This window comes from Rhinichthys klamathensis, unplaced genomic scaffold (genome assembly GCF_029890125.1).
Source record: "Rhinichthys klamathensis goyatoka isolate OS25496 unplaced genomic scaffold, OSU_Roscu_1.1 h1tg000401l_1, whole genome shotgun sequence".
Classification (NCBI taxonomy): Eukaryota; Metazoa; Chordata; class Actinopteri; order Cypriniformes; family Leuciscidae; genus Rhinichthys; species Rhinichthys klamathensis.
The window spans coordinates 1,176,287-1,247,500 of NW_026606902.1; the positions used below are offsets into that span (position 1 = coordinate 1,176,287).

The window sequence follows — 71,214 nt, forward strand, 5'->3', positions numbered from 1 at the left end:
CGTAAAGATGATAATTCCGCGAATCACTGCAGTTACAGATTTCGAACAGAGAGATGGCGACAAAGAGGAAAAGCTACGGACTGCAGCTTTAATGTCAAGGTTTGAGAATCGTAATTTTAAAATTCCTATCTGTAGGCTACTTTGTAACATTTTCTCCCCAGAAAGCTTTGTGGTTTTAAGCAATATAAAACTCAACACCATTATTGCACCAAATAAACACTGAGGCAGCGTCTCGAGTGCTCATCACAAGAGGCTTTATTTTAGATGCATCTTTGACGTATGTCAAGAAAAGGGGGCGGGGCAGTATCTCCTGCCCCGCCTTCCGTGTCTTTCATTGGACATGTCTGAGTTTCAGAGAAATCGCACTGTAAACACGGACTTCTGTACAAAACCAAAAAACAACAAGAGAATACCCGCTTTAAAAATATCAAATAAAAACAAAATGAGAAACTTTTACCAAATAAAAACAGCAAAATTCAACTAAACCACCTACATGCTGTACAATTCATCCATTTCAGACAGACAATGCAACAAAAAAAACTATGCAACCAAAACAGAGGATATGTACAAGTCATCTGTAATGGATAAGAAATGATATCAAACCGAAACAACAAAACTAGCGAATATATACAATTCTTTCATCGCAAACCACAGACTCTGTCTGGGTCGTCCCTTTTAAACTGTACACATACTTTTTTTTCTTAGATTTACAAAACAAATATTCTTCTTGAGAGTCCATCTCATAGCTCTTACATAAAATAGAATCATATTCATATTTATTTTGCTATTTACATGACATATGTACAGTGCAGCCTTACAGGCCGTCCCTTATATGACCTCAGGAGGAGATCCTGAGAGAGTCCAATCCAAGACAAGTCATCCGGTACAGAGCCCATTTTGACTGATTAGCTTGGGATCGTTCAGGAGAAAACTTGGGTGCAAATAAACACTTTTCTGGTCATGAGAATTAACATTTCCATTGGCCCTTTCAACATAACGCAAAGGCATACTGAAAACAAGTGCTTGACCAAGTAAGGCTCGACTTGAAACGAAGCTGGGCCATCAGGAACTACTAATATTAACGGCATATTACATTAAGCGTTATAAGTGGTTCTGTCCAAACATAGGATAAAATACTGCATTTGGTCTTTTTTCTTTTTGGTCTGTTATTAATCGTTAATAAATTAACAGCAGTGAAAGTAAAATTTGGCTTCAAGACCACAACAAAATAATTATCAGTATTTTTGCTTGTTTTTCAGAACTAATATCAAAACATCCTTAAAACAATATACATTCAAATTTTAATTCAAATTTAATTTGAAAGGCAAAATTGCATACGATATTCAAATTTGTTTACAAACAATAGTTTTTTCTTGTTTTACGTATAAATCTAACATAATGTAGTGTTCTTTATATATAATATTTAAAATATATATTAGATATATTACAATTGTTCAAATATTAAATGTATTATTATTATGCAATTTTGTTTCAAAAAAATGATTTTTGATAATGAAAAAAACAAGACAGAAATATCGATATAATACATTTTTGCAGTAAACGAGCTCCTGTACATTCACTTTAATGTCCAGTTAAAGCCAATTTCTTCTGTATTATGACTTCATCATTTACATTATTCAGGTTATTTATGAAAACATCCTGTACGTTGGAGCTGGTCTTGGATTCGGGACTCATTTGATGGCTGGGGATCCATATTGTTCAGAACACTAAGATCTAACGACTGCAGCCAAGTTACACAGGGTTGCAGAAAGTGCCAATGTTGGCAGGGGAAGAGGGAAGACCAGAGGTCAGAGTTCAAGAGGTCAGATTGTCTCATGTATTTTAGGGTAATGAATAGTCAAAATGCAGTCTGTTTCTCTGAAGGCCCGGATGAAAAGCTTATTTCGGTTTGGTTCAGTTCAACTGATGGCAGTGCAATCAGGACAGGTTTCCCTTCAGTCGTGAACAGCGAAAAAAATAAAAGCAGAAATGAATCCAGATCCCTATGCGTGGTCATAATTAACATTGACACAGAATCACTCAAAAGCACAATTCACACCATTTTCATGAGCAAATTTCCTCGCTCAGTGATTCGGAGGCGCAGCCTGAGATGATTGACAGACCAGCTGGGTTGATCCGTGACAATGGAGAATGAAGGGTTGGGTGTCTGGGTTTATTGGAGGGAACCAGAGGTTTTGTAGATATGGCTTGTAGGTACGCTTGGTCCCTTCACATGTCTTTTGGCTCCAGCTTGCTGGACATCTCAAAAAGCAGGTTCTGATTGTCGATGACCTGCAGCTGCCGAACATACGCTTTCGTCTGGAGGTGAGAGGGGGACGGCTCGACCTCCATTGCTGTGAGGAGGAAAGAAAGAAAGTCAAAAACAAATCAATTTAAAGTCACTGGAAGAAAGAAATCCAAAGAAACAGACAGAAGTCGTAAAAAAATGTTTGGTGTTATGTTTAGTATGGCTGAATTTATTTGATCAAAAATACAGTAAAAACAGAACTATTGTGAAATATTTTTACCGTTTAAAATAACTTTTTACTATTTGAATATATTCTAAAATGTAGTTTATTTCTGTAATGCAAAGCTGAATTTTCTGCATCATTACTCTATTCTTCAGTCACATGATCCTTCAGAAATCATTCTAATATGCTGATTTGATGCTCTATTATTGGTGATCCGTTAATAATAATGGTTCTTATTATTGTCAATGTTGAACAATTATTTTAAAAATAAATTAAACCTGTTAAAAACTAGCTTAAAAAAATGCAATCAAACAATCAGGATTTTAATATTCAGACATATTTTGAGAACAGGGATGCAAAAATTGAAGTTAGTAAACAAGCTAGTAAAACAGCATCAACCTGCTCTTTTGCAAAAACATTGTGTTCCGCTGAAGAAAGGATCTGTATTGATTATGGGGTGATACTGTGACTGACCACATGGTGGCGTGGTAGAGCTGAGATCCTCACGCACGTGCTCAGCTCACAAACGCTCATGTCCAGCTGACCTGACTTTACACACGTAGCATCCGTTGCTAAGACACTTTTTAAAAAGAAAAAATTCCAAGAACAGACCGAGAGAGAGAGAGAAAGGAAAGCAGCTCTTTCAGTAGCTATGAATAGCTGCACTTTGTCCTCTCTGATCTCAAGAAAAAAACGGTCACTCTCTAACTCTGCGTCAGATTCTATGGAAGGCGTTTTCTGCCTAAATGAAAAATAAAAACTGTATGCAAAATATGTGCGCAAAATGAGGCAAGACCGCCAATATTAAAATCAAAAGGCTAACCTGAAAAAAAAACTGCAGATAATCTTTTTTTTTTACCAATAAGCTTACAATGCCCTACTCTCATGTAAAAGTATAGCTACATGACTATCTCTTTCGGAAGGTAATCCGTGCCATTGTCCACTCACCATAATATATGTATTAGCGTATGTTTCAAAATATTACTATTTTACTGTACATTTTTTATTAAATAAATGCAGCCTTGGTCAGTATGAGACCTCTTTAAAAAAAATCTTACAGTAGTGTAGGCTACGACGTTAATATGTTGAGGATGTTAATATATTTTTTTACAAAACCAGACAAAAATATTGACTAACAAGATCAATTTTGCAATATCGTGAAAAACCTTTTCATAGCTCAGGAGATTTAATCATGTTTAATTTATCACTGTAAAAAGTGATTAGTTAACTTAACTTTTAAAAATGCAGTAAACCTGGTGCCTTAAAATTATTAATGAACTTGACAGTTCCACAGTACTTAAGTTTTTTGATTAAGCATGAAGTTTATTTACTTAATCATTTTAAAGCAGCGGGTTTCCTCAATTTTTTTAAGTTAAGTCAACTGATCACTTTTTACAGTGATGCAATTTAGATTTTCTCAGATGTTTCATAAAGGAACTTGATATAAACAAAAATGAAATGTACATAGCACAGTCCAGATAATGTGGTCTTGGACAATTTTGCAGGCAATAGAATTTCAAATTGAAATATGAGCATTTGGATGAGCGTATCATTAATGCCTTGGAGCAGCATTTGAGATTCTGAAATAATTTCCTTGGTGATTTTTTCCCTAACAGTAAAACTAGATGACAAAACTGATCTGAGATCATCAGCTTTGGGCTGCGGCCTCCTTCCTTTGACACGTTGACAGCAGGAGAGCATTAGAGACAATTACAGAGTCATTAAGTCTCGCATCCGAGCAGCTCCCCCAAAGTTCAAACCCGCTCTAAGGGAAATGGAGTTGTGCATGGTCTTACAAATGTCAATGGCTGCAATTTGTCCATAGAAATTGCTGCCCTCTGGCCTCGGCACGTCACCCAATGAGCCTCAGCCACCCTATAGAAATGTCATTGCAAATGGGGTCCGGTTACAAGGGCGACTAGATGGAATGTCACGTAACACCAGCATAAATTAACAGCGTCTGATGAGATATTATCTCACAATGCAGTTTTTATTATGAATGTGCGCCGATAAAGATAATGGGCTGCTGTTTTTGGTGCATCTAAATGCTGCGCATAGACAGAAAAAATGATTGTTTTAAAAAAAAGACCACCAGACTGTGTGCGCTTGGCTGGGCATCAATCCCTCTAATGGGAATGGATGAGGGCAATCCACTCAGGTAGATGGAGGGAGAATGAGCCCTGATAATTACAGAGGAAGAGTCAGGGAAATAAGTGACGCACGAGACCTGCTGCTCGACTTCAATAGGCTGACATCAGAACCTGACAAACTCCAGACATTGTACAGCAACTACAGAAGAGAACAAAGCCCTGGTAAAAGAATAATACTAACATAATAGCTGAAAATAGGGCTTATTTTTCTTAGTGATTCATTTCAAAAACCGAGCTGACTCACTTATAGCGCTGCTAAACTATGGTGCAACATTAACAAAAGCCCTTTAAGGTAAGTCGAAACGACTCCAAGGCTATAATTGGCAATAAATACACTTCCATTTAAAAGATTGGGGTTGGTAAGATTTTTAAATTTGTGGGGAAAAAAGTCTCTTATGCTCACCAGGACTGCATTTATATGATTAAAAAAAATACAGTAAAACAGTAATGTTGTGAATTATTATTACAATTTAAAACAACTGTTTTCTATTTGAAAATATTTTAAGCTCATTTGTTCCTGTGATGGTAAAGCTGAATTTTCAGCATCATTACTCCACTCTTTGATTTCCAGTCAGATTTGATGGTCAAGAAACATTTCTGATTATAATCAATGTTGAAAACAGTTGTCCTGCTTAATATTATTGAAGAACCCGTCATACTTATTTTCAAGATTCTTTGATGAACACTAGTGGGGAAAAAAAACTATACCAAAATGTATTTAAAATAAATGTATTTCACACTACAAAACGCTTGAGACTTACTGATATAAATATTATAATTAAAGATTATTTGGAGTACTTTTTTATTGCACAATGCACATTTCTTAAGATTCAGCCTAAAATGTGTTTAAATATATGAAGCCCTGAAGTTTTAAAGATTTAATATCATTATTAGTAAGGATAGTATGATCTCTGTATAATATCAGTCATTAAATGCAAGATATTTAAAGTATACTTATAATAGTTCCACTATATCTTTAAGTATATATATCTTGAAGTATATCTTTAGTTGGACCTCTCAGCACTATTTCTGGATAACTAGAGTGCATGAAGTAGAAAATTAGTAATAGTATAAATTTAGTATACCAACAGTACAATTGCAGGGTATTTATATTAAGTACATAAGTATGTAAATGTATTTGTAGTATACTTAGCATAAAATAAATGTATTTCAAATAGATTTTGGACAAAAATAACAGCATTTGGATTAATTTATTTTTTGTAACAATGTAAAGTTTTTCCTGTCACATTTGATCAATTTAATGCATCCCTGCTGAATTAAACCATTCATTTATTTTTAACAAAAATATATTTCTGACCCCAAACTTTTGAACACTAGTGTATACAAGTAGTATACAAGTGATACTTGAATGGAAACCGAAATCTAGTCTAGAAGTCTAGATTATTTCGATAACATAAGTCACAACGTATCATCGTTTTTTTCCCCCTTTCTTCAGCTCAAATCTATATTTTTAGGCTGGTAAGGCTAATGTGTATTCTAGAGAAATATAATATTTAAATATAAATCACTTTCTCCTCATAATATCTCTGGCATTTACAAGAACTGCAGATAAAATGTAGAAGTTTTGATATACTACAAGCTAGTATGCAATTGACAGAAAAATAAAGTTAAATCAGATGAAAGTCAGACAAGTCGTGTCTTGCGCATCTGGCCCGTTCTTGCCATGATTTCCTTTCATATCTTAAAAAGACCAAATATAAATAAAAATACAAATGGATGATTATGGGTGGATGGTTGTCATGATTATTTTGAGAACTATTCACTACTATTATAAAAATTCAATCACTATTATTTTTATGAAAATAAAAACATTTTATAGAGAAGTCTCGATCCAAAAGTCCCATCCAAATCTCTTTTTAAACAATAAATCGTCTTTGAAGCCCTTACCAACCACATCTGTTTGTTTGTATGTTAACCACTGGTTGATCATAGAAATGGTGGTTTGAAATGAACGTGATAATGATACAATTATGCATGACAACCTCAAAACAAACAGTCGCATAGAGAGGAAGGGGAAGAGAAATCTTTTGCAGGGCGTGATGGTGCAGACGCTCTTTATGATGCAGCATGACACCAATCAAAAGCTGTGTGGGTGCGTACGGATTCACGACTTCTCAACCTCACGCAACGTCATGCTTACCATGGAAACCATGTTTTGTTTGTGTGATTGTTAAGATTTGAATCCAGGGAGTCGAGATTCCAAGGCAGTGAATCTCCTAAAAATAATTGTAAAATAGAAACTGACATTCAACTAATCTGAGCTTCAAGAAAACCCCATGAGTAAAAGAGCTCAAAAAGCAGACTTAAGGTCAGCACAAAAAGGTACCTAGTGCATGATACCCAATGACATTATCAACACAAATACAACGTTTGCACGACAACGATGTGCTAAAAACGGTTTTAAAAAGGCTTTCCTTTGCGTTTTTCGTGTACAGATGACAACGTTTTCAAAATGATTCCAGTTCACGTGGATAAAAATGACAAAAAGCACACAACAACATTTTTAAAACACTAAATGTAAAATGAACAATAAAAAAATAAAAACTAATTCAAACCATTTAAAAAAAACTATAATAGTATCTCAATGATTATAAATAACACTGCATTAATGAATGTTATTACTCATAATGCACATGCAAACACATGTACAACAGCAAATCGTACTGTCTGTGAGCATAAACAGTTTAAAGTGCTGTCCAGCTGTTGCATGTGTTTGTGTATACACACGCTGTGGGCATGGGCATGTGCCTTTGTGCTTGTGTGTGTGTGTGTGTTTGAAGTGGTGCCCTGTGGCTCGTGGCCCCGAGGGTTGTGCTGTCCTAGACAGATGGGCTGTGGCAGGGTGGAGCAGCAGTCTCCTAGAACTAATCCACTCAGACAGGTGTGTGTGTGTGTGTGTGCGTGTGCGTGTTTGTGTGTGTGCATGCGTGTGTGTATGTGTGTGTGTGTGTGTGTGTGTGTGTGTGCAGAAATACACATACCTAGCTGAGTGCTCCGGTACCGCCTGATGCTTCGTACCATCTCAGCCACTTTGTGCTTGGTAGAGAAAACGAGACAGAGATTTGATTGACACTCATTCATTAATGATATACAATGACAAAATAATGTACTTGGGACTACTAATTAGCTGTACAGGATATCTTGATCAGGGCTTCATATAGGTCATTAGATTCATTTTTAACGATTGTTTTTGTAATTTTGTGTGTGTGTGTGTGTGGGGGGGGATGGGGGATACACAATGTTTGGAAAACAATTTGACAGCATGGTAACCATAGTCTCGTGTGATTGATATCCACTATTTTGACAAAAGTAATAATACACGACCAAATACTCATTCTGTTCTGCAATTTTAACTAAACCACCGTTCACAGCAGCCCAGGCTCATTTGAAAAACATATCTGTGGCAACAGTTTTTCCAAAACGCAAAATACATTGCATCGTGCACATTTCGCAAAGTGAAATGTCCAATGAGTTTTTTTCCGGGACAGATGGACGTAAATATGGCAACGTTGGAGTTTATACGTATCACCGCAGTTCTGAATTGAAATGTACGGTAAGTGGCGCTAAAAGCTTAATGCCCCATCACTTTTTTAAAATACCGTACACTAACACTAAACCCTTAACCTACCCGATAGTGTTAACAAAAGCAAATGTGACATAAAAACGCAATCTGAACCATTGCATTTTAGCTTGTTCTTCGAACTCGTCTTTTATCGTGACTCGTCTTTCACGGGATTCGTACTTGAACTCTCCACAAGTACCAGCTGAGCTGCCGAGCAAGCTTATGTCAGTAAAACCAAACATATGGAGTTGGTTAAGTGATGCAAACTCCAAAATAAAGTATATTTGTTTAAAATCATGCACTATGGTAAAAAGTCTTTTGAGGTCATAACATAATATTGTGCAAGGAGTCACGTGAAAACAAGTCATTCATCCATAATCTGCCCCTGTAATCATAACTGTGTGTGAAAACTGTTAAAAGTGCTTGCTGTTTTACTTCCTCTAGTGTTCGTTTCTGTTGGAAACTGCAGTGATATGTACATATTGGTACGTATTTTGCATTTTGCAAAAATGTTGCCACGGGTAAGCCTACGTTTTTCCAATGAGCCTGTGTTGGTTTACAAAAGCGTCATGTTTTGTTTCTGTTTGTAAGGGCGCTTCACAGAGCACGCTCTCAAAGTGTTGCCATGACCACTTATTCTAAGCGGGTTTGGGTTCGAATCATAAAGCGATCATAAAGTTTATGAGGATATTAAAGTGGGGAGATGTGGGTCATGATATTTTGGTCTTCTTTTTCTTCTTTTCTGGCAACACGAATGAGTCAAAGCTCATAGCTCTTCCCCATGTGATTTTCTTGCACCGCACACATACAGAAGAGAGAAACATCTCTGACAGACATTAAACCATGGAAATCAGTTGCTTAATTTTTTTTTTTTAAATTGAACCAGTTTAGTTCTCAATTCATAACCCGACTCTTAAATAATGTAAATGTCTATTTTTTATTGTAAAATATTAAGATTTTTAAAAAGTTCCTTTTAGCGTAGAGTCTGTAGAAAATATAATTAAAATAATTACAGCTTTTTTTAATCAGAACAGAATTCTGTGGTATGCCCTCGTTTAGGTAGCTAGGCAAATATGTGCGTGCATTAATGTAAGCACATCATTACTTCCATTATATGTGCCAACTCACCATCTTTTCAAAATTAACCAGCTCCCCATGGAAAGACTTACAGCTCTCATGAAGGAAGGTCAGATCTGCAGAGAGAGAGAGAGAGAGAGAGAGAGAGAGAGAGAGAGTGAATGCATAATAAAGGGAACTGTTATGTAATGACATGCCATCATGCCATCACTCCTTCAGCCAGGCGTCTTCTTTCTGGCTGAGCTGAACTGAAGCTTGACGCTCACACGCAAGAAAAGAGAGAGAGAGAGAGAATGCGAGCGGGAAGGAGAAGGAGAAGTGAACAGTCATCATGTCATGATGGGTGATCTGTCAGTACCCGGGCCAGGTCTGGTGAAAAAAGAGAGAGAGAGACAGCGAACATGAGAGAAAAGGAGAATGTTAGAGACACTACATGCTGTCAGGATGAGTATTGAATACAGATGATTGAGTAAAGAGAGAGAGAGGTCGTGCGCCAACGTATCGGCCAATAGAAGTTGTTATCTGCAGGCTTTCACACGACTGTTTGAGCCCTGCTGTTCAGCTGTTCTGTCTGCGCGTTTCACAACTGTGCAGCCCTACTATATGGCTATATTGTTAAGCATAAGAGACTTCTGTCAGAAACATTTCAAGAATCGTACCAAACGGTAGATTATGTACTCTCAAACGGAGTGATTTTAGAATCGATTCAAATCAATCATTGAAACGAATCAGTTCAAAAGAGTTATTTGAATGAGACATCACTAATGTAAAGCAGGACGATCTACAGTAAGAAACGTAGATTGGTGTTGTCCTTTCGATTATCCATTAGCATGCTTTCTGACTGCAATCCTTTCTGAAATGAATTCAGAATGCAGTATATTATAAAGTAACACGTTTTCAGTAAGTTTTTTTTTTCTTAATGCATTTGTAATACAAGGATTACTGACAATATTGACAGTATACAACCAGTTTATTGCTCATGGACTGTTGCCAATGCAATGTGTCTAAGTCCAAACATTTAGAAATGTCTTGTGGATTCTTTTTTAAGGTTTGATGCTCATAGCTTGGCTTCATCTGTAGTCTGACGGTGTTGAACACTGTGTTTCCTCGATGGTCTGCAAGGAGCTGTAAATTGTCATGTGTCTGCTGGGATAAAGATGTTAGAATGATGTTAGTAGTTGACAGACAGTGTGATATTTGTGTTCAGAAATGTTGTCTGATCTGAAATCCTTTTATTGTGAATACAGCAGGAGTTGTGTAATATAACATGTCCTCCAGTGAATTAGGTTATGCTCATTATGCTGTATGCCTGAGGACAGTAGCCACGTTTTATCTTCATCATAAATTTAGATGGATAATATGTTAAAAAAATCTTCTCAAATGATTTGGGTGATATTCCAGACTACACAAGAGATACAATTGTGACCTTGGAAAGAAAGCTGAAGAGGTCGTTTGGGATGTTTGTTTGTGATGGCAGGGCGAAATGTGACACGTGTTGCATTTTTAATGTTTGGCTTTTTGTTAAAACCGCCTCAGAGAAGCAGGTCAGGAGGTGAAGCGTGATGAACTCCTACTCCTCTTTCGCTCCTCTCTCTTTCTTAAGATTTAAGAAGCTATATTGGCATTGTTAAACGACTTTTTCCTTTCAATTAAAAAAAGGGACAATGATTATAATAATTAATGTTGTATACAATTTGTGGAATAATAATAATAAACTGAGCAGTTCTAATAGGGTCATCAGGCAATAATAATAAAAATATTGGTTTATTTGCCCAGTTGAGATATACAAAATGATCTGCTAATTAATTTGTATTTGACAGACAAAAATAAGTCAATGTATTGTAATGTTTAATATTATTTATATACTATTTATTAATATTTAGAATTTGCTTTTTTTCAGTTTTCATTTTAATTTGTGTTTTAGTAAGTTGCTTTTGTGCTTTTGTCTTTTTTATATATATATATTTTTTAATTTATATAGCTTTAGTTAATTTTAATTTTTTTTAAAGTTTTAGTAATTTTAGTACTTCAACTTTTCATTTGGTTGCTACATTTTAATTTTCATTGAGATTTTTAATACTTAATTCATAGAGATCTAATACTTATATTTTATTTTATTTCAGGTTTACCTAGCGAAAACAATTGTAATAGTTTTAGTTTTGAATAACAGTAATAACCATTTTCTACATTCATATATTTTAATATGTAATTTATTCCTGTGATGTCAAAGCTGAATTTTCAGCATCATTACTCCAGTCTTCAGCGTCACATGTTATAAAAAAAAAAATTATTTGATAAATAGAAAGTAAAAAAAAAAAAGGTTTTATTTGAAATAGAATCTTTTGTAATATTATAAATACCTTCACTGTCACTTTTGATCAATTTGATGAATCCCTATTAAATATTAAAATGTTGCGAGGGAACTTATGAGAGCACTTCAGTATTTTATTAAACATATCAGTGTTTTGATCCAAATGAATCAGTCTGCTAAAAATGAATCAGAGTTTTCATTGTTCATTGTTCTTGAGCCTGTTTTTCCTAACTGTATTCTGTTACAGTTTTGTATTCTGAAGCCTGTGTGTCTCGTGATAGAGATGTGTGTGTCAGACTGAAACGCAGAGCAACGCTCAGCAAAGACTTTGATGCTCAATTGATCCTGACAGGCTTGAGTCATGAGCACCTACAGGGAAGGAGACAGAGAGTGAAAAGACATGGAGAGAGACTACAGACATGAGAGAGGACAGATGGGACAGGAAGTGTGAGTGTGTGTGTGTGTGTGTGTGTGTGTGTGTGTGTGTGCGTGCGTACGAAACCTTACGAAAGTACAATAAGGTGTAGGAAAGTACTGAAGGGCGAAGAAAGCAAATTAGGTCATTTTATATTTTATATACACTACCGTTCAAAAGTTTGGGGTCGGTACGATTTTAAACACTAACCATGGCTGCGCTTATTTGATTAAAAATACAACAAAAATCAGTTATAGTATTAAAAATTTTTCCAGTGTAAATCAGCTGTTTTCTGTGTGAATATATAGTAAAGTGTAATTTATTCCTGTGATCAAAGCTGAATTTTCAGCATCACCAGTGTCAGTGTCTTCAGTGTCAAATGATCCTTCACAAATCAGTATAATATGAGGATTTGATGCTCAAGAAACATTTATTATTATTATCAATGTTGAAACAGTTGTTGGTCTGTCAGTTGTACAGTTTTTTTTTTTTTTTTAGGATTCTTTGATGAATAGGAAGTTCAAAAGACTTTTGTAACATTATAAATGTCTTTACTGTCACTTTCGATCAAATTAATTATTCCTTGATAAATAAAAGTATTGATTTCTTTCCTCCAAAAAATTAAAATAAAATTCTCACTGACCCCAAACTTTTGAATGGTAGTGTATATAAAAATCAAATGAATGCAGCCTGGGTGAGGACTTTTTTAAAAGAATGTAAGAATGTAAGAGAAACATTGTAGTATAAGATGCAAAAATGTGTCGAATCATTTCCTGTTTTAGCCGTTACTGTTTGTGAAAATGAGCCTCGAGCCTCCATCACAAGACCTTTGTGTAATTATATGTGTGCTTTTCAGGCAACAATTTGTGCATATGATGAAACTTTTTAATGAATCAGCGATTCAACAAAGTGTGGGTCAGGTTTTGCATTTAGCATGGTAGTAAAATGACACAAATCCTATATTGTGGGTCCACAAGGAAACCCATAAAGGAGCTAAATAATGTCTTAATGGCAATCTAAAAATGCAACAAAGTTTCTGTAAGGGTGACGTTTAGGGTTAGAGAAAATATCATTAACTCAATATGATCAAAACAACAGAAGTCCCGTCATAAATACACATGTTTGTGTGTAGGCGTATCACTAATGTGTTTGCATGCATGCTGATCCCTGCTGTATGTTTGGCTGCAGGGGGTCTGCAATCCTGCATGTAAAGATCTGCACAACAGAGGGCCGTTAATTAATGAGGCGGGGCCTTTCAAATCACAGAGGCAGCCGCGGCAGGAGGCCACTTTATAGGAACACATATGGACAACAGCTGAAGGAAGAGACGAGAGCACACTGGCGCTACTGTACATGTGGCGGACTCACCCTTTAGCAGCAGTGGAGTGAAGGGGATGAGTGGGGCTCTCAGGCTTGCTAGAAGGTCTCGGTAGGACTTGTGGTTCCTCGAAGGGTCCTGTGGCAAACATAAACAACATCATCATTACAAATGCTGTCAAATAATGTCACACCAGCATTCAGAGTGACGAAATAATGCATTGCTCAGAGGTTGCTCTTTCAGAGCTCAAGAGACTTCATGGAGTTAACAGTTATGCTGCATTCAAGTGCTGACTTAGAAATAAAGTATTTATTTAAAGTCATACAAGTATTTATTTTATTATAAGTACTGAGTCGAATACAAGGATGCAAATTAGATCAAAAGTAAAGTCTTGTACATTGCAACACATATTTTGGTAACACTAGCCTTTATATATAATGCATAATAAAAGTAGTGTATGTTTTAATGCATTATATCTTTTCATAAATAATTGTAACCAAAGTTCAAATGCATTATAAAATGTGCAAATTCATTGTTACAGCTGAAATTGGTTGTTTGTCATGTGTTTTAATGCATTTTACTTTGTAAAGCTGTGTTCAATGAATAGTCAAGTATTATAATGGCATAATTAACAAGGCATAATTAATGCTTTAACCCTTTACCTGTCACCCCCCCCTTTTAATAATTTACATTAAAATGCACTATACAAACTTAAATGGTTGTAATTCAAGAATGCTTTGGAATATAGACCTAAGTTTGGTCTTGTTTTAAAGAAAACAATCTGCAGATTATTACTAAAGGGAAAGCACTTCAAAAAATTAAAGTATGAAAAAGTTATGGAAGTTATAATTTACAGTAAATCAAATATACTTTATTCATATATATTTTTTAATATAAAATAAATATTTTACAAAATATTTTTTACTATAAAATTACTATAAAATGAAAGCTATATATCTAACCAAGTTGTGTTCCAAATTTAAAGTTGATATCACAAAAATTGAAGTTCCCATGAGATTTTGTTTATGCGTTATACCAAAGATAGCCACCGGGTGCCATTGAATTCCATTAAATTTAATTGTATGCATTCTGCCATAACAAATTAATACATTTCTATCCAAATATCACTTCTGTCACTAAATATGGAACCTTGAGACTCAGACCTTTCTGACAATGTGTTTTGTCAAGATTAGAGAAAGGTTTTGATAATAAATTATGAAAGATGATGCCCAAAAGGGGAGGGGCCTAATAAAAAATACCGTTTCTATGGTAACGCAACGTCCAATTTCAAAACGGTTTTCACAGGATGAATTCTGAGTTCGTAAGCTTTCAAATGATACCTAATTTATGATAACTACTAAAATATGTGATATAATAATAATAAAAAAAATTATATATATATATATAATATATAGTATACTTTTTAGAGGACTTCTTACTTTACTTTTTAAAATATAATTTTATCTTTTTTTATTGACAAATGCTAGATTATGTTTTATTATGAACTTTTAGCACTAAAAACCAAAGTTTCAATTATTAAAAGTGTGTGCGTCGACTTTTTGTGACAAAGGTCAGAAACTCCTGTAATGATGTCGATTTTTTGAGGCGCACTCTTGTCATAAATTCATATATTACTGTTCATTCATAATTTGTAAGAAAAAAACAGCGCTAAAATATCTATTTAGGAGTCTTAGACCTTTCCAACGATATATAGTTTGTCATGACTACATTAGGATTTAATAGTAATATAGTGAAGTAAATTTCGGTTGCCCGTATACGGGCAGGTGACAGTTAAGGGTTTAAAAATACTTTTATAATGCATTACATACTGTATATGGACTTGTAGTAAAGTGTTACCAACATTTCTATTTCAAATAAATGCTGTTCTTATAGTTATTTTCTATTCATCAAAGAGTCCTGACAAAATGTATCACAGTTTCCACAAAAACATTAAGCAGCACAACTGTTTTCAATTTGATAATAATAAGAAATATTTATTGAGCAGCAAATCATCCTATTAGAATGATTTCTGAAGGCTCGTGTGACACTGAAGACTGGAGTGATGATGCAGAAAATTCAGCTTTGATCACAGGAATAAATGAAAATTTAAAATAGATTAAAAGAGAAAATAGCTATTTTAAATTGTAATCATATTTTACAATATTACTGGTTTTACTGAGAAATCAATGAGAAACTCATTCTGAGACCTCTAACTTTTGATCTTTGCAAATCTGAGCACAGTTCAAGACATTATTAAGATCTGTTCGGAAACTCTAGAGGAGTCTTTTTCCCCCAAGAGAAAGCAGGAGACCAAAGCAAAAGTCAATGTTTGCTCTCCGTTTAATCTCATTGCTGTCTAGGAGAAACAATTGAGATATTAAAGACATTGCATTTGTGATTTTTCTTCGCTTACCGCAAGGCTCTCAAACTGCTGAAACTGCTTCCGGAACTTTCCTGGCAAACCCTGCCAAAACACACATACATATGCAATTAGTAACCAACACATTTCAATTGGCAATTGGATCTCTATTAGGAATCGGATGGATGAAACACATATGAGGCACACGAAAAAAACATGCTTTTTTTAAAAGCATGATCGAGGACAGTGGACATGGAAATATTTCCTTTAGAACGGCAGAAGCTAATTCAGTTCCGTTGCCATGGCAACTGCTAATAGCCTCCTGCCAAGAATAACACTCAGTGGTTCTTGGGAACGAGAGTAGGCAGAGGTGCTAAGAGACTGTGTGTGAGTGTGAGAGAGAAAGACAAGTGAAAAAGAAAGCGAGAGATTAACAAACAAATGCACTCACTTCCCAGGTCAGACGTAGGCGGCTGACTGCAGGGTTGTCCAGTCCCAGAACCAGCGCCAGGAACGACAGCAGATCCTGCTGCTGTTTACATCTAGAACACACACACACAGTAGCACTGATTACATACACACACCTGAGAAAGAATGAGGAAGTGTTGTTATTGTTATCTAAAGCTATTCAAAATCATATTTGGTACTTGGATAAAACATAATAAATGTTAGATGAAAAACTTAAAAACTAAGAAGTCAATAGTATTAAAATCAGCATTAAAAATTATTAAACTGACTAAAACTGACATAAAAAACAAGTTAAAGCAATGTAGACGTGGTAAACCATAAAAAAATGGTAATAAAAATGACAAAGCACATAGCAAAATTACTAAAACTTTTTTAATTTAATGCAAAATATTAATAGGGACTATAATAGTAAATAAAAAATCCTTAAATACCATTAGAATGTGAATAAGAGGTGAATAAACTTGAATAAAAAGCAAGTCCACTTCAGGGAACTTTATTCAAGTTTTATTTCACCAAAAAACAGATTAAATTAATTTTACATGACTCTTTTTCAGCATCTTTCTGACCCTTAGAATTAAGCAGATGTTTATTTGCTATTGCACCTTTAAGACTATATGCAAATGAACTCTGCTACGATTGGCTAACCTCTTTGTATGTGCAATCACTGCTCGCGCCCCCTTCGAATTGCTGAATACTGAACAGGTGCTGATATATGTGGGTGGTCACATGTTAACATGTTCACGGTTCTTACGATTTCTGAATAATTCATTTTTGTCACCTTCATAAGCGGATTTAGCTTGTACTCTGCACAAACACATATACACTCACAAGGCTGCAATCTTTATGAACTTTCGCAGTAGCTGTATCCTCTTTGGAAGCGACTGGCACTGCAGGATCTCTGTGGCGACCCAGTGCTGGACCTCACTGCATCGCTGCAGGATCAGCTCCAGGTTAAGGGGGCGCCAGCGAGCCTGTTCCCCGTGGAACACGTAACACACAAACTCCACCTGTTCAAACAACAACAATAAAAATCAAACCAGAACAGGAACTAAGACACTGGGAAACAGAGAAAACATTGCATAACGTGGCATAAAGTTTTGTTGTTTTTGCATGAACTTTGCTATGCGACTAGCCTTGAACTTAAAGCCAGTTTCCTAAGGCACACATTTGATTGCAATGGAAAACTACAGAGTGTGTATTGTAGCTCTCTAGACAAGCCTTGATCAGACTTTGTAGTAACCCAGCCTGTAGGAATGTTAAGGATATACCAATTAAAAATATGCATACTGACAAATAAAGATTTTAGAACACTGTTATTTCAGAATTATTTATTTATTATTATAGCATTTATTGATATTTTAATTTATTTTAATAAAAAAAATCTTTGAAAAATATTAATAATTTCTTATTTTTATTTTTATATTTTCGTTTATTTTTTATTTTAATTTTTTTAGTCATTTTTTATGTGCTTTTGTAATTTTTATTAGTTTTTGTTTTATATATTGCTATATAGCTTTAAATAATCTATTTCTATTTTAGTGATTTTAGTACTTCAACTTCAGTTCAGTTAGTTGTCAAGGCAGCATTTCTAATTTTCGAGTTTTTGTTTAAGTTTAACTTTCGGTCGAGGTTAAGTTCATCTAATATTTATATTTTATTTCATTTCAGCTTTATTTCAACTCCCGAAAAAAAAACATTTTTAATAGTTTTATTTTTAGGTAACAATAACAACACTGTTTTAGAAATTTTACAACCTCTAAAATCTGAAAATCTTAGACTCAGGATCACATTTATTTGTGCAAAAACCTAAAAAGTAAATAAATAAATGTTACTAATTTAAAAATGACTAATTCATTGTAGCTCAACTGGATGAGCATTATACTGGAAAAAAGAGTTGTGAGTCTGATTCCCACATTCAAATCAAATTTACCTTGAATGTAAGTACTGCACTGTAAGTTGCTTTGGATAAAAGCCGCTGCCATGCACAATAATAACCAGTTTAATGCACAGGACCCAATGAATTTGTCCATTAAAATAGCTGGAAGCATGAAATATTTTGATATTATTATGTGCACGATGCAATACAATAGCTGTCTGCTGGACTGTCAGTGTGTGGTGAAGCAGTGCTGAATGCTGTAGTGTCCTGACCTCGTGCACACAGCTGAAGAGTTCCCAGTCGAACACCACCAGCTGATTGGCCACCTCCTCTGCACTCATGTCATGGAGTTTGCTGTCGCCTGGTGACCAGTGGATCTCCTCAGGGAGAGGTATCTGACCAACAAAGAAATGTGGATGAGGACCAGACTCACCAAAAGACACTGAGGGGGACAAGTCAATATGGGTTTTTAATAACTTGTACTTTTAGTGCCCCCAAGCCTTGAATATTTGCTTACATCCTTGGGTTTCTAAGTGCATTTTCTCTCACACAGCGAAGCTGAAATACAAAGTTCTGTCATGAAACTCTAGATGGTGCAGGCTAATCCTTAACTCAATTGACCTGCAATCACATTATTCTCTATTAGGCGCAGCTGATTGGTTCCTGCTGTATCACTAGCCAATCAGCTCGCTGCTCAACCCTTAAATACTTGGTTAGCATTTGCCTTAGCAGTGCAGTGCGTTTCCAGAAACCCTCCACCTGTCCACCCCACCTCCATCTGCTACGGCTAATTCATGCACGCTATATATTGTACAGCAGCAGCATGTCTAACTTGCTCACAGCAGCGTGTTGTGTATGTGTTGGCAGTAGCAAATCCTGTACTTGCTCTGCAGCAGCAGCAGTGTAGCAGATCTATTCCGCCAAACATATCAACACTGTCATATACCCATTACCATGCCAAACACTCAAAGAGTTTTCATGACATAACTACAATTTCAGATTTTAAATCACTGTGACACTGTGATACTACTTTCAGTTTGTGTTTGCATAAAACGAGATTTTGATGACAATAGAATGCCTTTAATCATTTCTAAACCACTGAATAAAGTCCTCGACACTATTGTGAATATTGTAATTCATGGTGTTTGACACATGATAATCATAAGTGAGCATTCCAGTGTGGGCATTAATGGTGGCTATTTATGAGGGCCTCCATGGCAACACCACTCCCCCCACCCAACATGAATGTCTCGCCCACGGTTCTCACCAAGCTCTCGAGCTCTGAGGCCTCGCAGGCGAACAGGTGGGTGTTGACGCCCAGGGTGGTGAAAACGGCCTCGTCGCTGGGACGGAACACAGCCTTCTCTGAACAAACACAGATTAGATTGTGATGTTAAAGCAGATGATCGAAGACATTCTGAAAAATGTTGTGTCCCCAAGCTGTGAATCAAGGTCTGGATCATTATAAACTTGGCCATTTTGTACACAAATGATGCTGTGTTTGAGGTTTTAGTTCAGTCTTGGTATGTTTGCATGGTGTTTATGGGTACAAACTTTACCTCCAGCTGAGGTGACAGCCACCAGTATAAGGTTGGCAGGTTGGGTGGGCTGGTCCTCGCTATACTGGAGCTTCTCTTTCACCAGAGCCAAGATCTCCCCGACCCGGCATGAAAGACGGCTCCGAATGGTCACGTACGAATGATCTGGTGTGTAAACCCTGCAGAAGACTAAACAAGGACCAAACAGTCAATCCTGCTATCCAACACAAAGTCACCAGAGATTTCAGACAACAGAATCACACGCTTTTATAATAATAATAATAATAATAATAAACATTTTATTTATTAACCAACAGGTTATTATTGGGCAAAAATAGGTTTAGGTAGCTCAATACATTTGTTCATTACATATAGATAAGATCATATATAAATACTATAATAATAGTAACAATAATAGAATTTTCAGCATCATTACTCCAGTATGAAACCTGCTCAAGAAACATTTCTTATTATTATCAATGTTGAAAACAGTTGTGCTGCTTAATATTTTTCTGGAAACCATGGGTCTTTCTTAAGGATTCTTTGATGAACAGTAAGTTCAAAAGAACAGCATTTATAGAAAAAAGATAATAGAGATCTTTTGTAATGTCCATACCGTCTTGTGTATATATACATATATACAGTATATATATATATTTCAGACTTTCCAGATAGCAGTATCAGCATCACCCATTTATACTGAATCATTTTATCACAAGTTAAATGAAAGATCCAAAACTTTGAATAGTATTAAGTATGTACAGTATTGGCTTCCTCTCCATTCGCCAGTCACAGCTCAGACAAAAGCAGAAACTGGGTCACTGGAGGCTTCAGGGTAGCAGCGTTTTGTACTGTCAGATTGCATATTGATTAAGGTCTGGGAAATCACTTAGCTTGGCTTGAGCCACTGCCCCGACAAAGAGTCCCATTCCATCAGATGAGCTCATTGCATCTATAAAACTTGGCAGACACTACCCCGTGACCCGTTTTGTCATCCTGGTTTGAATGAAGTGGAAGCAGACTGGCACTTTTACAAAAAAGGATGAATAAGATGATTCACTGACGGTATTCTCATGGGCGTTATTGCACAGCTAAGCAAACGCAAAGTTAATAAACTGTGGTCAGTCTGTGCAATATTTATGCATTCTATTAAAACGTACTCTCGTCTGAGCCACGGAAAGCCTCTCGGGGCTGCAGGCAGGCGTCGATACGTCTGAAGTGTCGGAAGAGCGGGCGGACTTGCTTCTTGCGACTTTCCTTGTCTTCCTCGGCTCTGTCGGATATGAGTGAAAAATAAAAGTCAGGTAGCTATTCAAGTGTAAATAACTAAATAAGTTATTTGTCTCCAAAAGACAAATATCAACCTAAAATTAGTTTGGTAATGGCATCAGGGATGGAAAATGCTCTATGCATGGGCAAGATATTTGAGGACCAGTAATGGCAGGCTCTTAAACTATTTGTTATGACTGGACTGCAAGAAATTTTAAACTCCAATATGCCAAAACAGTGGAAATTACATTATGTTTACATGGCTTCTTTATAATTTAAAGAAGCAGAAAGACCAAACATGCCATTGCCACTTTAATGTCAACCAGATAATATATAGGCCTATTTTTATAAACTGGGATACAGAAATAAACTGTTTAAGGGTTTATGAAAAGACTGCTGCCCCGTTGAGAGGCTTTTAATGACACAATCGAAATTGAACACAACACATTAAAGTATTAATCTCTGCACATTAATTCTTCATCTGCTTCTAAAGCTCTTAATGGGCAACTACATACGCCTCATTTAATACTTTACAACTCATGATGTACGTAAACTAAGAGGCTCTGTTTCTTCATGTATTAAATGATTTCATGTTCCTCTATGATTTCTGCAGCCATTATTGCTCATAAAAAAAACATTTATAGCTTAAATGAATATTCCACTGTGAGGATGGATTTGATGCTTACGGGCTGTGTAATATCTCAGTCCAGCGCTGAAGTTTCAGGACGTCTTCCACCAGTTCAGGAAAGCGACTGAGCTCCTGAACGGCGCGCAAATACAGCTCCTGAAACCATAGGTTGCATTATTATTAAAACCAGGAGTGAATAAAGAAGAAGCAACTGATGATTATGAAAAGTGAACCTCTTTATATACCAAAAACGTTCAATTGTTTTAATATTTTAATAATAATGAAATGGCAATGTGAAAACAAAAAGTTGTAGTTTATGGTCTGACACTGATTTGTGTGCGTTAGAAAAAACACTTTTGAGCATTCCTTTGAAGTTTTTTACACACGTGTGCAGTACCTTTGGGAAGGTGTTGGAGCGATCTCCCTCCTCCTGCAGTAAGTCTCTGTATGTGTCCAGATAGCGGAAGGCCACAGTCAGAACTGCAAGTTTCCGCTCAGCTCCCTCCCAGCCGGGCCAGCCCTCACCCTGCTTACCCTCTGAGCTGAATCTGAGCCAGGAGTTAAGAAACAACACACTCACGAGCCAACACATACACACCTGCGCTCACTAAATACAGTGAATACAAATGTACACAGATAGATAGATAGATAGATAGATAGATAGATAGATAGATAGATAGATAGATAGATAGATAGATAGATAGATAGATAGATAGATAGATAGATAGATAGATAGATAGATAGATAGATAGATAGATAGATAGATAGATAGATAGATAGATAGATAGATAGATAGATAGATAGATAGACTTTTGCCTGTTGTAGACTACACAATCTACAACTGGTGATTTTCAGCACAGATATTGTGTTGAGTGGGTTTGCGGAGTGCATGCGGATAAACACATACTCAGACAGCCGCTATCCGATCACCTGGCACAGATGCCGCACTGGAAAAACAAAATCTATGCCTCTGTGGCCAGACAGCCAGAATAATTACAACCTTTGAAAAGTATTGAGGGCGATGGAACACACCCATCACACCCACACACACTCACATACACACACACGCTACAACATAAGCACACACGGAATGAATTTTTTCGTTACTCACACACTTACATAAGTCAAGTTGGTGAACTAACACATAAGCATTTAAGCAAAGACATAATTTTTCGGCAGGTAAAAATGACCTAAAAATCTGCAAAGACTCCCTATCCCCAATCCTCATATGCGCAGGAAACCTGAAAGGCGGACTAAATTTAAACTGGAGTATCCTTGAGCCTCTCTGCCTATAATTAAAGAGTCCCCGACACCCCGTCTAAAATTGACACAACTATTCCCGTACATAAAAAGGCCCAAGAGGAGCTTCTCCAAATGGCATCCCAGATCTAGTAAATCTATATCCAGAGCCGTCACCTCTGCTTGGGTGCCCAAAAAACAGCAGCCGTCTGAGCCGCTGGGCAGCTGCAAAAGATGAACTCTGTTCCCTTGCACGAGTCCTGAATCGCGGTTTGGAGCCCAGCCAGGCCGAGTCCGCCGGGAGTGTGTGTCAACGTGTGAAGGCCTGAAAGCACTATCAGTCCTGAATGAAAAGGAATCATCCTGCTTTCAAATCTTTTTATTAAACCCCTTAAATGAGCCCTGACTAGTGGGAAGTGTAGGAGACGGGTCTTTTCTAAGCAGGAAGCAGACATGTTGCCACAACAAAAAGATCTGATTAGGCCTGGATTAGGTCAAGTCAAAGACCAGGAAAAAAAAGGTGTGGAAACTAGAAAGATAAATGTCTCAGGAGGAGGGAGAGTAAAGAGAAAGAGAGGAGTGGATCGTAAGGCGAAGTGGTGACGGAAGATTAGCGAGGGTCACTGATTCCCGCAGAAGATCCGCAGCAGACACGCTGCATTAGGAGCGCTGAGGCATGCAGACGGGCCTCCCCTGGAATACCTTTGTGCTCAAAGTCTGCAGACAAGCCCCTCAGACGCCATTATGGTCTGGATAGGGGGGGCTATGGCACTCACAGAAGGAATGTAGGTCACCAAATAAGGGGACTTATGGAGAGAGAAAGAGAGAGAGGGGTGTCCTCTGCACACACACACACACACACACACACACTTATACACACTCTGCCTAAAGCTAACAAAACAAACACATTCCCCACATTGCACTCTTCTTATCTGAATTTCGGCAACCTCGATGGATGGACGGGGGACAGGGGGTGGGGGGGTTGATACTGCAGAGACTGATAGAGGTAGGTTAGCATTGCGGCTAATTGGTAAATCATTTGACCCAAATCCTAAGCAGCATGTGCGATTGCTCTTAGCCCCCTGCGGTAGACAGACGCTGGGATTCTCGGCTATGTTTGTTGGCTGTTTTTAGCAGATAATTCGGTTCGTTTTGGAAGTGTTTTGAAGGCTGACAAGTGTTCAGTTTTTCTGGAGTGTTACAAAGTAAACAAACTGATTGTAACAAACATAATCAAAGTAAACAAACATAAACAAACAAAACGTAATAATAATAAAGTTTTAACGTTTATTGTTGCACCACGAAATTTCACCAGAAATACAATAAGTAACTTAGACGTGATTTAACTAGTTCTGGGTCGAGATGGTAACCTTTGGACTGGAAAACCATAAAGCATGGTCATGCTAGACTTTGAGTATGTGAAATTTCTTCAGGATATGATATCACACTATAGTACAGAGCCACTAAGGGGACATAATGATGGAAAAAAAATGAAATAGGAGGAGAAATTATAAATCAATGCTTCTGTGTTTAATCACAAAAACTTGCGTCCTCTAGCAAAAGTATCGCATTCACGAAGAAACTTTGCATTCGCTCGCAAAAGCACTGAAATTTAGTTATTCCTCCCATATTGAAAGTTTTGCGAGTGAATGCAAAGTTTCTCAGGGGAACGCAAAACTTTTTGCGAACAAATGCCAAAGGATTGAAAAATTATTTTGACTCCTTTGATCTTACTTTTTATGTCTCTCCATACTTTAAGGCTTCTGTTTTTTAATAATTAATCAAATACAAAGAACAAAGTATACAATCAAAATGAATTAAATTCAAGTTAAACATTAAATGATTTAATAAAAGTTCAATGTAATAACTTTTATTAAATAATATAATAATTTTTCCGCAAGAGAGGACAACATTGCGTTGATCCTGAAGCAAGATTCCCAACATAAATGATAGGCTAACCCTTTTTCCTAATGCTAATGCTAACCAAAATGATTGATGAGACCATTATCCTAGCCCGCCCCCCATAAAACTAACTGGCTAATAGAAGCATTGATCCAAAGATGATGATCCAGGTCCATGTTCTAGTTTAATATATAAATCACCTTATGATAGGGTTACGGTCGCCCGTTGAAGAGTTTCAGATTTGAAGAGGTTGACACTTATGGTTCTGGCGAGAAGAAAGGATACTGCTGAAGCAAGACCTGCTGGAACTTGTCTGAGGCCAGGAAGATTGGGTGTGTCAGCATGAAGTCATCCAGGAGTATTTCTGCAAAGACAGAAAGAACACAACCTCATTAGTGACTTCACAACTGAACAAAATGTTTCATGTTTGTCTGAGCAAACGGTTGCGGAGATTGAAAGAGAAGGAAGCTGAGAAAATGATATCTTTAGTGCAGACTTCGTCATAGCTGTTCGGCAGGTTGTGAACACTCGTTCAGTGAGTATGTATGATGAAGTTGAAACTGACGGCACAAGCCTTCACCTCTGCTAGCTCATCTCAAGGACATGCAGTGGGTTTGTGGGTAGAATAAATCACGGTGCTTTCTGGCCCACTTTGGATCACAGACACTCCCAAAGACTGCAGTGATGTACTGTACAAGCATGTCTGCCTCAACAATATGAGCCTGAACAGTAGCAGACGAAAGTAAAGAGCGTAAAAAAAAAGTCAACAGTGAAAAGGGCAGCATGACGAATGAACGAGACTTTGAAAAACTGAAATGCTCAAAAAAAGAATAGAAATGTGTATCATATCTTTCGATCTGGGGCACATCTTGACAGTGAGGTTTTCGGGGACTGTATTTTGGCTGATTTGAGGACATGATGCTGATTATGTATCTGGGTTATATCAATGTGGAGCACATAAATCATTGATACCTAACTATTTAAAACGTGATCGCCTAGAGGAACGAGAAAAGAGTCAGTAGCACAAAATTAATATGTCAGTTCAGTTCAAAATGCTAAAGTGTTCGCGTGCCATGTAAAGCAATTAACACATTCCTTTTCAGAGCAGTAGCTTAGACACAGAATCAACTTGTATCACTGGTTCAGTGAGACGATGAGTTTAATTAAGACGAACTGTCAGTTGAATTTCCTTAGTTGAATGAATCTTCTGAACAGAAAAGATTCCCACAATCATCCTCTGCTTTACCTACTGATTTGCAGGCAACAACTGATCACTGATTGGAGCAGACGTGCTTGTTTCAGTTCCTGACTGTGATTATCGAAAAATGACGCACACGTCCTCCTGTCATTACGGTGCACTCAATGCGTTCTAATGTGCATATTAGAAACATGCTCAGACCTGCATACTTCACACCTCTGTGCATGTTTCTGTGAGGTCGCACCTCTTTTGAGAGTCACAGGTGAGGCATAATGGAAGCTTGGGGAAGATAAGGTCACATGCACACCTTGCTCTCTCTCTCTCTCTATATATATATATATATGTGTGTGTGTGTGTGTGTGTGTGCAAGTTAAAAGGTGGGAATGCAAGTTAGTTTCCTTCCACATCTTTGGAGCTGCAGATCTATTGCGGTTGCCACGGCAACGCTGACTTTAGAGGCTGCATGTTGAGTAAGGAGAAATAAAATAGATGAGAGACAGAGAGCGAGACACACAGACAAAATACAGACATATGTACGCATACAGACAGATGCAAAAATAATCAAGGTAAAACCCACAAAAAAAGCAAATGGGATGCAAAGCGAGAAACGACGGCAAGGCAGCCAGCCAGGTGAGGCGAGTTAGTGAGGAAAAACAGGAACGGAATGACTGGAGGAGGAGTCAACTGGGTTAATTACCACCTCTGATAGCTGCAAGACCCTCTCAGGCACGTGTTAGCAACCGAACAGAAGACACGCCACGGACAAGTCGATGAGGAATTTATGAGGTGTTGTGTCAGAGGATATTAAAGCAACTTGAATTTTAGTCACCGTATGAGCGTGTGCAATTGTGAGGGCTGACGGGAACACTTATGGCCCCCCTCCGGTCAGATGTATGTAAGCATTACTTTCTAGGGCAAAGACCATCTCTCTTCATTAGAATGTGTCATGGCTGTTGAGATTAAATTAGGGTGGGAGTTTATAATTCTCCATAACTTGTACTGCAGCCGTAATTGAGCCATGTGTTATGTCAGTGTGTGGGTCTGTTTGCCTCCCTCAGGCATATAATGCTTAGCAGAGAGCATCAAAACGGCTCTGAGGAGCCAAGTAAATTCCTGAATCACGTGAACAATCAGAGCATCACGCACATTTAATGGATCCAGCTGTCCTTACTCAACACTTTTAGCTCCGACTTAACAGCTTTGAGCCAAATTTAAGAGTTTTATGCTAATAACATTTTACCACATCAAGGTAAATCAAAGGAATAAAACAGGAAACTGCATATATATGCTTTTGCACCTTGCAAAAGCAGAAACCACAGAATTTTTACGACTTTACAACTTTATTTCTCATAAGTGCGACTTTATATATCTCAGTTGTGACTATATTGTAAGATTGACTTTATATCTTACAGCTGCAACTTTATTTCTTATTATTGTGACTTTATATCTTATATCTTTCAATTGTGACTTTATATCTTACAAATCCAACTTTCTTTCTTATAATTGTGACTTTATATCTTTAAATTGTGACTTTACGCCTTAAAACTGCAACTTTATATCTTAGGATTTGACTTTATTTCTTATATTAAACTTCATGTCCTGTGTCCATTACCTGTTTTAGGTGGAAACAGGCTTCCATAAGAAATTGTCAAAGCAGCTTAACCGTGTAAATGTTTAATATCCACATTTAGTGGTAAATTAGCTTTGAAAAATAAATCAGCATGAAGATGAGGCATAGAAGACGCAAATATGACACCTTTCCGCCTCGCATGCTTTTTCTCCATTTAATCCCTTCTTTCACCACGTTCTCCAGTGTTCTTTCATCCATTTTACTCTTTCGGCTCACTTGTTTACATTATGATAGAGCTAAAAGTTTAGCAAATCTCCTTCCCAGATTGGCACAAAACTCATCTCTTTAAATGACAAGAGTGGGAATAGAGTAAAATCCAACACCCACACCCTGATACCCACACAAGCACATGCACACACACACACACACACACAATAATTGTCGTCAAATATAGAAACGGCACATGTATTCTCCACAGCAGCACATGCTCTCGCACTGTGAGAACCAAACTGAGCAGATGCAGCAGGGAGTTCAGACGGACACCCATCACACGTACAGAACACCCATCGTTCAGACAAGTGAAAATCACTCCCTTTCTTTTCATCTTAAGGTCAAGAGAAGCTTCTGCCAAAAGAAAACACCATAATCCTGCTGTCTTTAGACGAAGGGAGGTAACGGGGTGTGTGCAACTGAAGGCCGTCTCAAAGAATTTCACTTTCAGCAAAAACAACCTTGATGAGACTAAACTGGGATCATTTCATATGTCATATCATGTCTCTCTAGAGTTTCAGAAGAGTTCTCATTCTCAACCATATCTTAAACTGTGCTCAGAATTTCCAAGATACCAAGTTTGCAATCAAAAGTCAGTGAAAAGTCACTTCCACCTTTTTATGGCCAATTTCAATCAATTAATCAATCAATCAATCAATCTATCAAAACTATACAGACTCAGGGTCCAATTTTTAAAATACACCCAACATATAACACAACAACAATAACAACAAATAAAAACATCAATGCTTTATGTTTCTAATGCTTTTGTATCGAAGAATAAATAAATATAAATAATATAAATAAAATGCATATAAATAACATTTATAAGCTATTTTCTGTGAATGTGCGAGACTTCCGGTTCATTAGCCACTATATAGGTTAATAACTTGAAAAATAACAAAGTGCAGTAAACGATAAAACTACGTGCACTACAAATCAGTGTGTTTTTGATAACAATAATAAATACTAGTTTGCAATATCAAGCCGCATAACAGACTGTTTTTGTTCAGCTAAAAGAACTGGACACATGAAGCCTCGCACATTCAAGCGGGCCGAACCCGCTCTTACTTTAAAAATACAGTAGAGAGTATCATATTAATGCATTTACATACTTTGTAAACTTCATAAAAAGAGTTTAAAAAAATTATAATTGGTCGACCCCTAGGAAGACTACCAGGGGTTGCGGACCCCCAGCTGCATTTTAACAATTGACATAATTAATACTTAAATGAAGCATAACTAAAAACCCATCTAGGTTGAAAGAGCAACATTTGAGCAATTTCATTTTCCTCTGTGTCTATATATAAATGTTTTTAGGCATGGGGACACCTCAAGGTTAGGGGTCACGGAGGTTCACGCTCAATAAACCGCTGTCGGTAAAAAAGGGTTGAGAATCCAAGCTGCACGGATGTGGTCAATGTATAGACTGTAATCAGCTGTAGATCAGAGATTGGGATTTCAGGAGAGCGTAATGGAGAGGACCAGGGTGGCGTTACATAAACCATGATAGACATTCCGTTACCATGGAGGCCTTATCACATCTAAAACCTCCACTACCCACGCATGCTCTCCTTTCTCTTCCTCGCGCCGTCTTTTCTTCATCTCTCCCTCGCTCACGTTGGTGCCTTTTGGCATGACGCACCGTGTGTGTGCATTGGTGTGTGTTTTGAAGGTCTCTGTTCATTCTCTGAGGCTGTATGCGCTTGTTCTTCGTATCTGCTCTATCTCGACCCCCCCCTGCACAAAATTCTTCCATTCTGGGAGGCATTTCACCCTTCAACTCCCATCTTTTCTTTGGATCGTAACACAAAACACCATCATTCACATGCAAATCTGCTTTGGCTGGCCGCCAACTATAAGTAAATACGCGAATGCCACTGGAGGACCGCCGCTATTCTCAAAACAGTCCTTTGAAATGAATGCTCGTGGTGAAAACTTCCCATACAGTTTGGAAGGAAGAAAGCAGGTGCAAATGAAAATACATACGCTATGAGTCTTTCAAAAGCTGACAAAAGCAAGAAAGAGTCTGTCAAGCCACCAGTCTAGAGAAACTCGAAAAAGAAAAAAAACACCTTACGGCCTTTAAACTAAAACAGAGCTTGCTGATTTTAGAAGCATGCCACTTTTTTTTAGGTCTAACCCAGTTCAAACTGGCACCAGGAGAGATTGTTCCTAGAGCAGGACTCACAAAAAGCATTTTTAAAGCCTGCACTCTGGTCAACCGGGAGAAATGATTTGAAACCTCTGCGACTGGTATTACATAACATGAAAATGAGATGTTTTAATAGCCGAACAACATCAGTCCAAGATGTGCCCACATGAAAGCACGACACAACTGAACTCCACAATAGCAGAGAACAGAACACCCGTGCAAACAAATCCAAACCCACAGCAGAGTTAATGGATTCATTTTGCACCCATTTGTTTGCCAACCGTGTGCACGAACTTTGAACCTGGCCCTGAAATTATGCATTACCGCTGCAGGCAGTGTGTTGATGCTGCTGTTACTCGGGGCATTTTGCAGATTTTCTTGCAACATCGAACTCAAATATGTGCAGTTTTATCACATACTTTCTTTAAAGACGGTGTGCTCTAGGGGTTTAATGGTTCTCGGCATTGCCGCAGGAACCAGGGATGCTGAAATGGAATTTAAGATGACGAAATAAAGTCCCGTAGCCTAATTCAACATGTATTACATTTTCCACCTTTATTCATAAAATTACTCCAAAGATTAATTCGTTTTTATATGTTGTCGAATGTAGTTTGTGACTTTGAGAACAGCCGATCTCGCACGGCGTGAGTGACGTGACTACGCTGGTTGAGGAGCAGCAGAACTCATCTGATACTTATGCATGTTCACCCAGACATCGATGAAAAGCATTAAAGCATTCGTCAGCATTACTCATGAGCGCTAAACTACATTTGAGGATATATAGTGAAAGGTACAGTGGCTCAAGCCCCTGGCCCTTTTGTCTCAAAATGTATTGTGCCCTTTTCTGATCATTGTAAATAATAATAATAATTATTATAAATATTATAATAAATAACAATACACTTACACACCCTTGCCACTAACAATAATAATAATACAAACAAATATTATATTAAAAAGAAATTTGGCGGAGAAGTGGTAGGCGGAGTTTCCTTTGCAGCGCCTCGTGCGCATTTAACGGTTCTGGTACGCACTGCGCAGCAGTTGTTCGCGCGAGTCTTCAAACGAGCAGCAGGTAACGTTAAAGCTAATACGGAAAATTACATTTATCCTACGATCACCATGCTACTCTAAAAGTTGCGGCAGCAAGCGAGTTATTCTTAACTATAATAAAAGTATAACTCGATTTCAGACGCATTCTGAGTGACAATGTTTTTCGTTTTTATCCAAGGAATAAAAGTGCAAGGGGAAATACATCTAGTTAAATGAAATCTTAAGGCAATGTCCAACTCTAAATTGTAAGGAACTTATATCTTTGATTTCATAGTAACGCTTTACAATAATGTTCATTTGTTCATTACTCATGAATGAACTAGCATGAACTAACCATGAGCAACACATTTGTTACTGTATATCTTAGTTAATAATACAACTGTTAATTGTTTATTCATGTTATGTCACAGTCAGTGCATTAACTAATGATAACAAATACAACTTTTGATTTTAATGTTTTAGTAAATGCTGAAATTAATATTAACTAAGATTAATAAATGCTGTAAGTGCAGTTCATTATTAGCTAATGCTAACTAATTTAACTAATGAAACCTTACTGTAAAGTGTTACTCATTCATGATAGCTAACACTGTCTTTCATACATATAATACATACATTAAGTTTACAACATCAACAAAACTAAAAATTAGTTTTCCATAAAATTTTTAATTTTACCTTCTTGATTCTCACTGTTTTGTTTGGTAAAGTAAATAATATTTAGTAATATTATCATAATTTCCCTATTTTCATTTGATGTGTTATGCATTCTAATAATTGTAAAAACATATTTTCTATGAATGCCAAGGAAAGAAAGAATAATAAAAAATAAAAGATCAAGGAACTCTATGATGCAGCCAAAGGAAGCATCCCTCTCACAAGTTGGCTGAATAGAGAGAATAAAAATGCAGGTACTGTTAAATTGAATATAAAAAAAAAATTAGTGCCCTTTTTGGTCCCTCCGCCCCTGCCCCTGAGGAGGTCTGTGCACGCCACTGATTCTGACTATAATGTGTATACGGTATATATAATTGTCACTATATCACCCTGTTTGGACCATTTCACCCCACTATTCTTGTCACCCTAGTTACTGATTGCATTCATCATCACTGTCAGCTGTGTATCATTAATCACCTCGTTTGTCTGTGTATTTAAGCCATGTGTTTTCAGTTCACCCTTGTCTGGTCTTGTTCATGTATGGTTGTTTTGCTTCCTCTTCTTTGTTTGGCTTTACCTTGTGGATACTATTAAATACAGTATGAGCCTTTCCTCTCCGTGCCTTCATATGCAGCATAATGTGACAATACCATTAAAAAGTTTGGGGTCGGTAAGATTTTTTCAGTAAGACTGAGTTACATTTATGCAGCAAGGATGCATTAAATGTACAGAAAGTTAATCTATAATACAAAAGTACAAATGCTGTTCTTTCAATACATAAAACATTCCTAAAAAATGCATAACGGTTTCCAAAAAAAAAAAGCTCCAACTCAGCATATTAGAATGATTTCTGAAGGACCAAGTCACTGATGATGTCGAAAATTCAGTTTAATAAATAAAATAAACATATTTCCTAATGTGCGCTCATGAACAATAAAACCATTTACTAAGAAAGTAAATGTGGTGAAATTTCACTACCAGTGCTTTTAAAAGGTTTTCACACCTATATAAATAATAGATATCCTCAAGCAAGCTTGTGTTTGTAATACTGCATACGCATAAACTTTCTTATGAAAAATATGTCACAGTTTCCCACAGGCGAAGAGAGATGAACAGACCCAGCCCATCGTCACAGCGAGAATGGCCCCGATACTTCAAAATAACATCTAACACATGTTTGATTACGATGATAAAAAGATCATCAAAGCTAAAAGCTCCTTTATGGCTCTTTTTCTAAACAGTTCTGTATATAATCATCACCCTCCTCCACTAAAGTGAAAGAACTTCATCGCCATTATAGTACGCAGTGATTAATATAACTCATTGCTACGTTTATCACTCTCTGCATTATTGTTTATGCCAGTGGTCTAAAAGCATGAATAGCTGTTTGAAGGTTCTGTATCTTCTTTGGTAAGCTGTTTCGGAAGGAGGCTTTCCATGTGCGACTGCTTCTTGGTGGGAGTGATCACTGTGTGCTAATCACATCCTTCTCTCTTGCAAGCAGGAGGCTGTTTTCAGGCTGTTATTAGGGCTGTCGGTCAAGCCTCTGATCCGGGAGCTCCAGGCCATCTGTGTGTGTGTGTGTACGCGTGTGTTTGAGTGTGCAAACTGCGTGGTAAAAAAGAGCAACCTCTGCTGTCACTTCAAAGGGGCGTCACGTGGCGCATTTGCTATGGTTTGATTCAGGCACTGACTCGCAGTGACTGCAATGCTGTTTTTGTGATGCAGAATGAAAAGAGCGGAGAGAGAGAGAGAGAGAGAGAGAGAGAGAGAGAGAGAGATCGCTTCAGAAGTGCCGCCTTATAATCGCTTTCAAAAATTGTGTCTACATAGTGTGATTTTCTCCAATAACATCAGGGCATGAATTATGGGGGGTTTGCAAAGGGAATATGATGTCCAAAATAAGGCATGAACCCACACCCCCAAAGGAAGTCATTTTAAATATAAGTATGTATGTGTTTCAACATGGTTTTCAAACAACAGTAACCACAAAAGGCAACATCACAAGTTATTCCAAGCACAAATTTTTGACCTTGCGGTAAATAGATGTTCGCGACCAGAAATAGTGTTTATCTGATGAGGTAACCAGAACAACAGGCTACTTGTGCTCTTTACTTAGGTTCGGATGTAACTTTGGAAGAAGTGTGGAACAGCAAGATTTTTAAAAAGAAATGAAAGTGACAGTAAAGACATTTACAATGTCACAAAATATTTCTATTTCAAATAACCTCTGTTTTAAACTTTCTATTTATCAAAGAATCCTGATGATTAAGCTGTTTTCAACATTGATAATTATCAGAAATGTTTTTTGAGCATCAAATAATCATATTAGACTGATTTCTGAAGGATCATGTGACACTGAAGACTGGAGTAATGAAGCTGAAAATTCAGCTTTGCATCACAGGAATAAATGGGATTTAAAAAATTCTAAATATATTAAAATAAAAAACTGTTATTTAAAATTTCACAATTTTACAGTTTTTACTGTATCTTGATCAAATAAATGATAAAAGCCTTGGTTGAGCATAATACTTTTTGGATGCTGATCCCAAACTTTTGAATGGTAGTGTATATATAGATAGACGATACAAAATTATAACAAAAACTTTTAAAAAGTATTTAAGAGTCGGTTAACATTTGTGCCGAAAGACAATTTAGCTTGTGCTCATCTGATTTCCGATATAAATACCAAGAAACATGCATTCAAAGTAATTGTATTCTAACACTTGCTTTCCACTTAACCCACAGTTCCAGCCGCCTTCCATTTACCTCATCCTCTTCACCTCCACCTGATCTGAAAGCAGCAGTTGCCATGTGAACAGGTGCTGAGTCTGAGAGAGGCTCCTTCTTCACGCTGGAGCATATATTTTCTATTTACAAGATTCTAAGGCAGCACTACTTGTATCCTTTGCCGGCAATCCCAGAATGCACTGTGCCGAGCAACAGAGGAAAAAAAAAATCCAAGATGGCGGATTCCAAATGTATTTATTCCAACACTGCAAAGCATTGCTAAAAAAGCTTAGTAAAATTCAAATGAACAACTTTTCCTGTAGCTCAGAGTATGAGCACTATAGCAACAACAAAGTCATGGGTTTAATCCACTTTTGCATCTGCCAAATGCATAAATACAACAATTTTGTTAAGCTTATTAGAGAATGGCATTATTAGATAATACCAAACTCTACTGGAATCAGCTGAAAAGCGCTATTTGCATAGTGAGTGTCGAGTTGTTGCAGTTGTTTTCTAATGGCGCTTTTCCATTACCAGTACCAGCTCGACTCGACTCGACTCGCCTTGGCTCGCCTCGACTCGGCTCGCTTTTCGCTCCGTTTTCCATTGCAGAAAGTACTGCCACAAATAGTACCCGGTCGTCATAGCAACGCATTTCGTTCCTCGTTGCCCCATCAAGCTCTCGCTGGATCCTCTCTTCGGCAACCAAACAAAGGAATGTCTGCACCTCCTCGTTTGACCACGGCGTATTCTTCCGAGTTGCCATAATAATAGTAGTAAGTTTAGTAACTATCTCTGGCCAAACTATTTAAAATACTCCATCTGGCGCGTGCAATGATGACGCAGATTCTCTGTGACCAATCAGCAGTCGGCATTGTTTTCACGTCACATTTTAGTATCGGCTTAGCTCGCCTCAGCTCGCTTGGAACCTCGCCGGAGGTGGTACGAAAAAAAGTACCCGAAAGCAGGTACAGGTACAACTTTTACACAGTGGAAAACCAAACAAAGGCGAGTCGAGTCGAGTCGAGCCGAGCCGAGGCGAGCTGGTACTGTGTAGTGGAAAAGCGCCATAAGTTGCCTATATGCAGGAACAGGGCAAATGAGTCACAAATATCACACAATAGCACAAACACTTGAAAATACCCTGCTGTATATTGGCACCCACTCCACACATTAATATTGCAGCACTAACATACATCAAAATGCATTTTCAAAATGCACAGTCGAGGTGGACACCGTAGCTGCTTTCAGCAGAGCAGGCCAGGTGTGTGGATAAGCAGAAAATGAGTGGGCATAACCATTAAGGATCAAGGAGAAGGGGGGCGAGAGGGTGACAACCACACAGAAAGAGAGATGTCTCGCTTTTCCTCACGATGTTATGTAAAGCCCTGCAATGGGAGGCCAGTGAGTGGGCAGTCATTCCACTCTAATCCCTCACTCTTTTCAAAAGAAAAAAATGCTAGCATTCCTCCTACACAAACACACTCTCTCCGATTGCACTTCTTTCTCTCCCCTCCTTGCATTTATTCCTTTCTCCACACTTGCTCACTTGCAGAAGATTGTTTAAAACACCCTCAGGACAGTTTCGGCCCACAGGTAAGCAGCACATGGAGAGTGGTGTGGTCCTTATACAACCAGGCCTCAGCCTATAGAGACGATCTCTAGTTACCTTCATTAACTTGTGATGATAGTACCTGCAGAAATCTTTGGGCATATGACTACAGAAGTTTATCTGAGCTGTAAATGCCATCACACTGTAACCACAGGAAAATGACATCATGACAATGCTGATTGGCACCACAAGAAACACACAGTCCCAAACCTTTACTATAGCAAAAGTCTTGACATGTGATATGAAAGGCAGAACAAAGGGGAAAATAAGTACATTTCACTCCTTTAAGAGTATGGCTGGGAACCAAGAACGAGTTTTCATTCATTATTTTTACAAAATACTGGAAATTAATGACACTCAGTTTCGTTTACATACCGGATGACCAACAACTAACTGTGAAACTTAAATCAGTGAACTCAGTGACTGGTTGATACGACAGACAGCGTGTAGTCAAAGATTCATTTTAACAGTATTTTATAAAAATAAATAATTAAGGCCCTTTTTAATAATATATGTTAAGGGCAAAAAAAAAAACTTTTTGCAATTTTTTTAAATGTATTTATTTATTATTATTTATTATTCCCATTCATATTGAAGAGCCATACAGTATATACGGGGAGAAAAAATGTACTCAAAGATCAACCAAACAGTATTGCTGACTCATACAAGATGATTTTCGCAATGATATTGATGTATTAAAACTGCAAAAACTTTTTAGCAAAAACAATTAAGCATGAAGTCCCAAGCCACTCCCCTCCCTCGACATGTAAGACTGGAGGACATTTTCACAAAATTGGCAACTAACGAAACGAATCATGTGGCCGTTGCACTGCTCTTGCTCTGCCCTCTGGGACTTTGTTCTGACACGCCAACCAGTAGAACTACTTTTGCCTAGGGCTCACAACTGGAAGGGTTACAGGTAAACAAAGTTATGTAATGATCAACTTGCTAATCTTGGTTCGATGAGCCCTACCAAATCACCCCATTACACACTACCAGTTATTGCACACACTCATGAGGTGTCCATACACATTCCAGAGATAAACCGGTTTCATGGGTGTGTTGTGTTGTCTTGGAACAGAGCTAAATATGGTTCCAGGGAATTCTGGATTCCACATAGAAAACTCAAGAGATAAAGGTACTAAAAGTAAACAGAAGTAGATATACCAGATTTTTTTATATTCAAAGTCATTAAATACATAGTGTACCAGAAACGTAGAAACACCTACAAAGTGCATCTGTCTACAGTTACTCGTTCGGTCAACAGCTGGGCTGTGTGTCTTCTTAACGCTGATGACTTGACTGCATGTGCATCAGGACTGATATGTAAGCAGTGTCTAATTTCGGTGTGTTACCTCTTGACCCTGGATCAGTGGACTTCCCTCAGTCCATAATCCACAGTCACTCTACGGACAACAACACTAGATGAGACAAATTGCAAGCCCATTGTTGGCTAATCCAGGATTAGTGGCACATTTTCCAAAAATTTCCCGGGCCTCGATAATGACAAATTGTAGAGAAAATGTCAGTCTTATCTAGAGGCAAGGCATCCCCATTTACATAAAAAAGAAGTAAAACAGGTTGAGAATAAGGCCAACTGTCTCAGTATGTGACATACAACTGAAATCTCTCTGATCTGTTCTAGATATAGAGCAGAGGTTCGAGATAAATTGCTTTAAATCACCTCCAAAGGAGAAAAAGAGACCTCAGCTGTCAAGCACACTACACGGATGAAAGTTTAGGTCATGGCATCATTTTAGAGGTTAGCAAGAGATAGAATGTGTTTTGAAAAGAAATGATTAAATTGAATGAACTTTTGATTTTGAATGATTAATGTAAAGTTTCAAGTCACAATTTTCAGTCGGTTTAAGCGAGTTTAAAGACTTCAAATTCTTCAAATCAAATTTAAAAGAGAGATTTATTTCAATTGATTAAGCCTAAATTCAATCAGTTCATCATATAAAGCGATCGTGTTTCTTCAGAAAATTTGGACTAAACCACTCAATTCATATGGATTAGTTTTACGATCTCTTTATGAACTTTTTGAAGCATCAAAGTGGTAGTTGCACAGACTGGCAATGGAGGGACAGAAATCTCTCCGATTTCATTAAAAATATCTTGTGTTTCGAAGATGAGCGAAAGTCTTACAGCTTTGGAACGACATGATGGTGAGTAATTAATGACAGAATTTTAATTTTTCGGTGAACTATCGTTTTAAACATACAATCTACCTCAAGCTAAACCTTTCCTCGCCTTTCTATACTGTTCAAAACAGTCCAATAAAAAAAAATAACAAAACTCCGTCGCCATAATTTACAGTCTACAAAAAGGGACATTTTATTAGTTACCATACATCCTATAAACGCATTGAACCACGGCAAACGGCCCGTCTGCACATTGATTTCACATCAAGCATAATTCTCTCTTTATGCACCGTCCGGCATACTGTAGAAATCCCTGCAGTTTCCATGGTTACTTCACAAAAACACTCTAATGCACATGTGCCGTGCAAACTGCTGCACTATGGCTGCCAAGCATCACTGCTAATAAATGTGTGGGAGAGCCATTCTTCATAAAAGTCCTGGAACTTACAGGAACAGGTAACATGTATGCACTTGTTACAGACAACCCATTCCCATCACAACACAACACAGTTCGTCATTTCCCTGTAAAAAGTCCTTTGTCTGAGACCAAAATAGAAATCCCCTCACTTCACACATGCATGAATTGATTGGCTGGTGGTGTTTTCTACATACAGGTGCTCAGTGATGTATGTGGGTGTCAGGTGTGGGTGTGGGTGGTAGCTGCTTGTGCGATCATGAAACATCCATAACACCAATTTGAGGAAAAACACACAGGAAAGCACCATGGAAACATTTAATAATTTCATTCGATTGTCAAGCTTCCCCATAGCCGAGGAAATACCCTAGCAGCACACCTACTTAAAGATATTTCCCAGCCAGTTCCTCATCTAGTGATAGGATCTGTTATTGACAAATGTGAAAGCACTTTGTTTTTATGACATCACTCTCTGTGACCTTTTGATGTGACCTTTTAAATGTTGCCAATGCTCAATATAATCTCAAGGTTTATGACTAGCCTTGACTGCCTTCCTAAAATACGGTGGTCCACTGTCATGCCACATCTCTGTGAAATAGAGTTCCTCAGTCTAGAAAAATTACCTTGTTTACCCAAATTAATATGGCACATAAAATGACAGTAATACAACAGCTTACAGAAGCGGCCCAGATACTGTCTTTATGACCAAATTATTCCCGCAATAGCAGTGAATAACATCTGTAACCATAGAGAGATAGCGACTAAAGTAAATAACAGAATGGCTACTGCACTATATATGAGGTAACTGACAACTAGTTGTCGAGTGTGATTTACACAGCACAGGTTTTCACAAAAATGCAGTCGTGAGGCAAGACAATTTAAGGGAGCCAGTTTGGTTATATTAATTTAAACTTTACGGTCTGGTTCTATTCTGGTACAATACACCCACTTTTCATGATTTAATCAATTCCTGATAAAATTAAGTCCTGCCCTACAAATTTACTCAGAAATATATCATATTCTCAAAGTAAAATGTTTTGCAAATGCTCTTTCATGTTGATTTTTTCATGTTTAAGTTTTTAAGTTAATATGTTGTCTTAAAAACAAAATTCTCATGGAATGACACAAAAAGACAAAAAAAATATTTCAAAAATTGCAAGACGACAAAACAATTTAAACTTAATGTATAAAAGTTATTGATAGCAAGACATGACAAAACGCCCAACAATTTAAACTTGTATAAAAGTTATTGAGGAGCTCAATATCGGAACTAGTGCGATTGCGATCATGACAATTTATTTGACAATTTATTTTCATAAATAAATAATAATAATTGTGATTTACAATGTTATTGTTTATTCCCCTTATTGTGCCTGCAGTGCACTAAATGAATATCGTGCAATCCATAAACCACAACGGATAAAAAATATTTGCCATTACGCGAAAATTAACATAAAGTGAAAGTGCACGATAATTGCGGTTGCAACAACAACAACAATAGCGATAAATTGATAATCGCGACAAGCCTAGAACGATTATGTATTGTAGGCTAACACAACAACACATGCGTGCATGCATAAACGGTCATCATAGTTGTAAACAACCTGCTCTTCAAAGATCCACCAATATCTGTCAGTGGAGCATGGACAGTGGGAAAAGGGACTCATCTCACCTGTGCAGTTGCCGTACCGCTTTCCCGCCACACTATCCAGCAGCGCCAGCGCTAGATTGTCCGGAGTGTCCGCGGGGAGCGGGGTCCAGTTCGTGTCCAGGCTCGCCTCTGAGCTCTGCTCATCACTGGACAGCGACGGGCTCCTGATGTCCGCAGTGGCGGATGGCCAGCACGGCGCTTCTTCGGTCTCCGGGCTGAACACCTCTCTCGCCGGGCCGCTTTCGGGAGATGTCTCCCTGAAGAACGGCACCACACGGGACAGGCTGGCCCGCCGCCTGGATGCCCCTGTGCCGGTGGCCTTCTCCCCAAAACCACCCGCCCGAGTGAGTGCATTGGTCTGCTTCTTCAAGAATTTTTCAAGAGGCTTCATTCCAGCCGGCATTTTGATGACAGAAATCACAAGAAGGCCCTGGTTTGATTCTAATTAACACTCGATAATGAATACTGATGATAACCGTAGACGTGCGCGTGTAGGCTACATCATAGCTGGATAATGCTGGAACCCAACTCTGATTGGAAAATGCCTGAAGAATATCTTCCTCGCTGCGTTAAGGTGTCAAGAATTAAATACGGCCATTTTCAATGTTCCTTTTACACAAGTGTATGCAGATGATCGAGTCCTTACTAGGCTACCCTCAGAATAATAATAATTCAAAGAAAATCCAAACGTATCCCAGGGAAACCCGTCCTGCACTGCAGTCCTTCAGCTCGAGAACGAGAAGAAGGCTATGTAGGCTACTGTCATTGCCACTGTCAATGAAGCCTAGATCGATGAGTCAATTAGACGAATACTCAGACACAAAAATGAAAATAGGAGCAGGTAGCACTTAATAATGCATAAATCAGTCTCTGCCAAGATGCTGGACCAATTGAATCGTTTACCGCAGCAGGTCTGAGGGAAACGGGCTTTCGTCGCAGGCGAGACAGCCGACTCGATACTGAAGATTATTCCGTGTCTGTAGATCCCTGACTGGTTCGGTGGTATATCCGTATTTATTTTTCTCTCACGGTACCGAATGTCTCTGCGTCTCTGAGTCCGCACAAATACTGCGCTCCGTCGCTCTCACGTACAGTACAGGAGACTACACACCCTCTCTCTCTCTCTCTCTCTCTCTCTCTTTCTCTCTTTCTCTCTCTCTCTCTCTCTCTCTCTCTCTCTCTCTCTCTCTCTCTCTCTCTCTCTCTCTCTCTCTCTCTCTCTCTCTCTCTCTCTCCACCCGCCTTCTCTGCAGCTGAGTGCGTGTTATTGGTGGTGTGAAGAGATATTGCTCAATTGCTTTGAATCGCAGCAATTGCTGTCACAAGCTCATATATTAACGCTGAAGAACCCACGTGTGCGTCAAAGGCTGAACATTTGGATAGGCTTTTACATTTTTTCCTAATCATGCACGCCAAAATGTAACATTTACGTGGTATCGAAATATTGAATCTGTTCATTCAGTGTGCACGTGGCAATTGGTACAATACCACCATGTTTGTGCTATGTGTTTCAACGTTTGATATAATATTCGGATATTTGAATGTTAAAATGTATCCTACTTCTAAACGGTTCAAATTAATGTAAAGTACATTTTTCATTAATTTTTGTGATTTTTTTGTGATAATCAAACTTAGGTTTTTTTTTGTTTTGTTTTTAATTGAATTCCAGCACTTGTTAAATTTTAAATATTGTAATAAATGATTACAAAGGAAATCAATATATGAATACATAAAACTTTCTTATGGTATTGGTGACTAATTCTATATGGTATTTAAACTTCTATAGCCTACTCTTACTAGCATTCATGGTTCCATGAAGAACCTTTAACATCCATGGAATACTTTTCCATTGCAAAAGGTTCCTTATAGTGGAAAAAAGATCCTTCAGATTATCAAATTATTATTCACACTAAGCAAAAAAGAAGAAGAAGTTCTTTTAAGAACTGTTGGCTGAAAGGTTCTTTGGAGAACCCACAATGGTTCTTCTATGGCACTGCAGAAACTTCTTTTTAGAACCTTTATTTTTAAGTGACATTTTTGTAAGGAATGACAAAGAACATTACATTTATTTTGTGTTTCCATTTACTCTATTACAGTAGAAATAGTGTAAATAATGTGAACACAATAAGAACAGGGCAAAGTAAAATAAAAAAAGAACATCTATTTTACATGGACTTTTGTCTATCTTTTAAAGCATAAAGATAAGAGCAGCGACATTCATTAATGAAGAACCTGACTCTAAGACTAAAGTTCTGTGCTGTATCAATTACATTTGGCATGTGTCTTGTTCTCCGTAAGGTCTACAGTTAGCCAGCTGTATGGTTTCAGATTGCCCAGCTGGAAAGCACAAAAGGACTTATCTCTTTCACAACCACTTCATGAACACACACACTGCATTTAAGTGTCTTCTTCATCAAAGGCACTTATTAGTAGACACATGCCGAGACCATCAGACCTCAGGCAGGCCTGCTTGGTCGAGGTACGAGTAGCTTATAGTTGTGAGCCAATAGAGTAAGCAACTTCATTATCGGTATTAAGTTACGTTTGGCAGGCCATACATGGTGTCTTGTTCAAACGTCTGTCAGGAAACAGTATCCCAAGACACCTATGAGGGGTAAATATGGGATCCGGTGACCATCGGTGACCGCACTATGCTGGGCACTTAATTGAATAGAGAATCATTGTAAAACATGGGAATAGATACCAATTAATTTGCTTAAAAGTAAAATGCTTGAAAAATTAATGAGGTCTACTGGTTTATAAAACACATCAAACTATTATGACCTTACTTTCTTTAATAAAACTCACAAAACAAATAAAATATTGCATAAAACTCGTTTTTATGCTAGGCAGTAAAAAGGTTTAATGGGTTCTATATAGAACTCTAGGGTTCTTGACTCAATTTTAAAGAACCCTATATGCCATAAAGGTTCTAAATTGGCAGAAATGTCTTAAATTATTGCATAATGCTTTCATGTATAACAGGGTTTTTTTGTTTTGTTTTTTTAATTTAAACTAAATCCATAAAATTATCCCATGATGGGAAACCTTAAAAGGTTCAATATATGAAGCGCCTGGTAGCATTTAAGGTTCTATATAGAACTTTTTCTATATGAAGAACACTATTATGTTGTACAGCAGTAATATCTACAAAAGCATATACAGTATCTGCATTTATTTTTTTCTATTGTGGAAATGGTCCCTGATCAACAGAAGAGGGAATCATCTGCCTGATAAGATGAACTCATTCAGCTGTGGTTAGAGCTTCTTCCGCACATCATATGTGATGTCTGTACAGCAAAACCTCAGAATGGGAATTTCCGCCCTCTGTGACATCACACAAAGAAAACATGTTCAAGTTAGGCTGGGTGTAATGCACCTCAGATACATCCTACATGATCCTGTTGAATTTTGAGCATTGTGTGTGTGACTTCACTTAGCCATGTCTGCAAGCTCAAAACTGCAGGCGGGAAAACGTATAAATTTAGCTCTGCGTCAGTAGAGGTCCTCGTTGTCACCATGGAAATGAGAGTGAAACCATGCTGCAGAGAGGTGGAAATCACACATGGGGTGAACCACTGCAGTCATCCGCTGGTCACGGAACACACTCCACCGTTATAAACTTAGTGGCTTCCCCCGTTTATCTCACGGCAGGTCGTTCCTCTTTATATCCCACATCCACCTCTGTGGTTTCTGTGGTCCCTTGAATAGCCATGCATTAGGGCCGTGGTCAGATGTGGATGTGTGTGTGTGTGTGTGTGTGTGTGTGTGTGTGTCAACAGAATGACATAGTCAAGTGTTTGTCATACCATTTAGTCATATGACCTTCTCTGAAGATGACTGACATGATGTCAACATGCAGTCTGTGACTTCATCACAAGAACCCCCATAACACCATTAGACTTGCCATCAAACTGCTGTAAATGGCTGCATAATGTTTTCTGCTCTCTCAACAAGAGAATTTAAGGGGTAATGAACCCATAAATAAATCCATCTGAAGCCAGATGAGGTCCTGCAACTGGGAATGACATAAATGAATGTCAAAATTAGGAATGTACAGACATAGAAACATTGGTCGATACAATGAGGACTGTATCGTTGGTCGAAACAGAAACATTGGTCGATACTTGTGAGTGATAACTGATTATATTGTATATATTTATTTAATGTTTTATATAATGTTTCGGCTGAAGCTGAAGTATAGTATATACATATATATATATATATATATATTTGTAAGATATATTTGATATGATATAGTATATTGAAAACAAATGTAATAAATATGTATATATATACACTGTATATAGACACAAATAAACACACAAATCTATTTTTAAGCATACACACTTGTATACTATATTAAAAGTCTGATCTTTAAAAAGTACAAAATAGAACACATTTAATATTATATTTAAAATATAATAAAAATAAAATACAATTCAAATTTACAAATTATATATACAGTATTGTGTATAATAGAGAGAAAAAAGCAAGAGAGTGTGTGTGTGTGTGTGTCTGTGTAAGCTTACAGCTTATAGCTTATTTCTGTAAAGTTCACCAGAACATAATGTAAAAACTTATAATAACTCTTTAGCACTTTTGAAACCTGGCAAAAAGTTCTGTTTGAACCTGGTGAAATAAGTCCTAATATTATCAGCTTCAAATATCAGTGTTTTCAGATTTATGCTAAAAAATTATAATAATAAAAAAGAAAATGGTTGCAATTGGCCAATATAGAGTTACAATTTGTATAGCCCTACTCATAAAACCTTTTGTGTCTGCATGTTTTTATTAGTTTCCTCCTAGAAATCCAACAAAAACAGCAGTATTTCCACAAAAGCGAAAGAAGCCATTACCATGGTAATTCCATAAGCAGATTTGTCATTGTAATGAACATGATTCTCTAATATGTTTGCCTGGCAATGGAGCCCACCAGCCCTCATATGAATAAATACACCCACCCGCCCACACACACACTCACTCAGATGATGGATGACCTCAGGAGCCTAACGCACTTGCCCTGGAGTGAGGAGAACAGAGCTCACATCTGCGATGACTCATTAAATACATCCCCCCATCCCCCCTCCCTGCTGACACAACGCCATCCTTATGACATGCGTTATCGTTATCGTACACCACGCAAACACACAAGCTCAAGTACACACGCTCGCTATGTTGTCATTCTCCTTCGTGAAAAGGATTGTAATGCATTGTACGGGCGAATAAACACAACAAAACGCCAATGTCCTTAGTCAGAATACTAAGACAGAGCCTTTTATTTTCACAATAAACAATAGATCCATCATGTCCAACACTTTACTAAACTGGGAACCCCTTTAAATCTAGACAGAAGCCTTTCATGTGGAAACACACTCACTCTTTCATACACATACACACACAGAAACTAAGAAAATGTTCTAGGCCTCTAGAGTGCAGGATTATTGTGTGTGTGTGTGTGTGTGTGTGTGTGTGTGTGTGTGTGTGTGTGTGTGTGTGTGTGTGTGTGTGTGTGTGTGTGTGTGTGTGTGTGTGTGTGTGTGTGTGTGTGTGTGTGTGTACAATTTGTGCGTAAGGAGATTATCTTTAACTCATTCAACAGACCCACTTTTAAGCACTATGATATACAAAAACCCCCTTCTTATCCCGGTACACATCCAAAAACATAATTGAATGAGGAGAGCCGTTTGTCTTACCCCAGCGCAGATGCCCTCCTCCCAGTCAGTCTGGCAGATTAAGATGGTAATGTGCCCCCTGAAGAACATTTTCAAAAACACACTTTTATGGGGCTATTATTTCACTGTGATCCTCAGGCTTCACATCATATAGCTTGGCATCAATTCGGAAGCATGATATGCTGTCTTAATGTAGCTACTATAGGCTTATTGACTTATCTTAACAACTCTTTTGAATTGGAGAAATATTTGGAAAACAGAAAAGCAATTGGGTTGCCAAATGCTGGGATAAACTTCAATAAAGTTTCACTTTATTTTACAGTCCTGTTCTCGATGTACATACTATGTACTTATTATAGTAATTACAAGGTAAATATCTAGGTACCAAACTTAACCCATGTAGTTACCTTATATTAACCAGTACTTTCTTAGGTAAGTACACTGTAAGTGCACATAGTAAGTGCACAAACTAAAATAAAGTGCAACCCTTAAAATAGAAATTATCCCATAATTTACTAACCCTCAAGCCATAGGTGTATATGACTTTCTTCTTTCAGCCAAACACAATCAGAGTTATATTTAAAAAATATCCTGGTTCTTCCCAGCTCTGTTATGGCAATGGATAGTGCCCGAGTTTTTGAATACGTCGTCAGGTCACCTTTCCACCAGAACTCGACTCTCTTTTGGAGCTTCAAAAACTCGGGCACTATTCAATGCCATTATAAAGCTGGGAAGAGCTAGGATATGATTTAACATAACTGACTCCGATTGTGCTTGATTGAAATAAGAAAGTCATACACCTTGGATGGCTTGAGGTGAGTAAATTGTGAGATAATTACAATTTTCAATCGGCTTGAGTCGTTTGTTTGTTTGCGAATCGGCCTTCACTGGTAGCACTGCATTTATCAGATACACTAAAAAAAGAACCTGGCCCTTTCACACCAAGAACGATAATAACTACGAAGACAATAACGATGACTATATTAGTGTCCACACCAGTGGGCGATATTATTCTGTTAATTATTAGCATGTGCTGCAGCAGGATGAATTCTGATTGGCTGTCAATGTTTTTTTCGTTCATCGGCAGGAAAAAAATAACTGAACGTGATTCCAACCGTATGGTTTCTCTGTGCCGTTATCGTTATAGTTATGGTGTGGAGTATGGTAGCGTCGCAAGAGTCATTCGTGCGAAAATCGCAATACACTAGTCTTGCTGTATGTGTTTGATTCATAATAGAAAGCACTCATAAAAATAATTCGCCAGTGAATCTGATTGTACTTATCGCACTAGTCTTTTACAGTATTTTAGTGTTCAGTCTGCATTGGCGCAAAATGCACGTGCGCAAACTGTTAACGGAATCGAATGTCATAAAAAACCATTCGGTTCCGGAAGGGTAACAGCTTCTTATTTCATGACAGCGTTTTTATTTTGGGGTGAGAGAGAAGGAGTGGGGGAAGAGGGAAAGAGATGTATTCTGAGGTGAGACTTGCGTCTCAAATGCTAATGCTAACTTCACAAGAGAGAGTTCAAATGTTAATTAGGGCCCAAGCCCAAAGGGCGAAGGCCCTATTGTTTTCCTTAGGATTATTTATTATTATTATTATTATTATTATTATTAGGGCCCAAGCCTTGAAAAGGCGAAGGCCCTATTGTTTTCCTTAGGATTATTATTATTATTATTAGGGCCCAAGCCTTGAAAAGGCGAAGGCCCTATTGTTTTCCTTAGGATTCTTTTTAGGGCCCAAGCCTTGAAAAGGCGAAGGCCCTATTGTTTTCCTTAGGATTATTATTATTATTATTATTAGGGCCCAAGCCTTGAAAAGGCGAAGGCCCTATTGTTTTCCTTAGGATTATTATTATTATTATTATTATTATTATTATTTTATCGACTATTCGGGCACTTTTGGGGCTCTTAACGTGCACGAAAACTCTTGAAACTTTGCACACTGGTCAGAACCCGTGGCCATCAGGGCCGGGCTGAAGCTGGTACCCGGGCGTGGCAGGGGGGCTCGACAGCGCCCCCTGGAACGGGGTCCGAAAACTTGGTCCATAAATCAAACACGCTTGCATGTAATAATATGAAACTCGGTACACATATAGATCTCATCGATTTATATATCCTTTGTACTTTTACTTTTTACCCCAGCCCAACAGGAAGTCGGCTATTATGGTTTGTTTGGAAGCGTATGCCCCTGGAATTCGATATACTCCTCCTAGAGAATTCAACCAATCGCAACGAAACTCGGTCAGCATGATGTCAAGACATTGAGGATGAAAAATTGCCAGGGGATTTCTGATATCTCGAACGGTTTGGCCGTGACGAGGAAACGAATTTATGGCGAATAATGGAAACAGGAAGTGTGTTATAACTTCTGCATACATTAACTGATCTTGATGAAACTTCAACAGTGTGTTCGCTGTAAGAAGCCGATCACATGGATGTGACTATTGTGAGTCAAAGTTATAGCGCCACCAACTGGCAGCAGGAAGTGTGTCACTTTCAAAATGCTTTGAAATCACCCTCTTATTTTTACCCGATTTGCTTCAAACTTGATGTGTATAATGTAGACACTCGCCAGATGTAGACCTGTGAAAGGATTATTGATATCTTAGATACTGTTGCCATGGCAACGCATCAAACTTTAATATTCTTTTTGGATGCTTTTGAGACTCTTAGCATGCCTGAAATTGCTTAAAATTGCATGAAACTCGACAGACAGATCACATTTATTAGCCAGTAGACATGTGCAAAGTTTCAGAAACGGGCGTGGTGCAGGGGCTCAGTAGCGCCACCTTTTGTGACAAAAGTGGGTGGGGGGGGGGGGTTACTTTCATCTACAGTTACAAAACTTTTTCAACTTGATGAAAATACATTAAAGATGCTAAATTGTGAACGGATATTGAATATCTCAAACGGTTTTGCTATGGCGAGGGATTATGTCAAAAAGAGAATCAGGAAATGTCTCATATCTTTCTAAAATGTAATTATACACCATTTATTTTTCTATAAAATTATACTAATATTAGAACTAAACCCATTGTATTCCTTTTTTTCAATTTAAGATTTATGTTTAAGTTTAAAAACAGCCAGAATGGTTGTTTAGCCAAAAAAATAAAAAAATAAAAATCATTCACAGTGCTTTACTGCCCTCTTGTGTTCAAAATCAGGTAGGCCAATTGTATTAAATTGTAGGGATGCTACTATGGGAATATTTTCCCACCGTGACTCCGCTGGGGGCTTTAAAGTCGCTAACTTGAAAGCGAAAGTAACGGACGTCTCCACAAGACGTGCAGCTGTGAGCATTTTCGTTTCATTTTAAAAGAAGCCCCATTTCGGGGGCGGATTTCTTGAATGTATTTTACAAAATCACAATGTTGTGTTTGATTGCGAGTATCCAAAAATAAGTAAACACTTTGCAGTTTGAATGATCTTCTTGAATAAAATGACGGAGTAGCCAATGTTTCCACTGTTCGATCGCGGACGTCCACACGGACATTGATAATGGTGGTGCGTGCAGAGCGCTCGAGGGAATTCCTATGGAAGTAGGAATGAACTAAAAAACGTTCACTCTGTTCTGCTCGCTCATCGTCGTGGACGCGCAGCGTTATGAATGCCCGTGTGATGCAGCATAACACAGCAGAGAGAGACGCTCACTCTCAACTCGTGATTAATGAAATTTGACTCCGGTTGCTGATCTTTGCTGCAACTTTCGTTCAGCTCACAATTTAGTAAGCAAACCCGTTCAGGTTTTAATTGTAGTGACTAAATGATTTTATTAAACACACACACACACACACACACACACACAAACACACACATCAAATTGACGGTGGGGGGCAATGGTATATTTAAATCTGCAAATTGTAATATATGCAGGGCACCCCGGTCCAGTCTTATTAAATGTATGCTTCATCTTTCATTTTTAATTTGTAAATTTGATCAATAAATTCAATTATTTAGAATGATAAGACACTATATGGCTTTTACCCTAGGTAGGGCTGATCAAATTAAATCGTTTACACTGAAAAATAACAATGCATTAAATAATGTTATGAGATTGTTTTAAATATAAGTCAATTAAAAATCGTTGGGAAGAATGATACTTTTAAACATAACACTAAACCGTCATTAGGTGTCGCCAGGCGACCGTCTTAATGAGCGAGTCATTGATTCATTCGTTCAAACAATTCGTTCGAACGGTTGAGTCATTCATGAATGAGACAGATTATGGATTGGTCATTGAATCTTTGAGTCAACCGATTCGTTCAAAATGCTGAATCATTCAGTAATGAGAACGCGTTGCTGTGAGATGCTCGATGGTTCTGCTGTGATCTTTGTTGAACTATTTTCGCTGCTGAAACAGAAAAAAGTCAATATTGCATCTAAAATGTAAGTGATTTGACTTGTGTGTTTGTGTGTGTGTGTGTGTGTGTGTGTGTGTGATTGCGTCTGTTACAGTGATTGTTTAACCCTTGTTAAAGTTTAGGCCTTGTCTTTTTGGATATATATCTTTTTAAATAAAAAAATAGGCATACAACCCATATATTTTAAATGTATTGTTTGCTTTAAATTACATTAAGATTTGTATGTTTGGTAATTGAACCTGAATGAATTTTAAATGAATGTGCTATATATCAGATCATATATTTGTTTTCCTTAACATTTAAACTAACACTAACTTTATTCTCATCTGAATGATAGATTATTTATTTCTGTATATAATAAAAACACATTTGATTTTTCTTTTTTAATCAATGTAGAATGTGTAACTGAAAAAATAAACAGATTAGGGCTCTGTTCGAGAACAAGAAATGAAAACCAATGCAATATGCTGAATGTCCAAAAGATTTTTTTTTGCTTTTAAACTACGTGTATGTGTGTGTGTGTGTGTGTGCGCGTGTGTGTGTGTAAGAGATTTTGGTTGGGTGACATTTGTAGTTTACAGTTTGACAAAAGCACAATGTTGTGTTTTATTGCGATTGTACACAAATATAAGTAAACAGTTTGCAGTTTGAATAATGTCCTGTATGAACAAAAGGACGGAGTATGTTTTTATGTCTACATTGTTCAATCACGTCTCTCACACACACACACACACACACACACACACACACACACACACACACACACACACACACACACACACACACACACACACACACACACACACACACACACACACACACACACACACACACACACACACACACACACACAAAACAATTTTTTCTAATCAGATCAGGCAAGTAATATTCTGTCTTGGCACACTTCATATAACTTTCAATCTTGTGTACTTATTTCATGTGTCCATTAAGTCCATGAGACCGTAGGGTGTCTCATTTTTCATTTTAGGATTCAGAAGTTTGCTCACGCATATGATATGTGCCCTCAATGCACACTTTTGCAGAGCCCACACCAATGCAAGCTCTACAGCACACATCTTCTCAACAGTCAAAGCGGGGTTAAGTTATTACCCGTCATGCACAGTAACCCTTAAGGCACCAGGGTGGCGGTGCCACCGGCTTGTTTATATATATATATATATATATATATATATATATAAATATAGCTGCGAGCAGCGATGAAGGGCCAAAGCCGGCGGCACCGCCACTCTGGTGCCTTTAGGTTACTAAAGGCACCGGGGTTGCGGTGCCACCGGCTTGGGCCCGTAATCGCTGCTCGCAGCTATATTTATTATTATTATTATTATTATTATTATTTTATCGACTATTCGGGCACTTTTGGGGCTCTTAACGTGCACGAAAACTCTTGAAACTTTGCACACTGGTCAGAACCCGCGGCCATCAGGGCCGGGCTGAAGCTGGTACCCGGGCGTGGCAGGGGGGCTCGACAGCGCCCCCTGGAACGGGGTCGGAAAACTTGGTCCATAAATCAAACACGCTTCCATGTAATAATATGAAACTCGGTACACATATAGATCTCATCGGTTCATATATCCTTTGTACTTTTACTTTTTACCCCAGCCCAACAGGAAGTCGGCTATTGTGGTTTGTTTGGAAGCGTATGCCCCTGGAATTCGATATACTCCTCCTAGAGAATTCAACCAATCGCAAGGAAACTCGGTCAGCATGATGTCAAGACATTGAGGATGAAAAATTGCCAGGGGATTTTTCATATCTCGAACGGTTTGGCCGTGGCGAGGAAACAAATTTATGGCGAATAATGGAAACAGGAAGTGTGTTATAACTTCTGCATACATTAACTGATCTTGATGAAACTTCAACAGTATGTTCGTTGTAAGAGGCCGATCACATGGATGTGACTATTGTGAGTCAAAGTTATAGCGCCACCAACTGGCAGCAGGAAGTGTGTCACTTTCTAAATGCTTTTGACAAAAGTGGGGGGGGTTAGTTTTATCTACAGTTACAAAACTCAGCGTGTATATTCTTCTCCTCAAGCCAAACAACTTTCTAATTTAAAGTAATTAGCTCCGACCCTCAGAAAGTCAGATATTGTGGTTTGAATAGGGTCATTTTCTCTCTCTCTCTCTCTGAGCCAATATGGCAAGCCGCTTTAACATTTAATCATTTTAACCTACTAGTCTCTATTTTCATGCTACTAGTACTTATTTTTAGATACTAGTATCTATTCCATTAAGTACTGGTACTTATTCATTAGCGACTAGTGCTTATTCTTTAGTACTAGTGCCTATTCTTTAGATACTAGTGCTTATTCTTTAGATATTCTTTTGAATACGTATTAGTAGCTAATGAATAAGTACTGGTATCTATTTAATAGGTACTAGTATCTAATGACTTAGTACTAGTATTTATTGAATAAATACTAGTATCTATTAATAGGTAATAGTATCTAAAAGGTCATTTTCTCTTTCTCTCTCTCTGAGCCAATATGGCAAGCCGTTTTAACATTTAATCATTTTAACCAACTAGTCTCTATTTTCATGCTACTAGTACTTATTTTTTAGATACTAGTATCTATTCCATTAAGTACTAGTACTTATTCATTAGCGACTAGTGCTTATTCTGTTTAGAATATTCAAAGTGCTTATTCAATTTTTTTGCTTATTTATATTTTCAGAGCAGAAAATCCGATTTTTCTGCTTATTCAATATTGCATCTAAAAATGTAAGTGACTTGACGTGTGTGTGTGTGTGTGTGTGAGAGAGAGAGAGATGTGTCTGTTACAGTGACAAGAGTTTAACCCTTTAAGGCCTTGTCTTTTTGGATATATATTTTTTTTATTAAAAAAAATGTGCATACAACCCATATATTTTAAATGTATTGTTTGCTTTAAATTAAATTAAGATTGTATGTTTGGTAATTGAACCTAAATAAATTTTAAATTAATGTGCTATATTTCAGATCAATATATTTGTTTTCCTTCATTTTAATCAACACTAACTTTATTCTCATCTGAATTATAAAGAATTTATTTCTGTATAAAATAAAAAATCCCGAATAATCCAGACCAACCAGAGCGCACTATTTCTACAACATCATCAGTGCTGAAGCGAAACTACCAGAGCCGTTCGGCAGATAGCAAGCAGATATTTTGTGTCACGTCGTGCACAATAACCCTAAAGGCACCAGGGTGGCGGTGCCACCGGCTTTATATATATATATATATATATATATATATATATATATAAATATAGCTGCGAGCAGCGATGAAGGGCCCAAGCCGGCGGCACCGCCACCCTGGTGCCTTTAGGTAACTAAAGGCACCGGGGTTGCGGTGCCACCGGCTTGGGCCCGTAATCGCTGCTCGCAGCTATATTTATATATATATTTATTATTATTATTATTATTAGGGCCCAAGCCTTGAAAAGGCGAAGGCCCTATTGTTTTCCTTAGGATTATTTTTTTTTTTTTTCTCCTCTTTTATTTTTCTTACGACTATTCGGGCACTTTTGGGGCTCTTAACGTGCACGAAAACTCTTGAAACTTTGCACACGGGTCAGAACCCGCGGCCATCAGGGTCGGGGTGAAGATGGTACCCGGGCGTGGCAGGGGGGCTCGACAGCGCCCCCTGGAATGGGCTCCGAAAACTTGGTCCATAAATCAAACACGCTTGTATGTAAGAATATGAAACTCGGTACACATATAGATCTCATCGGTTCATATATACTTCATGCTCTTACTTTTTACCCCAGCCCAACAGGAAGTCGGCTATTTAGGGTTGTTTGTAAAACGCATGCAATGGAATTTAAAGTACTTCTCCTAGAGAATTCAAAGAAATGCCACGAAACTCGGTCAGCATGAACTCAAGACATTGAGGATGAAAAATTGCGAGGGGATTTTTGATATCTCGAACGGTTTGGCCGTGGCGAGGAAACGAAATTATGGCGAGAAATGTGAAACAGGAAGTGTGTTATAACTTCTACATACATTAACTGATCTTGATGAAACTTCAGCAGTGTGTTCGCTGTAAGAGGGCCGATCACATGGATGTGACTTTTGTGAGTCAAAGTTATAGCGCCACCAACTGGCAGCAGGAAGTGTGTCACTTTCAAAATGCTTTGAAAGCACCCTCTTATTTTTACCCGATTTGCTTCAAACTTCACTACTATAATGTAAACATACGCCAGATGTAGACCTGTGAATGGATTCTTGATATCTTTGATACTGTTACCGTGGCAACACATCAAACTTCAAAATTCTTTTTTGAGGCTTTTGAGACTCTTAGCATGCTTGAAATTGCATGAAACTCGACAGACATGTCACATATATTAGCCAGTAGACATGTGCAAAGTTTCAGGAACGGGCGTGGTGCAGGGACTCAGTAGCGCCACCTTTTGACAAAAGTGAGAGGGTTAGTTTCATAGTTTTACCTGCAATCTTAAAACTCGGTAGGCATATTGTTCAGATCAAGCCGGACAACTTTCTAATTTACAGATTTTGGTTCCGAACAACAGGAAGTCAGATATTTTGGTTTGAATGGGATGTTTTGGAGTAATCTCTGTCACTCTCTCCCTCTCTCTGCATACCTCTGTGTCTGTGGGGGGAGGGGGATGTGTCTGTTTGAGTGACAAAGCTTTTAATTATTGTTGATCAAGGTTTTGGGGGCTTTTGGGGCCCTTAACATCCTCTAAAACTCTTGAAACTTTGCACACGGGTCAGAACCCGTGGCCATCAGGGCCGGACTAAAGCTGGTACCCGGGCGTGGCAGGGCGGACCGACAGCGCCCCCTGGACTGGGATTCGAACACTTGTCCATAAATCAAAGACACTTGCATGTAATAATATGAAACTCGGTACACTTATAGATCTCATTGGGTTGAACAACTTTCGTGCTCTAAGTTTTACGACATCCCAACAGGAAGCCGGCTATCATGGTTTGTTTGGAAACGCATACCCCTGAAATTCTATTTAATTCTCCTTGGGAATTGATCGGATTTCAAGCAAACTCGGTCAGCATGACGTCAAGACATTGATGATGCTAAATTCCGGAGGGATTTTTGATATCTCGAACGGTTTGGCCGTGGCGAGGAAATTAATTTTATGACTAAAAAAGGACACATAAAGTGTGTTATAACTTTGCTCGTTTTACCTACAGTTACAAAACTTGCCACACATATTGTTCTCATCAAGCCAATCGACTTTCTAATTTAAAGTCATTAGCTCAGAGCAACAGAAAGTCAGATATTGTAGTTTGAATGGATTTCTTGTCCCCCTGCCATTCTGTTTGTGTGTGTGTGTGTGTGTCTGTGGGGGGAAGGGGGAAGGGGGAAGGGGCTCTTTGAGTGATAGTTTAGTTTAAACACCAACTCATACATAGGGCCATACTGCCCTCTTGTGTTCAAAATTATATACATATTTGGTATGTGACTGAGGATCGAGAGCTTTTAAATACGGACGTCCACATTGATAATGGTGGCGCTTGCAGAGCGCTCGAATGAATAAATTAACTAAACGTTCGCTCAGCTCTGCTCGCTCGTCGCCATGGACGCGCACCGTTATGAATGCCCAGTGTTTCCCCTAGGATTTTTTTTCAGGGGGGGGGGGGTGGGGGATTGGGGGAACTGCTAGTGTTGCGGAGCAGGTGTATTACGAATACGTGGTGTAAATTTTTTAGCAATCAAAAAGCATGTCTAATTAATTGAAATAGTGTATTATGAATCATTAAACGTATACAACATTTAAAAAAATATATGAAAAAAAATGTCACACTAATTCTGTGTTGTGTTTTTTCTGGTAATAAAATGAAGACATAAAACACAAATTTTATCATTTATCATCAATTTTAATCATATGAAATTAAATAAACTTTTTGTCAAATAACGTGCTGCACAATGAGCTTTACTGTTAAAATTAAAACATGGATTATTCCTTAAATTCAGTTTTGATGATAATTTATTTGGATTAGTGTTAGTATTATTACATTGGGACATATCTAAATTCTACTGTACACCGGTAATATATTTCTGTCAAGTTAAACCGAACTTTTATTTTGACGGGTTGCCGTGAAGACATTTTGAGTTTGTTTGTTTATGTCATAATGATAGTTTTTCTCAAATGAAGCGGTTAAATGATCACGAAGTGACTTTCGGAGTGGATCTAGAGCCTAAATACTAGTATCTATTAATAGGTACTAGTATCTAAAAGGTAATTTTCTCTCTCTCTCTCTCTCTCTCTCTCTCTCTCTCTGAGCCAATATGGCAAGCCGTTTTAACATTTAATCATTTTAACCTACTAGTCTCTATTTTCATGCTACTAGTACTTATTTTTTAGATACTAGTATCTATTCCATTAAGTACTAGTACTTATACATTAGCGACCAGTGCTTATTCTGTTTAGAATATTCAAAGTGCTTATTCAATTTTTAAGCTTATTTATATTTTCAGAGCAGAAAATCCGATTTTTCTGCTTATTCAATATTGCATCTAAAATGTAAGTGACTTGACGTGTGTGTGTGTGTGTGTGTGTGTGAGAGAGAGAGATTGTGTCTGTTACAGTGACAAGAGTTTAACCCTTTAAGGCCTTGTCTTTTTGGATATATATCTTTTTTTTTTTTATAAAAAAAAAAGTGCATACACGCCATATATTTTAAATGTATTGTTTGCTTTAAATTAAATTAAGATTGTATGTTTGGTAATTGAACCTAAATAAATTTAAAACTAATGTGCTATATTTCAGATAAATATATTTGTTTTCCTTCATTTTAATCAACACTAACTTTATTCTCATCTGAATTATAAATAACTTATTTCTGTATAAAATAAAAAATCCCGAATAATCCAGACCAACCAGAGCGCACTATTTCTACAACATCATCAGTGTTGAAGCAGAACTACCAGAGCCGTTCGGCAGATAGCGAGCAGATATTTTGTGTCACGTCGTGCACAATAACCCTAAAGGCACCAGGGTGGCGGTGCCACCGGCTTTATATATATATATATATATATATATATATATATAAATATAGCTGCGAGCAGCGATGAAGGGCCAAAGCCGGCGGCACCGCCACCCCGGTGCCTTTAGGTAACTAAAGGCACCGGGGTTGCGGTGCCACCGGCTTGGGCCCGTAATCGCTGCTCGCAGCTATATTTATTATTATTATTATTTTTCTGCTACCTTTTGGACACTTTTGGAGGCCTTAACATGCTCAAAAACTCCTGAAACTTTGCACACATGTCAGAACCCGCGGCCATCAGGGCCGGGCTGAAGATGGTACCCGGGCGTGGCAGGGGGGCTCGACAGCGCCCCCTGGAACGGGGTCCGAAAACATGGTCCATAAATCAAACACGCTTGCATGTAATAATATGAAACTCGGTACACATGTAGATCTCCTCGTTTCATATATACTTCACACTCTTACTTTTTACCCCAGCCCAACAGGAAGTCGGCTATTTAGGGTTGTTGGTAAAACACACGCAATGGAATGTGAAATACTCCTCCTAGAGAATTCAAACAAACGGCACGAAACTCGGTCAGCATGAAGTCAAGACATTGAGGATGAAAGTTTGCGAGGGGATTTTTGATATCTCGAACGGTTTGGCCGTGGCGAGGAAACGAATTTATGGCGAGAAACAACAAACAAGAAGTGCGTTATAACTTCTGCATACATTAACTGATCTTGATGAAACTTCAGCAGTGTGTTCGCTGTAAGAGCCCGATCACATGGATGTGACTATTGTGAGTCAAAGTTATAGCGCCACCAACTGGCAGCAGGAAGTGTGTCACTTTCTAAATGCTTTTGACAAAAGTGGGGGGGTTAGTTTTATCTACAGTAACAAAACTCGATATGTATATTGTACTCTTCGAGCCGGACAACTTTCTAATTTACCGTAATTAGCTACGACCAACAGGAAGTCAGATATTTTGGTTTGAATGTGGATTTCAGATTCTGAGTTTTTAGCTACTCCTCCTAAGTAGTTTATTTTATTCATGCCAAACTTTTTCAACATGATGAAAATACATTGAAGATGCTAAATTGTGAACAGATATTGAATATCTCAAACGGTTTTGCTATGGTTGAGGGATTCAAGTAATGTCAAAAAAAGAATCAGGGCATGTCTCATATCTTTCTAAAATGTAATTATAAACCATTTATTTTTATATAAAATTATACAAATATTAGAACTAAACCCATTTTATTCCTTTTTTTCAATTTAAGAATTATTTTTAAGTTTAAAAACAGCCAGAATGGTTGTTTAGTCAAAAATAATAATAATCCAAATCATATATAGTGCTATACTGCCCTCTTGTGTTCAAAATCAGGTAGGCCTATTGAATTTATAAATATTTATATATTAGGGATGTTACTATGGGAATATTTTCCCACCGGTTAATCAACGTGTGATTGTGTAAACCAATTGTGTAAACCTCCCGCTGGGGGGTTTAAAAACACTAACTTGAAAGCGAAAGTATAATATGGACGTCCGCACAGACATTGAAATGGTGGCGCTCGAATGAATTCCTATGGAAGTAGAAATTAACTAAACGTTCGCTCTGTTCTGCTCGCTCGTCGCCATGGACGCGCACCATTATGAATGCCAGTGCAGCCGCATACTTTTTAGTGTCACTAAAATTAGTGCAATTTCGGGGGCCGATTGCTTGAATTGTGAGTTCAATAGTCTATTATTTTTCACGGAAAACACAACAATAAAAGAGTACAATGACAGATTCGCTTAAATAGGCGTTTTTACATAAAATAGCCTATTCCATCATCATCTTTTCAGTCAGCTCTTCACTCTCGTGATTAATGAAATTTGACTCCTGTTGCTGATATTTGCTGCAACTTTCGTTCAGCTCACAATTTAGTAAGCAAACACGTTTCAAATGTGTTTTTATTTTATTTTTGTGTATGTGTGTGTATATGTATGTATATATATAAATATAGCTTATGTTTCAAATATGAGTTAATTAACAATCGTTGGAAAGAATGATACTTTTAAACATAACACTAAACCGTCATTAGGTGTCGCCAGGCGACCGTCTTAATGAGCGAGTCATTGATTCATTCGTTTGAACGACTGAGTCATTCATGAATGAGATAGATGTTTATGGATTGATTGGTCATTGAATCTTTGAGTCAACCGATTCGTTCAAAATGCTGAATCATTCAGTAATGAGAACGCGTTGCTGTGAGATGCGCGATGGTTCTGCTGTGATCTTTGTTTAACTATTTTCGCTGCTGAAACAGAAAAAAAGTCAATATTGCATGTAAAATGTAAGTGATTTGAATTGTGTGTGTGTGATTGTGTGTGTGATTGTGTCTGTTACAGTGATAAGAGTTTAACCCTTGTTAAACTTTAGGCCTTGTCTTTTTGGATATATATCTTTTTATATTAAAAAATAGTCATACAACCCATATATTTTAAATGTATTGTTTGCTTTAAATTACATTAAGATTGTATGTTTGGTAATTGAACCTGAATGAATTTTAAATGAATGTGCTATATTTCAGATCATATATTTGTTTTCCTTAAAATTTGAACTAACACTAACTTTATTCTCATCTGAATGATAGATTATTTATTTCTGTATAAAATAAAAACACATTTGATTTTTCTTTTTTAATCAATGTAGAATGTGTAACTGAAAAAATAAACAGATTAGGGCTCTGTTTGATGACAAGAAATGAAAACCAATGCGATATGATGAATGTCCAAAAGATGGCTCCCACAGACTGTTTTTAAATAGGATTGTTTGATATTTTTTGCTTTTAAACTGTGTGTGTGTGTGTGTGTGTGTGTAAGAGATTTTGGTTGGGTGACAGTTGTAGTTTACAGTTTGACAAGAGTTTATAGCTTGACAAAAGCACAATGTTGTGTTTTATTGCAAGTGTACACAAATATAAGTAAACACTTTGCAGTTTGAATAATGTCCTGTATGAACAAAAGGACGGAGTATGTTTTTATGTCTACATTGTTCAATTACGCCACACACACACACACACACACAAACACACACACACACACACACACACACACACACACACACACACACAAACACTATTTTTCTAATCAGATCAGGCAAGTAATATTCTGTCTTGTCTCTTAAAAAAACAATATATATATATTTATGTATATATATATATATATATATATATATATATATATATATATATATATGTGTGTGTGTGTGTGTGTGTTTGTGTGTGTATATATATAAATATAGCTGCGAGCAGCGATGAAAGGGCCAAAGCCGGCGGCACCGCCACCCCGGTTATAGCGCCACCAACTGGCAGCAGGAAGTCTGTCACTTTCAAAAAGCTTTGAAATCACCTGATTGCTTCAAACTTCACTACTATGATGTAAACACACGGCAGATGTAGACCTGGATGTAGACCTGACCTTTCAGAAGGTTGCTCTCGCATACTTTGTGGTTGATATGTGCCCTCAATGCACACTTTTGCAGAGCCCACACTGATACAAGCTCTACAGCACACTTCTTTTCGACAGTCAAAGCAGGGTTACGTTTTTGCACGTCGTGCACAATAACCCTAAAGGCACCAGGGTGGCGGTGCCACCGGCTTTATATATATATATATATATATAAATATAGCTGCGAGCAGCGATGAAGGGCCAAAGCCGGTGGTACCGCCACCCCGGTGCCTTTAGGTAACTAAAGGCACCGGGGTTGCGGTGCCACCGGCTTGGGCCCGTAATCGCTGCTCGCAGCTATATTTTTTTTTTTTTTTTTTCTCTTTTATTTTTCTTACGACTATTCGGGCACTTTTGGGGCTCTTAACGTGCACGAAAACTCTTGAAACTTTGCACGCGGGTCAGAACCCGCGGCCATCAGGGTCGGGGTGAAGATGGTACCCGGGCGTGGCAGGGGGGCTCGACAGCGCCCCCTGGAACGGGGTCCGAAAACTTGGTCCATAAATCAAACACGCTTGTATGTAAGAATATGAAACTCGGTACACATATAGATCTCATCGGTTCATATATACTTCATGCTCTTACTTTTTACCCCAGCCCAACAGGAAGTCGGCTATTTAGGGTTGTTTGTAAAACGCATGCAATGGAATTTAAAGTACTTCTCCTAGAGAATTCAAAGAAATGCCTCGAAACTCGGTCAGCATGAAGTCAAGACATTGAGGATGAAAAATTGCGAGGGGATTTTTGATATCTCGAACGGTTTGGCCGTGGCGGGGAAACGAAATTATGGCGAGAAACGTGAAACAGGAAGTGTGTTATAACTTCTGCATACATTAACTGATCTTGATGAAACTTCACCAGTGTGTTCGCTGTAAGAGGCCGATCACATGGATGTGACTATTGTGAGTCAAAGTTATAGCGCCACCAACTGGCAGCAGGAAGTGTGTCACTTTCAAAATGCTTCGAAATCACCCTCTTATTTTAACCCAATTTGCTTCAAACTTCATCTGTATAATGTAAACATACGCCAGATGTAGACCTGTGAATGGATTCTTGATATCTTTGATACTGTTGCCGTGGCAACACATCAAACTTTAAAATTCTTTTTTGATGCTTTTGAGACTCTTAGCATGCTTGAAATTGCATGAAACTCGACAGACATGTCACATATATTAGCCAGTAGACATGTGCAAAGTTTCAGGAACGGGCGTGGTGCAGGGACTCAGTAGCGCCACCTTTTGACAAAAGTGAGAGGGTTAGTTTCATAGTTTTACCTGCAATCTTAAAACTCGGTAGGCATATTGTTCAGATCAAGCCGGACAACTTTCTAATTTACAGTTTTTGGTTCCGAACAACAGGAAGTCAGATATTTTGGTTTGAATGGGATGTTTTGGAGTAATCTCTGTCCCTCTCTCCCTCTCTCTGCATACCTCTGTGTCTGTGGGGGGAGGGGGATGTGTCTGTTTGAGTGACAAAGCTTTTAATTATTGTTGATCAAGGTTTCGGGGGCTTTTGGGGCCCTTAACATCCTCTAAAACTCTTGAAACTTTGCACACGGGTCAGAACCCGTGGCCATCAGGGCCGGACTGAAGCTGGTACCCGGGCGTGGCAGGGCGGACCGACAGCGCCCCCTGGACTGGGATTCGAACACTTGTCCATAAATCAAAGACACTTGCATGTAATAATATGAAACTGTGTACACTTATAGATCTCATTGGGTTAAACAACTTTCGTGCTCTAAGTTTTACGACATCCCAACAGGAAGCCGGCTATCATGGTTTGTTTGGAAACGCATACCCCTGAAATTCTATTTAATTCTCCTTGGGAATTGATCGGATTTCAAGCAAACTCGGTCAGCATGACGTCAAGACATTGATGATGCTAAATTCCGGAGGGATTTTTGATATCTCGAACGGTTTGGCCGTGGCGAGGAAATTAATTTTATGACTAAAAAAGGACACATAAAGTGTGTTATAACTTTGCTCGTTTTACCTACAGTTACAAAACTTGCCACGCATATTGTTCTCATCAAGCCAATCGACTTTCTAATTTAAAGTCATTAGCTCAGAGCAACAGAAAGTCAGATATTGTAGTTTGAATGGATTTCTTGTCCCCCTGCCATTCTGTTTGTGTGTGTGTCTGTGTGGGGAGGGGAGCAGAGGGGAGGGGAGGGAGGGAGGGTTGGTGTCTGTGTTTATGTGTGTGTGTGTGTGTGTGTGTGTGTGGCTGGCTGTATGATTTTTCCTGCATTAAAGGATAAAGAAATCTCTAAGTCCTTGTCTTTTCGCATAACAATTTTTGTATTTTTTTTTAAATGACAAAATATGCATCACTCCTCTTAAGTGGTTTATTTTATTCCCACCAAACTTTTTCAACATGATGAAAATACATTAAAGAAGCATAATTGTGAATATCTATTGAATATCTCTAATTGTTTTGCTATGGCGAGGGATTAAAGTCATGTAAAAAAAAAAAAAAAACACTAAAAGCTTCATATCTTCTAAAAATGTAATTATACACCATTTATTTCTAGATAAAATTATACAAATATCAGAACTAAACCCATTTTATTCTTGTTTTCAATTTAAGAATAATGTACAAGTTTAAAAACAGCCAGGATGCACTATTCAGTTAAAAAATAAATATATCAAATAATACATAGGGCTATACTGCCCTCTTGTGTTCAAAATCAGGTAGGCCTGTTGTATTTAAATATAGGTAGCTGCTATGTGACTCCGAGAATTTTTTCTCACCGGTTATTTGACGTGTAACACCGGGGGCTTTTATATCGCTAAGTTAAAAGTGAAAGTAAAGTAAGGACATTTATAGTGGTGGCGCTCGCAGTGCGCTCGAATGAATTTCTATGGAAGTAGAAATGAAAAAACGTTCGCTCTGTTTTGCTCGCTCGTCGCCATGGATGCGCACTGTAATGAATGCCACTGCAGCCGCATACTTTTTAGTGTCACTTTAAAATTAGTGCAATATCGGGGGCCAATTGCTTGAATTGTGAGTTCAATAGTCTATTATTTTTCACGGAAAACACAACAACAAAAGAGTACAATGACAGATTCGCTTAAATAGGCGCTTTTACATAAAATAGCCTATTCCGTCATCATCTTTTCAGTCAGCACTTCACTCTCGTGATTAATGAAATTTATTGCTGATATTTGCTGCAACTTTCGTTCCGCTCACAATTTAGTAAGCAAACACGCTTCAAATGTGTTTTTATTTTATTTTTGTGTATATATATGTGTGTGTATATATATATATATAGCTTATGTTTCAAATATGAGTTAATTAACAATCGTTTGAAAGAATGATACTTTTAAACATATCACTAAACCATCATTAGGTGTCGCCAGGCGACCGTCTTAATGAGCGAGTCATTGATTCATTTGTTCGAACGATTCGTTCGAACGGCTGAGTCATTCATGAATGAGAACGCGTTGCTGTGAGATGCTCGATGGTTCTGCTGTGATCTTTGTTTAACTATTTTCGCTGCTGAAACAGAAAAAAGTCAATATTGCATCTAAAATGTAAGTGATTTGACTTGTGTGTGTCTGTGTCTGTGTCTGTGTCTGTGTCTGTGTGTGTGTGTGTGTGTGTGTGTGTGTGTGTGTGTATGATTGTGTCTGTTACAGTGATTGTTTAACCCTTGTTAAAGTTTAGGCTGTCTTTTTGGATATATATCTTTTTATATAAAAAAAATAGGCATACAACCCATATATTTTAAATGTATTGTTTGCTTTAAATTACATTAAGATTTGTATGTTTGGTAATTGAACCTGAATGAATTTTAAATGAATGTGCTATATTTCAGAGTTTTCCTTAAAATTTGAACTAACTTTATTCTCATCTGAATGATAGACTATTTATTTTTCTATAAAATAAAAAAGAGATTTTGGTTGGGTGACAGTTGTAGTTTACAGTTTGACAAAAGCACAATGTTGTGTTTTATTGCGATTGTACACAAATATAAGTAAACACTTTGCAGTTTGAATAATGTCCTGTATGAACAAAAGGACGGAGTATGTTTTAATGTCTACATTGTTCAATCACGTTTCACACACACACACACACACATACACACACACAAACTTTTTTCTAATCAGATCAGGCAAGTAATATTCTGTCTTGGCACACTTGATTTAACTTTCAATCTTGTGTACTTATTTCATGTGTCCATTAAGTCCATGAGACCGTAGGGTGTCTCATTTTTCATTTTAGGTTTCAGAAGGTTGCTCACGCATATGATATGTGCCCTCAATGCACACTTTTGCAGAGCCCACACCAATGCAAGCTCTACAGTACACATCTTCTCAACAGTCAAAGCGGGGTTAAGTTATTGCCCGTCATGCACAGTAACCCTAAAGGCACCAGGGTGGCGGTGCCACCGGCTTGTTTATATATATATATATATATATATATATATATATATATATATATATATATATATATATAAATATAGCTGCGAGCAGCGATGAAGGGCCAAAGCCGGTGGCACCGCCACTCCGGTGCCTTTAGGTAACTAAAGGCACCGGGGTTGCGGTGCCACCGGCTTGGGCCCGTAATCGCTGCTCGCAGCTATATTTATTATTATTATTATTATTATTTTATCGACTATTCGGGCACTTTTGGGGCTCTTAACGTGCACGAAAACTCTTAAAACTTTGCACACTGGTCAGAACCCGCGGCCATCAGGGCCGGGCTGAAGCTGGTACCCGGGCGTGGCAGGGGGGCTCGACAGCGCCCCCTGGAACGGGGTCCGAAAACTTGGTCCATAAATCAAACACGCTTCCATGTAATAATATGAAACTCGGTACACATATAGATCTCATCGGTTCATATATCCTTTGTACTTTTACTTTTTACCCCAGCCCAACAGGAAGTCGGCTATTATGGTTTGTTTGGAAGCGTATGCCCCTGGAATTCGATATACTCCTCCTAGAGAATTCAACCAATCGCAAGGAAACTCGGTCAGCATGATGTCAAGACATTGAGGATGAAAAATTGCCAGGGGATTTTTCATATCTCGAACGGTTTGGCCGTGGCGAGGAAACAAATTTATGGCGAATAATGGAAACAGGAAGTGTGTTATAACTTCTGCATACATTAACTGATCTTGATGAAACTTCAACAGTATGTTCGCTGTAAGAGGCCGATCACATGGATGTGACTATTGTGAGTCAAAGTTATAGCGCCACCAACTGGCAGCAGGAAGTGTGTCACTTTCTAAATGCTTTTGACAAAAGTGGGGGGGGGGTAGTTTTATCTACAGTTACAAAACTCAGCGTGTATATTCTTCTCCTCAAGCCAAACAACTTTCTAATTTAAAGTAATTAGCTCCGACCCTCAGAAAGTCAGATATTGTGGTTTGAATAGGGTCATTTTCTCTCTTTCTCTCTCTGAGCCAATATGGCAAGCCGCTTTAACATTTAATCATTTTAACCTTCTAGTCTCTATTTTCATGCTACTAGTACTTATTTTTAGATACTAGTATCTATTCCATTAAGTACTGGTACTTATTCATTAGCGACTAGTGCTTATTCTTTAGTACTAGTGCCTATTCTTTAGATACTAGTCCTTATTCTTTAGATATTCTTTTGAATGCGTATTAGTAGCTAATGAATAAGTACTGGTATCTATTTAATAGGTACTAGTATCTAATGACTCAGTACTAGTATTTATTTAATAAATACTAGTATCTATTAATAGGTACTAGTATCTAAAAGGTCATTTTCTCTTTCTCTCTCTCTGAGCCAATATGGCAAGCCGTTTTAACATTTAATAATTTTAACCTACTAGTCTCTATTTTCATGCTACTAGTACTTATTTTTTAGATACTAGTATATATTCCATTAAGTACTAGTACTTATTCATTAGCGACTAGTGCTTATTCTGTTTAGAATATTCAAAGTGCTTATTAGTTTAACCCTTTAAGGCCTTGTCTTTTTGGATATATATCTTTTTTTTATATAAAAAAAATGTGCATACAACCCATATATTTTAAATGTATTGTTTGCTTTAAATTAAATTTAGATTGTATGTTTGGTTTTTGAACCTAAATAAATTTCAAATTAATGTGCTATATTTCAGATCAATATATTTGTTTTCCTTCATTTTAATCAACACTAACTTTATTCTCATCTGAATTATAAATAACTTATTTCTGTATAAAATAAAAAATCCCGAATAATCCAGACCAACCAGAGCACACTATTTCTACAACATCATCAGTGCTGAAGCGGAACTACCAGAGCCGTTCGGCAGATAGCGAGCAGATATTTTGTGTCACGTTGTGCACAATAACCCTAAAGGCACCAGGGTGGCGGTGCCACCGGCTTTTTATATATATATATATATATATATATATATATATATATAAATATAGCTGCGAGCAGCGATGAAGGGCCAAAGCCGGCGGCACCGCCACCCCGGTGCCTTTAGGTAACTAAAGGCACCGGGGTTGCGGTGCCACCGGCTTGGGCCCGTAATCGCTGCTCGCAGCTATATTTATTATTATTATTATTATTATTATTATTTTTCTGCTACCTTTTGGACACTTTTGGAGGCCTTAACATGCTCAAAAACTCCTGAAACTTTGCACACATGTCAGAACCCGCGGCCATCAGGGCCGGGCTGAAGATGGTACCCGGGCGTGGCAGGGGGGCTCGACAGCGCCCCCTGGAACGGGGTCCGAAAACATGGTCCATAAATCAAACACGCTTGCATGTAATAATTTGAAACTTGGTACACATGTAGATCTCCTCGTTTCATATATACTTCACACTCTTACTTTTTACCCCAGCCCAACAGGAAGTCGGCTATTTAGGGTTGTTGGTAAAACACACGCAATGGAATGTGAAATACTCCTCCTAGAGAATTCAAACAAACGGCACGAAACTCGGTCAGCATGAAGTCAAGACATTGAGGATGAAAGTTTGCGAGGGGATTTTTGATATCTCGAACGGTTTGGCCGTGGCGAGGAAACAAAATTATGGCGAGAAACGTGAAACAGGAAGTGTGTCATAACTACTGCATACATTAACTGATCTTGATGAAACTTCAACAGTGTGTTCGTTGTAAGAGCCCGATCACATGGATGTGACTATTGTGAGTCAAAGTTATAGCGCCACCAACTGGCAGCAGGAAGTGTGTCACTTCCTAAATGCTTTGAAATCACCCTCTTATTTTTACCCGATTTGCTTCAAACTTTATGTGTATAATGTAAACACACGGCAGATGTAGACCTGTGAAAGGATTATTGATATCTTAGATACTGTTGCCGTGGCAACACATCAAACTTTAATATTCTTGTTTGATGCTTTTGAGACTCTTAGCATGCTTGAAATTGCATGAAACTCGACAGACTCAGGTATGCATATGGTTCAGATCAAGCCGGACAACTTTCTAATTAACTGTCATTAGCTCAGACCAAGAGGAAGTTAGATATTTTGGTTTGAATGTGGATGTTTCTGAGAATTTTCTCTCCCTCTCCCTCTGACAGAGAGAATGCACCCTGCCATTCGTGTGTGTCTGTGTCTGTGTGGGGAGGGGGGGAGGGGCTCTTTTAGTTTAAACACAAAATTATACATAGGGCCATACTGCCCTCTTGTGTCCAAAATTATATTTATATATACATTATACATATATTTGGTATGTGACTGAGGACCGAGAGCTTTTAAATACGGGACATTGATAATGGCCACGTGCAGAGCGCTCGAGGGAATTCCTATGGAAGTAGGAATGAACTAAAAAACGTTCGCTCTGTTCTGCTCGCTCGTCGCCATGGACGCGCACCATTATGAATGCCAGTGCAGCCGCATACTTTTTAGTGTCACTTTAAAATTAGTGCAATAACGGGGCCGATAGCTTGAATTGTGAGTTCAATAGTCTATTTTTTTTTTACGGAAAACACAACAACAAAAGAGTACAATGATAGATTCGCTTAAATAGGGGCTTTTACATAAAATAGCCTATTCCGTCATCATCTTTTCAGTCAGCTCTTCACTCTCGTGATTAATGAAATTTGACTCCTGTTGCTGATATTTGCTGCAACTTTCGTTCCGCTCACAATTTAGTAAGCAAACACGCTTCAAATGTGTTTTTATTTTATTTTTGTGTATATATATGTGTGTGTATATATATGTGTATATATATATATATATATATATATATATATATATATATATATATATATATATATATATATATATATATATATAGCTTATGTTTCAAATATGAGTTAATTAACAATCGTTGGAAAGAATGATACTTTTAATATCACTAAACCGTCATTAGGTGTCGCCAGGCGACCGTCTTAATGAGCGAGTCATTGATTCATTCGTTCAAACGATTCGTTCGAACGGCTGAGTCATTCATGAATGAGACAGATTATGGATTGGTCGTTGAATCTTTGAGTCAACCGATTCGATCAAAATGCTGAATCATTCAGTAATGAGAACGCGTTGCTGTGAGATGCTCGATGGTTCTGCTGTGATCTTTGTTTAACTATTTTCGCTGCTGAAACAGAAAAAAAAGTCAATATTGCATCTAAAATGTAAGTGATTTGACGTGTGTGTGTGTGTGTGTGTGTGTGTGATTGTGTCTGTTACAGTGATTGTTTAACCCTTGTTAAAGTTTAGGCCTTGTCTTTTTGGATATATATCTTTTTATATAAAAAAAAATAGCATACAACCCATGTATTTTAAATGTATTGTTTGCTTTAAATTACATTGAGATTTGTATGTTTGGTAATTGAACCTGAATGAATTATAAATGAATGTGCTATATTTCAGATCATATATTTGTTTTCCTTAAAATTTGAACTAACACTAACTTTATTCTCATCTGAATGATAGATTATTTATTTCTGTATAAAATAAAAACACATTTGATTTTTCTTTTTTAATCAATGTAGAATGTGTAACTGAAAAACTAAACAGATTAGGGCTCTGATCGAGGACAATAATGTCAAAAAAAGAATCAGGGCATGTCTCATATCTTTCTAAAATGTAATTATACACCATTTATTTTTATATAAAATTATACAAATATTAGAACTAAACCCATTTTATTTCTTTTTTTCAATTTAAGAATTATTTTTAAGTTTAAAAACAGCCAGAATGGTTGTTTAGTCAAAAATAATAATAATCCAAATCATATATAGTGCTATACTGCCCTCTTGTGTTCAAAATCAGGTAGGCCTATTGAATTTATATATTTATATATTAGGGATGTTACTATGGGAATATTTTCCCACCGGTTAATCAACGTGTGATTGTGTAAACCAATTGTGTAAACCTCCCGCTGGGGGGTTTAAAAACACTAACTTGAAAGCAAAAGTATAATATGGACGTCCGCACGGACATTGAAATGGTGGCGCTCGAATGAATTCCTATGGAAGTAGAAATTAACTAAACGTTCGCTCTGTTCTGCTCGCTCGTCGCCATGGACGCGCACCGTTATGAATGCCAGTGCAGCCGCATACTTTTTAGTGTCACTAAAATTAGTGCAATTTCGGGGGCCGATTGCTTGAATTGTGAGTTCAATAGTCTATTATTTTTCACGGAAAACACAACAATAAAAGAGTACAATGACAGATTCGCTTAAATAGGCGTTTTTACATAAAATAGCCTATTCCGTCATCATCTTTTCAGTCAGCTCTTCACTCTCGTGATTAATGAAATTTGACTCCTGTTGCTGATATTTGCTGCAACTTTCGTTCAGCTCACAATTTAGTAAGCAAACACGTTTCAAATGTGTTTTTATTTTATTTTTGTGTATGTGTGTGTATATGTATGTATATATATAAATATAGCTTATGTTTCAAATATGAGTTAATTAACAATCGTTGGAAAGAATGATACTTTTAAACATAACACTAAACCGTCATTAGGTGTCGCCAGGCGACCGTCTTAATGAGCGAGTCATTGATTCATTCGTTTGAACGACTGAGTCATTCATGAATGAGATAGATGTTTATGGATTGATTGGTCATTGAATCTTTGAGTCAACCGATTCGTTCAAAATGCTGAATCATTCAGTAATGAGAACGCGTTGCTGTGAGATGCGCGATGGTTCTGCTGTGATCTTTGTTTAACTATTTTCGCTGCTGAAACAGAAAAAAAGTCAATATTGCATGTAAAATGTAAGTGATTTGACTTGTGTGTGTGTGTGTGTGATTGTGTGTGTGATTGTGTCTGTTACAGTGATAAGAGTTTAACCCTTGTTAAACTTTAGGCCTTGTCTTTTTGGATATATATCTTTTTATATTAAAAAATAGTCATACAACCCATATATTTTAAATGTATTGTTTGCTTTAAATTACATTAAGATTGTATGTTTGGTAATTGAACCTGAATGAATTTTAAATGAATGTGCTATATTTCAGATCATATATTTGTTTTCCTTAAAATTTGAACTAACACTAACTTTATTCTCATCTGAATGATAGATTATTTATTTCTGTATAAAATAAAAACACATTTGATTTTTCTTTTTTAATCAATGTAGAATGTGTAACTGAAAAAATAAACAGATTAGGGCTCTGTTTGATGACAAGAAATGAAAACCAATGCGATATGATGAATGTCCAAAAGATGGCTCCCACAGACTGTTTTTAAATAGGATTGTTTGATATTTTTTGCTTTTAAACTGTGTGTGTGTGTGTA

General features: G+C 37.6%; 1 protein-coding gene across 2 annotated transcripts; it reads right to left on the reverse strand.

Annotated features, from left to right (window-relative positions):
- Positions 1 to 1,107: 1,107 nt before the first annotated feature.
- rapgefl1 (Rap guanine nucleotide exchange factor (GEF)-like 1) lies at positions 1,108 to 45,810 on the reverse strand. Of its 2 annotated transcripts, none has more exons than XM_056234591.1 (15): positions 45,753 to 45,810; positions 24,890 to 24,968; positions 21,861 to 22,011; positions 21,522 to 21,619; positions 20,727 to 20,839; positions 19,588 to 19,755; positions 19,296 to 19,393; positions 18,301 to 18,423; positions 16,981 to 17,159; positions 16,136 to 16,226; positions 15,739 to 15,789; positions 13,376 to 13,463; positions 9,333 to 9,397; positions 7,624 to 7,678; positions 1,108 to 2,354 (listed from the first exon to the last, which is right to left on the reverse strand). In XM_056234591.1, the coding sequence occupies exons 2-15, from the start codon at positions 24,946 to 24,948 to the stop codon at positions 2,230 to 2,232; spliced, it is 1,464 nt and encodes a 487-aa protein (XP_056090566.1). In that variant the 5' UTR covers positions 24,949 to 24,968; positions 45,753 to 45,810; the 3' UTR covers positions 1,108 to 2,229. The 2 variants fall into 2 exon arrangements, with proteins under 2 accessions (XP_056090566.1, XP_056090565.1); XM_056234590.1 differs by lacking the exon at positions 45,753 to 45,810 and adding an exon at positions 40,078 to 41,159.
- Positions 45,811 to 71,214: the final 25,404 nt, after the last annotated feature.

Bases quoted from the DNA above. Each gene is read 5' to 3' on its own strand.
- rapgefl1 (XM_056234590.1), bottom strand. From the start codon at position 40,459: ATGCCGGCTGGAATGAAGCCTCTTGAAAAATTCTTGAAGAAGCAGACC. The intron at 22,012-24,889 runs GTATCCTTTCTT...CTCCTGGCTCAG, and splicing joins CAGCAGGTCTTGCTTCAGCA to ATTCAGCTCAGAGGGTAAGC. The intron at 17,160-18,300 runs GTCAGGACACTA...TTGTTTGAACAG, and splicing joins TCTTCAGCTGTGTGCACGAG to GTGGAGTTTGTGTGTTACGT.